Here is a 72,089-nt window from a genome sequence, read left to right on the forward strand (position 1 = left end):
GGACCCTGCTCACTGGTGCCGCCCCAGGTGCGGCCGTCCGGGAAGGGACCACGGAAGGTTGACTCCAGAGCATGTTCAGCCTGCCTTGCCCAGTCCTGCCCCGCCAGCCACCACCTGGGCCCATCTGCATTAGTCCCTGCACCAGAGCCAGCGCAGCAAGCCCGAAGATCCAAGCATGAGTTTTCTTTTTCTCTGCTCCCTCCCTCAATCCCCCCTCAGCAGACGCCCTTTGAGCCATGGCGCTGCCCCAGGAATTCTAATTAATTTCCTTTCAATGTGCATGAATCCGTGCACCGGGGCCACTAGTTATAAAATATAATACTGAATGTTAACTGTAATTGAAAAATAAACATAAACAAATGTTCATAGCAGTATATCATTCATAATAGTCAAAAGGTGGGAACAACCCAAATGTCCAGCAACAGATGAATGGGTAAGTAAAACATGAATGGGTAAGTAAAACATGATATATCCATGGCAATAAAAAATACTGATACATGCTACATTGTGGATGAACCTTGAAAACATTATACTAAGTGGATGGAGCCAGTCACAAATGACCACCTATGATCCCATTACTAAGAAATATACACATAAGTGTTAGGTCGGAGAGAGCCCAGGATTGGATACATGTGATGAGACAATGCACTTCCCCTGGAATTTCTCACAGATCAGCGGGCCAGACACAGATACTGGCTTCTCCACGACCCCCACACAGATACTGACTCATTCCTGAATACCTGGCTGACCCCCCTGCAGCTGAAACTTCCTCAACTGAATACCTCAGCTCACGTCCCCGCCCCTCACCCAACCGCAGTATAAAAAAAGTGCCCCCCTCCCTGCTGGTGTGAATCCACGTGCCCTCTCTTTGGGGTACGTGGGTCTCCCGGGGACGCAGAAATAAACCTTTTCCTTTCCTTTCTTTTCTGATTCACTGGATTCTCTATTTCTTGCGCCGCCTCCTGAGCCACCTAACCTAACAATAAGGAAATCTAAAGAGTCAAAGTAGATTAGTGGTTACTCAGGGCTGCAAGGCACAGGCTTTATTTAAGTAGAAGGTTTTGGGAAACCTGAAGACACTACAAGGGACACTAGCAAAGACAATATAGGAAATGGAAGCCTTTGACATTAAATTTAGCCAACACCTAGCCTTTCCCTGTAATTTTCTGTCATTCATTTCACTTATCCACATAATATAATACTCTAATGCATTGTTGTTGTTATGTCAATGTTGCCAAAGCATGGAATAATCTTTTGGCCAAGTCTGAGTTATACATCCATCCTTAAAGTAAGAGTGTTATTAAAGAAAAACTACTCCACTTGCACTTGGACTGGTACTGAGAATGGGGTTAGTTTTCCATAGGGCAACAGAGCAATTATTTCCAGAATGAATTCTGGGTGTCAAACAAAATAGAAAAAACAAATAAGATGTCTACTACAGTCCTCTCTCTCACTGGCCCATTTCTAACTTCTTGTCTAGAGTCATGCCATTGACTGAAGCTTATAATTGCTGCTTCTGTGGGTGGACCATTTAACTCCATTCCAGTTCAGTTATGGACATATCCTAGAACTTATCACCAGGAATCCTTCTGAAAATATAATGACATTGAAACTTTATCCTTTCAACTTAATGCCCTCAGAGTGCCAATCCCTCAACCTATTCAGGAACTACAAGCCACTTTATACTTTCTCCCTGTCTATCTGACAAATGTTTCTCTTCATTTCCTCTCCAAGGAAAACTTCATGGCCCATCACTTAACTCCTAACCTAAACAGGCTAAACAGCCCACCCCATGCCCCTTTCCTCCATCTTGCCTGTCAAAATCAACTCTGCCTTTTTTAGACCTGCCTTCTAATAAGGGGCTTATTTCACTTGGATAAAATCATACATGTATGTTTGTGCCACCATAAAGCTACGTTATACTACTGAGGGTTAGCTCCAACATGCCTGAAAAGAATCCATTCCTTCCTTCCATGATTAACATGTACTAGGCTTTCTTCTAAGCACTTGGGACACATGAGTGAAGGAAACAAACAAAGCTTCCTGTCTTGCTGGAGTTTACATGACTGCTTTCTTAGCCAATTCTCTTGTTTAAGTACTGAGAACTATTTCATTTTCCGACAACTTCTCCGCACACCTCACTCCTTGAGCATTATGTGCTGGACCACCACAGGTGAATGAGAGGTCAGCAGATGGGAACTTTTCATTAGAAAATCATCAAAACAACAACAAAACCAAAACCAATATGTGATCCCCCCGCCCCCCCCCCCCCCACACACCCCATTCCTCCTTTCCTTCCCATTATACTGAAAGGTTCTCCTGGATGTTTCCCTGGAACCCCACCCCCACACCAGCTGGTGGTGTCCTTGCTTTCCAGTTTCCAGTTCACACCACTTTGCAAGTTGTGTGGAATACTTAGCTTAATTACAGATGACCCTCAAAACAGCGCGGGTTCGAGGTCCATGGGTCCACTTATATGTGGATTTTTTTCAATTGACATGCTCAGTTCTATTGATCACAGTTCAATTGACCCAGGAAGTTCAATTGACCCTGGCGGTTCAAAAATGCGTTGTTCAAACTTCAACTGCTGTGAATCCTCAGGCGCACAGCTAACATGCAGATTTTCGTGCGAGTGGTCGCCGCCCCAACCCCAGTGTGTTCTCAGGTCAACTGTGTCTACCTTCTGAGAGGACAGAGCAGCCCGGACCACCTGGTGGGGCTCAGAAACCTCCAGAGGAAGGAACTAGAATTCTGCCAGGGGAGCTCCGCCCAACGTACCCTGGGGGCGGGGCCACGTCAGGACCTGCCCCGGAGGCTGTGGCTTTTGATTTGTAAAGCAAGCTCAGCGCAGGGTAGGAGTTGGGACCATACTTCCAGCTTCTGGGTCCTATTTTCATCTTTCTGGAAGATAAGAGTTGAGATTGAACTCAAAGAGAGGTTGCCAGGAAGGCATTAAGACTTCTCTCGGCCCTGCCAGCCCTCAGTCCGCCTTTTCATCCCCTGCCTGCCAGGCCTCACAAGCTCTCCTTCCCTGCACCCTGGGGAGGCTGAGGCCCCAGAAGACACTCAGAGGCCTCGGTTGGGGGCTCTGCCAGCCGGACGAGGCCTTCCTTCAAGGTAAGGACTCCTCCAAGCGCCATGGAGGCGGATTTTCTCTTTCTCCATCTTAGTATTGAGGACGGTGAGGGCTTCACCCTGCACTGGCGGCCTGACCTTGCAAAGTAACTGTAGTCTTAGATCTCATCTGTTGTGTGCGGAGGTATTACCGGAGGTGGAAGAGAATCTTTTTTTGTGACTTTCTTCGCTATTAGAACGTATTATGTAGTAATTTTGAAAGAAAATGGAAAAGTCGGAGGAAGAGCCTCATAGATTCCCACCTTCAAAACAATTCTTGTTAATTTTCTGATGCATGTTTTTTTCAGATTTTGCTATGCCTATTTTTTGCATTTCTTAAATAATAGGTATGTAAAAGAAAAACGCTATCATTAAATTTTTATGTTATTTTAAACGTTCATAAGTAATATTTTAATGATAAAATCCTATTAAGTGGAACAGTATTATATTTTTTGACATTTGTATAGTTTATAATTTTTTGAAATTTTAACATTTTGCTTACTGTGCTCAAAATTGTAGTTTCTTATAAACAGTCCTGCCCAAACAGCATAAAGCTGTTTCTAGATGTCTGCTTACCCCAGGATTTTGTCCAGAGCTGAATGCTTTTTTCTTTCTCCATCTTCCTTAGATGAGTTGTGCACCCATTTGTTTAGTGATTTCAGTACCAGATTTTCCTCTGAGTTTCAAGCCAATGAAACCAATTACTTGCTAAAGATCTTCACTGTAGAGCCTTGCACACTTAACCTATTATTTTCCTCTACCCTCAACCTTTTTTTCTCTTATGTTTTCAGTATCAATTATAGCACCTGGACACCCAAGTATAAATGTAAAAGCTATTTAATACTGTATTCTCTTTATTTTCTTCATAGCTAGCTTGGCAGAGAAATCCCAGAGTTCTCACAGTCCACTACATCCCCATTTCCCTGAATGTAAGATTTTTCAGCTGTATTTTTATAAGCCATATTAATTATGTTAGTAAAATATGGTCACAGGCTCTGAGTCAAGATTATAACATTCTCATTAAGGTTAAATATCCATTCCAAAACAAAAACAAATATTTTACATCAAATTTTCAATATATTCATTTCCTTGTTATTTATATCAATACTAGAGGCCCGGTGCATGAAATTTGTGCGCAGAGGGGGCGGTCCACTCAGCCCAGCCTACACCCTCTCCAATTCAGGACATCCCTCTCACAATCTGTGACTGCTGGCTCCTAACTGCTCACCTGCCCGCCTGCCTGCCTGATCGCCCCTAAATGCCCCCCCTCCCCCACCAGCCTGGTCACCTCCAACTGCCCCCTCCTGCTGGCCTGGTCACCCCCAACTGCCCCCTGCCAGCCTGTTCGCCCCCAACTGCCCCCTCCTCGCTGGTCTGGTCACCCTGAATTGCCCCCCTGCTGGCCTGGTCGCTCCACGTAGCCTGCTCTTTAGTCATTTGGTTGTCCCTCACTAATCCCCCTGCCGGCCTGGTCGCCCCATGCAGCCTGCTGTTCAGTCGTTTGGTCATCCCTCACTAACCCCCCTGCTGGCCTGGTTGCCCCATGCAGCCTGCTGTTCAGTTGTTACTGTGACAGTGTCCTGGACAATTTGCATATTCCTCTATTATTAGTATAGAGAGACTTGTGGTTTCCGAATTGCTTCAATTCAAAATGTTACTATTTATTTTGGTGCCAAATTTCACAAATTTAGGAAGTTACTTTAATCTGACTTCTGTGTTCTTTTGATGTATCTCTATAATTTCTTACTTTCTGACACAAATATTTTTTAGGCTGATTGTATACCCGTCACTACATCAGTCCTGGGAAGGTTTCAGCTATTTCTCCAAGTAGCCCCAATTCCCTTAATGGAGAATGGTATTTAGAGTCCAAATCAGGGTATTAGATGTGCTCATTATTATTACAATGTTGTTGCTTTTAGACCCTCTCAGAGAGCACAGTTAGGGAATATGTGGATGCAAATGCATACATACATTCACACTTTAAAATATTCTTTTATCTATATCTGTGTATGCTGAAAATCATGGATTTGCACCAATACCTCCAGCTGCAATCCAACACCACCAGGTTCATTCTAGTTTTCTCCCTTTTCTTGTTTGTAACTTCTTTCTCCCACAATGAGGAATCTAATTCCGTTATCTTTAATACATTGTTCCATCATTCCTCTGGTATGTGAGCAATCTCTCATCACCACTGTCCCCTCCATGTATGGGTGTCCTCTTCTGCCATTTGTGCTGAGAAATCCGTGTGTTTGAAAGTTGTGTTATGAAGCACCAACACTCTGTGCCAGGTAACCCTTCTATGCCAAGCCCTCTTCACCCTGCTTGGGCTCTGAGACTCACATCTGGACATTGACAACACCTCTTATTGCCCTGCCCCCTCCCACATCCCCTATTTTGTTTGGCTCATAAATGTTAATGGACATAAAGCTCAATTATTCATAAAAAGAAGAGAAAGAGGAATACATCATATTTTTCCTCTTTAGTTTTCTTGAATCATAATTGACGTAAAAAACTGCAAGTATTTAAAGTGTAATACTAGGTGAGTTTGATAAGGAAATTATTACAGTCATGATAATACATTCAAATTTCTACATTCATTTCGAATTTTTTTAATTAAATTTTTATTTTGAGGCATGAAGATTCACATACCATTTTAAGAAATAATTAGCTATGCCTCATGTATTTTTTATCTAGTTTCTTCCAAAAATAGCATCTTATAAAACTGCAGAGTGATATTACAATGAAGATATTGACAGAGATATAGTCAAGATACAGAATATTTCTATCTTCACAGGTGTCTCTCGTGTTGCTATGTTATCGACATATTCATTTCTTTCCTCTTCCTACCCCCTCTAATCTGTTTTCCATTTTTATAACTTTGCTATTTCAATAACATTTTATATATATGGAATTATATACTATTTAACTTGCTTGGATTTGCCCTTTTTACTCAGCTTAATTCTGTGAAGATTCATTTAGGCTATTGTGGGTTCATTTATTTTATTTTATTGCTGAGTAGTATTCCATGGCATGGATGAGCTAGAGTTTGTTCAACCAGTTGAAAGATGGGTTGTTTTCAGTTTTGACTGTTATGATTAAAGCTTCTTTGAACATTTGTGTACAGGTTTTGGGGATATATAAGTTTTCACTTCCTTATGCTAAATGCCCCATAGTGTAGTCAGTGAGTTGTATGGTAGCTGCATGTTTAGTTTTTAAGAAACTGAAATTATGACTGTATGTCCATTTTTACATTTCCTTCAGCAACATATGAATGACCCAGTTTCTCCTCATCCTTGTCAGCATTTGGTGCTGTCACTGTTTAAAAATTTTTTTAGCCATCTGACATTGTTTAGTGATATCTCATTGTGGGTTTTTTATGTTTTTTAAAAAAATATATTATATTGATTGCCGGGAGCCGGTCCATCCTTGCTGTTTCAAGGGACCTGGCATATATGGCATACGGTTCTTAATATGTTTGCTCACCTTATTGGCGCTGTGTTTTAACCAAGGTCACCTCTCCGAGAAAGGTTGAATCCCCAGGAAGGGATTTTCCCCTGAAGTTAGGGAGGGAATAAAACCCCTCAACTAAGTGCCAGGCGGGTAATTAATCACTTTAACTATGAACAATCATGCTTAAGCTACATAATCTTTACTCCCTGGAATGGAGATAAGAAACGCCCTAACCTTTGTAATAGAGATTGATAGGATTGAATCAACTGGTATAAATACAGATGTAACAAGACAGCAAGAGACAGAACAAGAAGAGAGAACCTACAGACAGAACCTACACAGAACCTACAGACAGAAGAACTTCGCTGGAGAGAACATGGCAAAAGATCCTGGACTGAACCTGACTACAGAAATTGGCAAGAGAACCTGACTAGAACCTGGTGACTGAACCTGGCTGGAGAACCTGGACAGAACCTGGCTGGAGAACCTAGCAAGGGAACATGGCCACAGAACCTGGCTGGAGATCCTAAGCAGAACCTCTCTGGAGATCCAGACCAGAACTTGGCTGGAGATCCTGGCTAGGCTGCTGATCAACTGAACGCTGTCACAGTGTCCTTCCTTCTTCGCCGACTCCGTCCACACCTTTGGGGACCCCTGGACCTGCTGGGGTTGGACCCCGGCAATTGATTTTTTACAGAGAGGAACGGAGAGGTATCGAAAGTTAGAAACATCGATGAGAAAGAAACATCGATCTGCTGCCTCCTGTACGCTCCCCACTGGGGATGTGCCCGCAACCAAGGTACATGCCCTTGACCAGGATCGAACCCGGGACCCTTGAGTCCACAGGCCGACACTCCATCCATTGAGCCAAACCAGTTAGGGCTCATTGTGGTTTTAATATGCATTTCGGGAATGGCAAATGATAATGAACATTTTTTTTTCATGGGTTTATTTGACATCTATTGTCTTTGGTGAAATGTCCCTTCATGTCTTTTGCCTATGTTCTTAATTGAATTGTTTTGCTTTTTTACTGTTGAGTTGCCAGAATTCTTTGTGTATTATTGATACTAAGCCTATGTTGGATATGTGGTTTGCAAATATTTTCTCATAGTCTTTTCATTCTCTTAACTGCCTCTTGCAGAACAATAGTTTTTAAGTGTGACAAAGGTCAATTTATTATTTTCTTTTACAGGCCATGCTTTTGGTGTCACATTTAATAACTCTTTGCCTATCCTTAGATCATGAGGACTTTCTCCTTTTTTTCTAAAAGCTTTATAATTTTATGTTTTACATTTAAGTTTGTGATCCATTTTGGGTTAATTTTTACATAGCTGTAAGCTTAAACTGAGGTTCATTTTTTGTTGTTGTTGTGGAGAGGATGCATATGGGTGTCCACTAGCTCCAGCACTATTTGCTTACTTATTTATATTAAAATGATTGAGGTTACATTGGTTTACAACATAATATAATTTTCAGGTGGACAACACCCAAAGTCTAGTTTTCTTTCATTACCACATATTTGACCTCTTTTACCCACATTGCTGTCCCTACATTCCCTTTCTTCTCTGGTAACCACTATCCTGTTGTCTGTATTTATGTTCTTGTTTGTTTTGTTAGATTTTTTGTCACTTTTTGCTTTATGTTGCACATGAGTGAAATAATATGATTTTTGTTCTTTTCTGTCTGCCTTATTTCACCTAGTATAATACTCTTAAGATCTATTCATGCTGTCACAAATGGAAACATTCCATCTGTTTTATGGCTGAGTAGTATTCCATATCTTCTTTATCCAATCACTTGATGAAAGACACTTAGGTTGTTTTCATGTCTCAATGCTGCAGTGAACAGAATGGTACATATATCTTGGTAAATAAGATTTTTCTTATTTTCTTAAATACCAAGAAGCAGTATTGCTGCATCATATGATGGTTCTATTTTTAATTTTTGAGGAACTGTTTTCCATAGTGGCTATACTAATGTAAATTCCCATAAACAATGTACAAAGGTTCCTTTTTCTCCACATCCTCTGCAATACTTGCTCTTTTCTTTTTGTTAAGGGCCAATTCTAACAGGTGTGAAGAATTATCTCAGTGTGGTTTTGATTTCTTTTCCCTAATAACGAATAATGTTGAAATATTTTCATATGTCTGTTGACCATCTGTATGTCTTGTTTGGAAAATTACTTATTCAGGTCTTCTTCCCATTTCTTAATTGGATTTTTTGTTGTTATTGTGTTGGGTCAGTTTTTTTATGAGTTTTGGATATTAGCCCCTTATCAGAAGTATCAGTTGCAAATATCTTCTTTCATCTGTTTGTTGTCTTTTTGTTTTATTAATGGTTTCTTTTGCTATGCAGAAGCTTTTTAGTTTGATAGAGTCCCATTCATTTATTTTTGCTTTGTTTTCCTTGCCTTTGGGGTAAAGTTCACAAAAACACCTCTAAAGCCAAGGCTCATAAGTTTATTGCTTATGTTTTCTTCTATGCATTTTAAAAATATAGGCATCTAGTTTATAGCTATTGGGGTGTTACTACTCTCATGTCTTTCTGAATGGCTAGAGCTATATACATACATATAATATGCATTAATCTATATTTATTTCTATATCTATGGACATTGAAAACTATGAATTCACAGATACCTCTAGGTCCAGTCAAACACCCAACACTGCAGGGTTAATTTTAATTATCTTCCCCTCCATATCTGTAATTCTCTTTTCTATTAGTGAGCATTCTGGCTCCTATTATTTTTCCCTTTATATTGAGAGATAATTGACATATAACAAGGCTCTCTCTCCCCCTCCTCCTTCTCCTCCTCCCTCTCTTCCTCTTCACCTCCCCCTCTTCCTCCTCCTCCTTTTTGGACTCAGGAAAAGAGCTCAATAGCCTCTGGATTTCTTCCATATGATCTAACTTCCCTCTACTTCTGTAGTGTTATCTCTAACATTCTTTCCTTTCCTTATTTTACTTTAGCCTCTGTGCTGTTCTTTGAACATAACAAGCATTTGCCTGCCTTAGGGCCTTTGCAATTATTATCTCAGGCTGGAATGCTCTTTACCCTGACACTTGTTTGGCTTAAATTGTACCGTTCTTTTTTCAGGTCTCTACTGAAATATCACCTTTTTCAGAGAAAGCTTTGCTGACTGCCTTAAATAAAATAGCACTTACCTCCTCATGCTCACTATTGCCCTTATCCTATTTATTTTTTTTCATAGCACTTGTCATCATCAAACATATTTTATATATAATTTAACTTGATAATGAATATATAGTCGACTTATAGCCCTGACTAGACTATATAAAGTCCATGAAATCAGGGACTTTGTTTTTCTTATTAGATGTCCCTAATGTTTGGAACACTCTGTAGAATGTAATTGGTGTTCCATTAATATTTGTGAAATAAACAAATAAAAACACCTTATGAGAGAAAGAATCTATTTTACTCAGCTTCTAATAGTACCCATCAAGTCCAGACATTTCCTGATGCTTTTTCCCCCTTCCTTTGACCTGTCCATCCCCAGTGGAAGCAGGGGCAACTTTGTGTGTGGAGACGGGAGTTAAGTGGATAAGTAAGAAAATGCAAGGTGGGGAAATAGAGAAAAAGAATGTCATACCCTCTTCTCCAGATCTCCCAGCCTAAAAGCACTATCAATTTGGCAGAGAGAAGATGTTTTAACTTTAAATGAAGATGGTGTTTTGCTTAATAAAATAGACTGGACATTTAAAGTACAGAGCTAGATTATTTTTGGCTTTATTAGTGGCCTAAAAGAAGTGTGTGTACGGAAATTATGGGATCTTCTCTCACCCAACATTTCCTTCAGAGGACAAGGGAAAAATGAGTCTGCAGCTGAGTTATGAAGGGCCTGTGAAAGTAACAAATGAAGTTTTTTGTTTGTTTGTTTTTGCCTGCATGCATTCTACGGAGTTCTGCTTCTTCAACATAATGGCTACCCTTCTACTGTGGTCTTTATTATAAGGCTGAGCAATCTATCGTTTAAGTGTCTGTCTCCTTTACTAGACTATGAGCTCCAGTGTCTTATTAATTCTGTTTATCTAAGACCTGCTATCATGGTGCCTGAGACATAGCAACCATTTAGTGTTTGTTGAATACTCTCCCGTTCCCATCTCAGTTCAAAAGTTACTTAAGTGCCAAAATGCCTTTAAGTATGAAAAATGCAATATCTGATAACATAAAGGAGACTGACCCTAGATATTTAAAGAGATTATACTGTGTTCCAAGATGTAAATTCATTTACCGTCCTGAAATTTAGCATCATTCCCTTCTAAGGGAAAACACTTTACTTCTGAAACGTATCACAGGATTGGCTGTATTTTTTCCTTTTCACTTAAGGTCTTAGTCACTTAGTCTGTCTCCCTGTTGCAGCAGGACATGAATGTAGCTTTTATGGAGTCCAGTGTTTGGAATAAATGCTAAAAATAATCCCTTTCTCTCCAGATCTGGTATTGCTGTGATTCCTCTTAAAGGCCATGCCTGAATCCTTATTATTCAAAGTTTGAAAGTCAACATGTTCTGTATTTTTTTAACAAGTGCAAAAACAAACAAAAATATATATATAAAAAAGAAGACAGTGTTTTGAAAGACTATGGAGGGGGTCTGTTCTTCAGGATAAAAATACAGCATTATTATCACTGTGATCTAGAGATGAAAAGTTATAAAGCATCTTGGCTCAAAGAGATGCCACATGAGTTTAATAATTTTCATGTGGATAATCATTTTCCAAACAAACTGTAGCCATGAATTAATCCCTCCTAGAAAGACAGGAGTGTGTCTTCAAACAAACTGCCTAAGCTGTTCACAGTTTGCTTTTTGATTCAGCAAGATGGATTATGAGGGGTAACAACCAGAGCTGTGACAGCTTTGGCTAAATCCCACTGGCATTCAATCCCTGTTTTCTTTAAAAAGCTCTCCAAGTTCATAATTCTACAGAAGGCTTAAAGTCATTGGAGGAATGCCTTAACTTGGGGGTAGGGAGGGGGATTTAACATGCCAATGAAAAATTCCATTGTTATTGAAAACTTCTTGGGTTGTTTTATTTGTATAGTAAAAGCAATCCAAGTACCACTCCTGTTTGAATAATGGTGAACTTGGGCTGACAATGAAATGAAGTAAAAACATTGAAGACCTATCCTACTTCTTTTAGTGAGTTTTTGCTGGTAAGTGACAGCCCAGTGAACCTTCTTGGGACACAGTGAAGCTGCCATTCTCCTGCCTCTAGGTATCATATCACCCATAACACTCATCCACAATCATCCTATTAATAAAGAGGTAATATGCAAATTGACTGTCATGCCCTCGCACAAGATGGCCGCCCCCATGTGGTCAAAAGATAGCTGCCCCCATGTGGTCACAAGATGGCCGATACAAGATGGCCTGCAGGGGACAGCAATTAGGGGAAACCAGGCGGACAGGGGTGGGCAGTTGTGGGGGGGCCAGGCCGGCAGGGAAGGGCAGTTGGGGGTGATCTGACTGGCAGGGGAGGGCAGTTGGGGCAATCAGGTCAGTAGGGGAAGGCAGTTGGAGGCAATTGGGCCAACAGAGGAGCAGTTAGGCATTGATCACGCTGGCAGGGGAGTGGTTAGGGGTGGTCCAGCTGGCAGGCAGAAGCAGTTAGGGGCAGTCAGGCAGGCAAGCAGGCGAGCGGTTGGGAGCCAGCAGTTCCGGATTGTGAGAGGGATGTGTGACTGCCAGTTTAGGCCTGGTCCCTGTGGGGTGCAGGCTGGGCTGAGGGACACCCCCTCCCCCCAGTGTATGAATTTCATGCACTGGGCCTCTAGTCCTATATACTAAAAGGGTAATATGCAAATAGGCTGAATGGTGGAACACCTGGTCACTTTGATGCGCACTGACCACCAGGGGGCAGACACTCAGCGCAGGAGCTGTCCCCTGGTGGTTAGTGCCCTCCCACAGGGGGAGTGCTGCTTAGCCACAAGCAGGACTGATGGCTGGCAAGCTCAGCAACACACCTCTGTGGCAGCACTAAAAATGCCTGACTGCGGCTTAGGCCTGCTCCCAAGGGGGCAGGCCTAAGCCTTCAGTTGGATATCCCCTGAGGGCTCCCGGATTATGAAAGGGCACAGGCCGGGCTGAGGGGACATGCCCCCCTCTCCCCCCCAGTCCCTCTAGTATCTTAGGTTGCCTGAGAAATTTGTTTCTGTGGAACTTGGAGCTTGGGTATTTAGAAGATGGTATTCATAAACCTACCATACTATGCTAGTGTCAGTATTCTAGCTGATAGGATTGTCATTGGTTGGTTCTGTATTGATTCTGGTAAATATACAGGTTTGTAGCTATCTATCTTTTCTTCAAATTTGTAACCCTGGGCTTGCATATATTAGTAGATTATAAATTTAACATTTTATGTTGTAAGGCATTTCTCATGTTTGTGGAGTAATAGAAATGACTTTTTTTCTCTTGACACAATAACTATACAAGCAATTGAAGTTTACATATTTTGACCTAATTGTAGTGTTTCTTTAGGTGTACAAAGCAAAAAATAGTCCTATAACTACCATTGCCATTCATTTTGTATATGTTCTCAATATATCACATGAAGAATCCAGTAAGACAGTTAAATAGTACTATTATCCCCAGATGTACTTTACAGATGTAATAGTCGAGGTCAGTAGAGGTAGTGTGACTAGCCCATGATTGCTTAGTACATAAAGTGGTGGGAAAGAAGAATGAAATTAAGACCTTTGTTTACCATCTCAAATCTCTTTCCTGTATGTACTGGTCTCTCATCCTAAAGAACTAAAAAGTGATTCTTCTGCTTTTCCTAGGTAGTGATCATTCAAATTTGGCTATCTTACCTGCTGTATATGAGCTGTAACTTGTCAGTTTACAAACATTTTCTCTAAGCATCTTAATCCTTTATGAAAGGTAAGTAATGATCTCATTTTACAAATAAAAAGTTGAGCCTTAGAATGATGTTTTCTTCAATAAAAACAGTTGTATTTTTCAGGTGTTACAGTTCAAAGGAAAGAAAGGAAAGGAAAAATGTATTCCTAATTTTGAAGTTCATACTATAGATAAATATTTATTGAAACTATATTCTTCCAATAGTTTTCTTATATGCATGCTTAATGTTTTACATAGAAAGATTTCTATTTGATTAGCTTCTAATCATGGGATGTTTAGAATAATTTCTTCCAATCTCTCCTAAGGCTCCTATTAGTTTTTATATTTTTGGGTAATGAGGTATTTTTTGTGTGGAAAGTTATAGAGTGTACAATTGTGGCTCATAGTTGTGTCTTTTTAAAAAATCCTTATGTGAGGATATGCTTATTGATTTTAGAGAGAGGGGAAGGGAGGGAGTGATGGAAGTAGGGGGGAGGGAGGGAGGGAAGGACGGAGAGAGAGAGAGAGAGAAGAGAGAGAGAACAACAATTGGTTGCCTTTTGTGCCAGTGATCAAACCCACAACCTAGGTATGTGCCCTTACTGGGAATAAAACACTCAACCTTTCGGTATATATATGGGACAATGCTCCAATCAACTGAGCCACACTGACCAGGACAAAGTTGAGTCTTTTCTTCAAAAGTTTTATCCTGGTTTTAATTCTGTGGTTCCTTCCAGAAACTTCCTATCCAGAACCCCATGCTCTCACCACTGGAATGCAAACAGATCCAGCTTGGCCAATCAGATTATTTCATTTACTAAACCTTAGTGATTGATTCTTTTAGGCCAAGTAGGGTTGTGTAATAAAGAACTTGGCCTCAGTTCAAGGAGAAGGCTGGCCTTTGTCCCTAGTTCCTAGGAGGTAACCTCTAATCCCTTGGAATTTCCTAATAGGAGTGTTTTTATTAGTCATGATGGGCCCATTGGACCATATCTGCTACTTTATTTTAACAAAGTGAATTATGGTCTGCTCCTCAGACCACGTGATGTCAGCTTGATTTCCAGAAAGTATGTGGGCTGGAGATTGAGTTAAACCATGTAGGTAATTATTCAATCAATCATGCTTACATATTAACCCCCAATAAAAACTCTGGCCACAGTAGCTTCGTTAGCTGGCAGTTCTCTTAGAATATTATCATACATTGGTGCTGGGAGAGTAATTTGTCCCTGAGGAAGATGAAAGCTTGCACCTGGAACCATTCCAGACTTTGGCCTCTGCATCTTTTCCTTTGGCTGGTTCTAACTTGTATCCTTTTGCTATTATAAAACTATAATGATAAGTCAAATGTTTTCCTGAGTTCTCTGAGTTTTTCTAGCCAATTATTGAACCTGAGGGTGGTCATGTGTTACCCTAATTTTGTAGCTAACTGGCCTGAAGTGAGGGTGGCCTTTTTGGGACCCCTGAACTTGTGGCTGGTGTGTGAAGTGAGGGCAGTCTTGTGAGGACCATTCCCTGTGAGTTTGCACTTTGGCTTACTCACTGCAGTTGATGTCAGAAGTCTTTGGCACACTTGGCTGTCTGGAGAACTGTGCCCTTAACATTGAGTATGACTAACCTTGGGTAAAGATCAAGCAGAATATTTCATAGGATAAATATATAGGCAGAGAGGGAAATCCTATTTCTGGAAATGTTAAGCTGGGGATGTTAAACTGGAAAGATGTGGTTGGTTTGCTGATGGCCATATTGACTACCATGTGGTGATAGCTTGCATGCAGACTATAGTAGGTGGAGTAATAGAATGAAATGGAGAGAAAAAGGAGGCCTGATAATATTGTTTGAGCTCATTGATTTCATTGTGCCAGATGTCATATGTATCCATGGCTTCCTAATTCAGTAAATCATTAAATTTCCGTTTTGCTTAAACTAGTTTGAACTGTCTTCCACCATTGCAATCAAAGAATTTATCAAACATCTGTTCTTTGAATCCAGTGTTTCTTCTGGAGAATCACAAAGCTCCACATGTATTACTGAATAAAATTTTGATCAGGAATCTCCTTATTTTCATATGGTCCTGATCTTCACTTAGAATTTCATTTTAAATATATTTTAAACTTTTATTTATTAAGGAATAAACCTTATCTCTATGAAAACATTTCATAATTGAGTACCCATGTTTATCCTCCTGAACTATATTATCTCTCTGACTATATATTTTTGTGGTATGGAAATTGAGAGTAAGGGAGGAAAGTCCAAAAGATTCTCTCTCTCTCTCTCTCTGCATATATACACTGAGTGGCCAGGTTATTATGACCACCTGATGTTTGTAGGCAAATTAGCTATAATTTCGTGCTGAAGTTGCTAGAAGGCCAGACCATTATAAGTAGGGAAGCAGGTTGTTTACCATGACAGTAGAAGTGATTTTTTCCCCCCCGAAGATATGGGTAAACAATGAAATTTAACAGTCTTTGAACATGGGATATATATTATTATGAGTGGCTAGATTATTATGACCACCCCATCAGCACTTTGTGGGCCACCTTTTGCCTTCAATACTGTGGCGATTCTTCTTGGCATTGACTCCATGAGATGTTGAAAGGTGATGCGAGGAATCTGACACCATGCCTGATGAATAGCACTGTCCAGTTTTGTGAGATTTGATGGTTGTGGAACCAGCTGCCTGATGGCTCTTTTAACTTCGCCCCACAAATGCTCAATTGGATTGAGATCTGGTGATTGTGGGGGCCACCTAAGCAAGGTAAAGTCTCCCTCATGTTCTTGAAACCACTCCTGCACAATATGAGCACCATGGCATGGCACATTGTCTTGTTGGAAGAAGCCATCGCCATTGGGATATGCCATCAACATGATAGGATGAACTTGATCAGCAACGATACTTAGGTATGTTGTGCTATTCAGACGTTGTTCCACATGAATTAAAGGGCCCAAATCATGCCAGGAAAACATGCCCCAAACCATAACACTGCCCCCACTAGCTTGAAGGGTTGTACTCATGCATGTGGGGTGCATGATTTCATTGCTGTTTCCACCAAATTCTCACTCTGCCATCTGCATGATGCAACTGGAAATGTGATTCATTGGACTACATGACTTTTTTCCAATGCTCGACTGTTTAATCCTTGTGTTCCTGTGTGAATTGGAGACATTTTATCTTGGTAACTGCAGACAGCAAAGGTGTTCGAATAGGCCTTCGGCTTCCATATCCCATACGATGCAGTGTATGGCTAATTTGCCTACAAACGTCAGGTGGTCATAATAATCTGGCCACTCATAATAATATATAACCCACGTTCAAAGGCTGTTAAATCGCGTTGTTTACCCATATCTTCAGAAAAAAATCACTTCTACTGTCGTGGTAAACAACCTGCTTCCCTACTTATAATGGTCTGACCCTCTAGCAACTTCAGCGCGAAATTATAGCTAATTTGCCTACAAACATCAGGTGGTCATAATAATCTGGCCACTCAGTGTGTGTGTGTGTGTGTGTGTGTGTGTGTGTGTGTGTGTGTGTATGTTAGAACAAGGGCATCCACGATATAGAAGTGAAGTTTGCCAGGTTTTACTTCTGTTGTCAGCTCTAGAAATGAAAGTCATTTTGTGAATGATAGCAATAATTGTGCTACTGACTATAGCTGAATCTGTCTGGACTCTGGTTTCACAATAAAACAGGGAGTACCATTTATCTAATCTTTAGGACACTGAAGCTTAATGATATTATGAGGCTTTTTTGTAAGACCAGACTTTCATTACCCATATACCAAATATTAAAATACTGCGTTCTCATCTTCCATCAAATTTTCAAGACTTCTGTATTTGCCTTACTACTCAATAAATTTCTAGTTGCTGGAGGGTACATGAATGAGAGAATCTTTGTTGAGATTTTGGGTTGAGAGTCTTTTTTCCCCAGAATATTTCATGATGGTTTTACAAATTAAGATCTCTGTGACTAGCATTTTCATTACACACATTGCATGAGAATTTTCTGATTTCTCTCTAAGGCTCCTTCCACTCTGCCTTGTGGATTTATACCACATCATTTTCATATTCAGTAATTGTTCCTCATTGAATGGACTATGACTATCACAAATCTTGTGTTAAAAACATTTTTAAATGAATGAAGCAATTCTGTTATTAAATATAACAGTTTTATTTCTTTACATACTCACAAGAAATGCCATATATTTTATTTGGAGTTTTAATAAATGAAAAAAACAAAACAAAACACACCTCCAAGGAATAAGGTTCTGATTATACAAGTGACCACACTAACCAAAGACTGAACCGCTCATTTTTTTTTTTTTTGCCTCTTCCTCTGAGAGATGCTCATCTCAGGTCCTAATTTGTCTATCGGAGAATAAGTCAGGAATCAGCAAACTGCAGGCCAAATCTGGCCAGCAGCCTTTTTCTGTAAATAAATTTTTATTGGAACATAGCCACAAGCTTCTATTTAAGAAATGTCTGAGAAATAGAGTGAAGAAATAAAATGGAGTCACTATAGTTAAGCTGCTAAATTACTAAAGTCAAGTATGTTGAGGCATGAGGAAATGGTTGTATTTTTAACTAGCCTGAGAACTTAAACTTTTGAACTTTCCAATTCTGAGTCAATGTCTAGATGTACATCAAACCTCCAGATAACCCTCTGATAACTCCCTGAAGGACTAAGTAAAGAATCTTCATGTATCCAGACCACCTGGCATTCATTCTCCAGATGCTGGTCATTGAGAGAATTATCATCTCAGACCAATCTTGAGGCTAAAAATGTAGGACTCATTATTTTCAAGAATGTACTTGTGGTTTCTTTTTTCCTTATAAGAACCCTTAGCTTTTCCGTCTTCTTTGGAATACAATGGTTATTGCCTACTTGTATTCTAGTTTGCAAACCCTAAGACCCTTGAATAAATCTTTATCATTTCATTCTAGCCAAAGCCTCCATATTCTTCTTGAGTTTGCCATATTGATGCTGCTTTTGTGCTACAATAGCAGAGTTGCGTAGATGCAACAGAAAACATGTGGCCCTCAGAGTTGAAAACATTTACTATCAGACTTGGTATAGAAAAAGTTTGCCTGCCCTGGTCTAAGAAATGATTTTATATATTCTACTAGAGGCCCAGTGCACGAAATTCGTGCACAGGGGGTGGGGTCCCCTCAGCCCAGCCTGCACCCTCTCCAATCTAGGACCCCTCGGGGGATACCCCTTTCACAGTCCAGGACTGCTGGCTCCTCACTGCCCCACCTGCCGGCCTGGTCGCCCCCAACTGCCCCCCCTCTGCCATCCTGGTCACTCCTAAGCCCCCCCCCCACCAGCCTGGTCACACCTTACTACCCCCCCCCCCCTGCTGGCCTGGTCGCCCCTAACTGCCCTCCACCCCCACCGGCCTGGTTGCCCCTTACTACCCCCCTCACCAGCCTGATTGACCCTTACTGCCCCCCCCACCAGCCTGGTCACCCCTTACTGTACCCCCACCAGCCTGATTACCCCCAACTGCCCCCCTCTGCTGGCCTGGTTACCCCTAACTGCCCCCCCCCCCCGCTGGCCTGGTCGCCCCTAACTGCCCCCCTGCCGTCCTGGTTGCCCCATGCAGCCTGCTGTTCAGTCATTTGGTCATCCCTCACTAACCCCCCTGCCATCTTGGTCGCCCCACGCAACCTGCTGATCGGTCATTACTGTTACTGTGACAGCATCCTGGACAATTTGCATATTCCTCTATTATTATATAGGATGACTATCTAGTAAGGTAGGCAGTCCCTGAAAGCATGGTCAAATATGATTTCTCTTTGTATCTTCAGTGCCCATCACAGTCTTGTTGAAAAGAAGTGCTCAGGTTCAAAATAAATGAAAGTAACCTAATTCATCTGTATAAATAATCATGCTTCCCCTACCCCCAATCTTAAGAACTATGGAAAAGAACTATTGAAAATCAGATATAGGGGGATTTTTTTTCATCATGAGAATTTTGGGTTGATTTTCAGGAAAATCTGTATCAGAAGAGCAAACTCTGGTCTTGCTGTGCTGAAAAGACTTGCTTCTGTTTTCATTCCAGCAATCTAGGGATGGGAAGGCAGATATATGAGGGAAGGACCAATGCAACTTTATGCTCCAAGAGAATTATCATACCTAGTGATTTCCCAAAAGTATCACATGATCTCACACATATGTAGAATCTAAAGAACTAAATAAACTGATGAACAAAGTAGATCCAGAGACATAGAAGCATGGAACACACTGCTGAATCTCAGAGGGAAGGTGGGGGAGGGTGGGTGGTAGAAAGAGATCAACCAAAGAAGGTGTATGCATATATGCATAAACCATGGACAAAGACAATAGTGTGGTGAAGATCTGGGGCAGAGGTGGGGAAGGAGCCAGTGGAGGGGTGGGGGAATACATATGTAATACTTTCAACAATAAAGATTTTAAAAAAGGAATAAACAATATTAATACCTTAAAAAATTGCCCAGCTGGTGTGGCCCAGTGGTTGAGCATCCACCTATAAACCAGGTTCCATTTTGAGGAAGTACTGGATAAAATTAGGAGCTTTTTGAGTACTTATCTTTATACTGGGAAGTGATTTAGGGCCCCGGAAAGAAAGAAATCTCATATTGAGTTAATAAATTGTTAAAATTGTGCAGACACCAAGTTTCCAAACCTTCTGAGAAAACAGAAACACATATACACACACAACACACAGGCATATACAAACTCATGCCCACACACAGAATGAAGAATTAAGAAGAAAAGAAATAATCCTGTTCTGAGCTCACTTTTCAATTTGTAAAATGAGAAAGCCAGACTAGAAGTTTCTCTATGGTCACTTCCAGCTCTGAGTGGAGCAGATATCCAATCCTGTGCCTGTATTAGTCTTTGATGGACAGTGAGATTAAAAACTTTAATTGCAGAGCTTTAAATAGAAACAGAATCAATAGGCTTTTCCAGAAACTGCTTTTTTTAAAATTTTATTTTTACTTGTGTTTTTATTGTTTCCATTTTATTTTAAAAGAACTGAAATCCAGAATTTGCCAAACACGTTTCCTTGCTATACAACTGCCCTAGCCAGTTGACTTAAAACAATATTTTAAATATACTTTTAATGAGAAAATTTCAGCTTCAAAAGTTGTCCTACACATTTTTTCCCCTTCAGACCTCTTATAGGGATCTGCAGTTTCCATGCTTCATTGCCAAGAGCATGGGAAAGAAAATCAGATCTGTTTAGTAAGTACCTTTTGTTAGTCTAGCTCAAAGTTGCTTTTCTCTCAGTGGCTTAGGAGAGCCATTTGAAAGCTTTGATTCTAGTAATAAAAGTTCCAATGGCAAGAATAGATGAATGCTCAGGTAATGTTTAACCTATTAAAATGGCCATATGCAAAGCTTAAGCAGAGTAAAATCTTACCAAGGACTGTGAATAAAAAGCAAGTCAACATGGAAGAAAACACGAGAACACAGGAGAGTTAAAGTGAGTCTGGGGTTCTCTTCTCTTCCATTAGGTCCCACAATGAAAGTGGACATTTGTTATTGCTCCCTCTAATGTGGACGGGATCTCTGTGTGCTTCCAGGATGCTGACTCACTCCAGGCTTCACAGTGGAGCATGAACATTAGACAACCGATTCTCAAACTTTCTGTAGTGAAGAACCAGTTTATTTCATCTCCCATGCCTCCGTCCACTATGGACTGACACTGTGTAAAGTACAATAAAAAAGAATCACTGGGACAATGACACACAGAGAGAAACATATAATATACAAGCCTCAATTTTTATTATTCTGTCGAATTGCAATAAAAGTTTCTAAACATCCTCAATTTCTATATACTCAGCATTTTACTGACAATAACAAAAAATGTGAGACAGGCATTGGTCCACGGACCACACTTTGAGTAGCAGTGACATAGATTTGACTAACAGTAACCTCTGGCTCCCAGTAATTATTTCAAGGGTGTACTTATGACTGAGCTAGTTTCATTCAGTGGAATATTGGGACTTTATTTGAGAACACTGGGACAACAATTCAGCTTTTTTCTGCCAGTATGCCATCTTGGGACCATAAGAGAAGTGGACTGGGAACACTGAGAAAGCAGAACCAAGAGATGGCTAGCCAGAAGCTCTATCTACTCCTGTATTGTGGAAAAATATAAGCCAATAAAGCATAATATTGGCTGAAGCCAGAATTCATCTGGTTTTCTGTCATCTGCAAGAGAAAGAGTCCTATGTGACATAGTGATTAATTTGCATATTTCTCCATGAGTTCGCAGTCTCATCTTTATTTTTTTTTGGCCAGTCATCTTCTAACACAGATGTGGGTATGCCTTTCTTCTGGTTGTGAAAATGTTAGCTTCCCACTGCCCTCAGTACAAAGTTCAAATCAAGCTTCTTAAACTGTCATTCAGTGTCTGCCACAATTCAGTCCCCTCTATTTTTATAACCTAAATTTTTGCTACTTTCATCCTTAGGCACATACCTTGTGTTTTTTTGTGACCAGATATATACTGTCACAGGTTTGCTCATTGCACTTCCTCTCTACCCACAGTCTTTCCTGACATTGTAAGAATAGGACCAAGATAATTTAATGGATTCATTATTTTTAAGTGTTAAGCATCACACATCACCATCACTCCTGCTAATTCAAGGGCTAATTTTGAGAGTATTGGCAGGATGGCAAATTGATGACCCAGATTTTTAATAAAATCTGCATTTAGTCCCCAAAGATCTAATTTCCTAGAGCATCCAATGGTCATACTACCTGTATTTCACAAAGCAACGAGCTTTAACAAAGTACAACTTTAAGTGTAAAAATAAATAAGCAAGAAATAAAAACATACATCTTCACCAAAACATGTACCCAGATGTTCATATCAGCTATATTCATAATAGGCAAATAGTAGAAACATTTTCAACTGATTAATCTTTAAACAAAATTGGGTATATCTATGCAATGAAATATTTTCTATAAAAAGAAATGAAATAGTTCTTTGTGCTACAATGGAAATGAATATTAAAAACATGCTAACTGAAAAGCCAGATACAAAGAGCCATATATTGTATGATTCCATTTGCATGAAATGTTTGGAATTGACACATCTACAGAGAAAGTAGAACAGTGGTAACCTAGAGCTGGGGGAAATAAGAAGACAGAAGTCTAAAGGCTAAATGGAACAGAGTTCCTTTATAGTGATGAAAGTGTTTTAAATTTGTGGTAATAGATGCGCAACTTTGTGAATATATAAAAATCCATTGAATTTACACTTTTAATATGTGAATTGTATGGTATGTGAATTATGTCTCTATAAAGTAAACTAAAAAATGGGAAAGTTTATAGGAGCTTTTTTCATAGTTGCCAAATCTGGCAATCAACCAAGATGTCCAAGGTCAGTGGATAAATGGACTGTGGTACACCAAGATGCGGAAATATTATTTAGCATTAAAAGCAATGAGCTATTAAGCCATGAAAAGGCATGGAGGAATCTTAATGCATATTACTAAGTGAAAGAAGCCAATCTGAAAGGGCTACAGAGTCCACCTAGAGAAAACTCAGGAAATGAAAAAACTCAGGGGACAGTAAAAAAATCAATGGTTGCCTGATGTTAGGGTGGAGAATGAAATGAAGAGCACACAAGATTTTTAGGCCAGTGAAAATACTCTGTATGATACTACAATGGTGAATACATGTCATTATATGTTGAACAAAACCCAAAGAGTGTATGACATATGACACCAAGAGTGAATCATAATATAAACTACAGATGTGGGATGATACTGATTTGTCTATGTAGGTTCATCAGTTATAACATATGTCCCAATCTGATGCTGAATTTAGACAGTGGGGGAGGTGGTGTGTGTGTGGTAGTGTCAGAGGGCATATGAGAACTTTGCCCTTTCTGCTATATTTGCTGTGAATCTAAAATTGCTCTAAAAAAATAAAGTCTAAAGAGGGAAGAAGAGAATGAGGAGGAGGAGAAGAACAAGGAGGAAGGGGAACACTTCATAATGCCCATCTCACTTGGCACCAACTCTTAAGTTTTCCCTGACCTCTTTCCTCTCTACTTCCTTGCACAATACTCAATTGCTTCTTTATCTATATTTTGTGTTTTTATACCTAATTTTCTCATAGTTTTTATCACCTCATTAGAGTTGTTTGTAGGTTTCACTTACATAGGCAATGCCTTGTTAATATTTCTATTCAAAATACTACAAAACAGAATTCAATACGTTTGTTATGTAAATGATGGACATCTTACAGCTACTGTTTTAACTAAAGTTTTAAAGGATTTTGCCTCAGAATGTGTTCTTCAGCCTTTTTGGTATCTTGAAGAGTCTGTACCCATGTGGCTCATACCAGGGACAGTGATCAGGATGGGAGTGAGGACCTTCCCTAAAAAACTGAGGACCTAGAAGAGTCCTAAACTAATGACTTATCTCTAATATGCCTCCTCAAATAGAAGCACAGTATTCTAGTATAGCTTTTGGAAATTACTCTTTCTTGGAGACAATATGACCAAGTGCCGTCTGAAATCTGAGACCAGACTTCTGTGTGGTTTGTACCCTAGTTGGGGTTGTATGGAGATCTATATCTACCAACATCAGCTTGGCCATCTCCATGCTGCCTGAAATACCCTGAGAACTTTATTACAAAACCTAGTGATTAGATATATGTAAAATATGTGAGATGTATTCCTCAGAGAGATCGCATTTTAACCTTTTATTATTCATTTATAACTTACTGAAACATTGAAAATTTGATATTCAACATTCACAAAACTAAATAAATGTAAGGTAACTTTACATTCTGTATCCAGGTTCATGTAAGGTAAAAATATTCTATAGGAAACACGGATTTGAGGATATACATGTTCCTGAGTATAGATGTCTGGTCACAAGCAAAAATTCCAGATGATATTTTAGACTTTCAAGGTGCTGGACCTGGTGACCCAAATCAAGGACTCCAGACATTAAAGGGAAACTCAGGTAATTATGAGGTTACAGATGGAACATGCAGAATATTTCACCAAGGTAAACATATATGATATAATGTGGCTGGAAAATAGCATGGCAGGGTAGGGCAGAGGGAACTAGAGGCAAAAAGAGGGATGGAGGGAATCTGTTGGGCTGCCAGAGGGAGGGGCTGTGGACACACCCTCTTGAAGGTGTACCTTCTTCCCCACCCCCAGAAACCCTTTGTGACCCCTCAGTGCTTTGTGATGCAGGCCTGGCTATAAAGTCAAGAGTCTGCACTCTCAGAGCTCAGTTGCCTCAGGCAGCATTGCCTTTCAGAAAATGATTTTGAACACATTTCTGAAAAGCCTCCAAGAGCTTTATCAGAGCTTCTGCGGGGAACCTTTAGATTGTTACTGCACCCTAACTTACCTCTGTGTGTTGTGGTTGCTCCTCCTCTTCTTCTGTTTACTGGTGGAAGTTCCATTTACCCTAACCTTCTGGGAAAATGAATACACTAAAAAGGTAAGGAACCCTGTGGGAAGCCAAGAGAGATTTTTATTTTTTTCCATTTCTAGTCCCACGTTTATGAATGTGTTTAGTTGGGTCAGAGAGACACCTAAGATGGGATGTCTGAGGAGAGAACATAACATCGCTTTTCTAGGGGAAGAGACCAGGCAGGTCTAGGGGTTTAGGGACTCAGGTTACCATATGAAGCTCGTAGACCATCTGGGTATGGTGGAGAACTCCTGTATATATATAAATCCCACAGTGATTTCATGGCCCTGGATTGGGTTATTTTGAGTTTGGGATCTCTGCTAGAGATCAGAGTTCCATCGAACTTCATCATGATCATATTCCCAGGTCAGGCATAACTGGACCAAGCTTTCCTCTCTGTTGGGCTGATCAGGAGAGCAGTGCTGAGCACCTGGGAGCCTCTGACAGAGGCAGGAGCTGGAGCTCTGTCCCAGGTCACAGGGTCTTATCTGAGAGAGTAAAGATGAGATTGTTGGCCCCAGATTTTATGCCCTCCTTAAGCAGAGGGCTTCTGACTGAGAACTGACTATGAATCTCATGGATACAATCCTATGTGTTTTTTAAAGAAGAAAAAATTGAAAACATTTAAAAGATTTAACAACTGATATAAAAAAGAAACACATAGAGTTCTATTAATTAGTCATATTATTCTTGTATAATTAATGTCTGAGATTCCTAGGGAGAGGAGTGACAGAAATGTGTCCCAACCCCTCATTCTTTCGTTCTTAGCATCATCAGGGCAGAGCCAAGAGGAGGAGGAAAGGTGGGACACGGAAAGGTAAGGTTCTACCTGTTGATGTGACCTCTCCAAGGGTGACCCTTTCTCCTTCCCATAAGGAACCAGGTTCATGATTTCTATGATGTCAGTTGCTAGACACAGTTTCTCTCATTAAAATAAAGAAAAATCCCTCAGAAGAGAGGCTCTTGGGAAGACAGTCAGAACCTGAGACAGATTCCCTGCTCTGCTGTCGCTGGGTATGAAGCAGTGATGGGTCTGGGGAATGGGTGTTGAGCAATAGATGTTCAGAATCAGTACTTCTGTTTCCTGACTTTGTGAAAGTACTTTACTTCAGGATGATCAGATTCCTCTTTAATATAACCACTGTCCTCTATGCTTCACACAGTGGTTTTCAGCATCAAATGAAATAATGTATGTGAAAGTACTTTACAAATGAAGCAACATACACATGGGAACCTTTTAAATATTATCAATAACCATTTGACTTCACTTACTGATCCTGGGCTTTCGGAGTTATATGCCAATGGTCTCCCATAACGGGACTCCTCTGTAATAGTTCTGCTTCCACTTTCACCATGTATTATCTACTCTCCTGGTTTCTCAGATTGGAGATACTACAAGAGGGAAGAAGAAGAGAAAAAGATGCTGCTTTCTGTCCTTAAAAGGTGACTAGTCTTTCCCCCTTTTTCCTGATCCCTCTTTAGCAGGTTCTATGCAATTTCAGGCGTTCAGTGCAGCCTTCTGTAGTCTTGGGAGAGGGTTTCTTCAGAAATGGGGATTTGAGTGAAGGCCTTGGTGTGAGTGTTATTGAGTGCATTGTGAAGTCATGGATTGGGGCAGTGTGAAGGGGCAGCAGGTTTCAGGTGCCCCCGCCCTCCAGTCAGACCTTATCCTGGTCCTGTCTGCACCTTTGCACCTTCTGTCTCCTGCAGCTCCCTGGGCCAGCATCATGATTCCACCCACTTTCGTCAGCTGTTATGTCCAGACCCCTCCTGTGAGGTGTGTAATGATGCAACTGCTGAGATGGATCAGCTGCTCTTCTCAGAGACACTGCAAGGTGCTACTCCCTCCGTGTCCCCTTTGGCTTCTGCAGCTCCTGTGACTGAGTCATTGTTCACTCTGTCCCCTGCCTTCTCAGCAGTCCCTCCAGGAAAGCTAATACCACCCTCCCCTGTCTGAGCCTTTCCCACCAGCCCTTTCCAGTCTCTCCCCTAACCCAGTGACCCTCTTAGGTGATTTTCCATCACCACCACCATCAGTTCACTCTCTGACATCAGAGCCTTTACCTCCATTAGAATCTAAATTCACAGTGGATGATTCCCCATTCCAAACCCTTTCCTTTCCCTCTCTCCCACCACATGACACTCATAGAGTTCGGAAACTTTTCTGACCCTGAATAACATCGTTATTGATATCTCCATTACCCAAGGTATCAACCCCTTCCCAGATTTGGACCCAACTTTGAATCTCACTGCATCAGTGACTTATCACGGACCACCAACCATGTCTGCTTCACCAGCACCACACACCAGTTTAACTGTGACTCAAACTAAATCCATTCACATCTCACCCAAGCCTGCTCTGGAGAACCCTTCTCCACACAGCACTGGGGCATTGGCCACTTATGTCCCTCAAGGCACTGACCATCCAAAACTGTCAATTTCATACTTTTTCTGTCAGAAAGCTCGTGTCAGAGACCCATTGCTGTCCACCTTGGCACAAGGTGATTCCAATCAAGTTCAGAATGTGGGGTGTGAGTCTGAGAAAGACCTAAACACCGACATAATGAGTCTGTCAGGAGCAAATTCAATGATATCAGGGCAGAATGTAAGGCAGGGACAACCAGAAAATGCCTCAAGAGCACACTTGAGCAAGATGTCTGAGGAAACCAGTGAGGGTCAGCTCCCTGCGACTGTGCATAGTCCATGGCATGCTATCCATTGGGCACTTTCTGGGCAATACAACCAAATAAAACAGAGACGTTTGGCACTCTCAGCGGGTGAGGAAAGCTGCCTGAACACCTGCCACGAGCTCTCCTTCCTTGACTGGAGTGAACAGCAGAAGCTGGAAGCCCACATTACCAAGTTTCATTTGAGGAGGATGTGGGCCCTGCTAGCCAAAGTCCTAGAATCCATAAAGATCTTTAAATTGAGGGATACTTCTTCCCATTCCCTGTCTGATTCCAAGACTTCCTCCTCAACCAATCTGATTTCTGAGAGGGATTCCAAATCTATGGGCTTCCAGCCTGTTAGAGGAATCTCTAAAACCCTGAATCATCCTCACCCTGCCACCTCACTTATGGGCAAGGAAGGACAGGGGACCCTCAGTCAATCACTCCTTAATATTGCCCATGGGCTGGCAGAAGAGGTTCAGAGAATTCAGGTTGCCCCACAGACTCTTCTGCGTGTTACAAACAGCATTATTGGAAAAGAAAGTGAGAGACACACTCCAAGAGCCAACATTTGTCCCCCAAAGCTGCCCATACAGCAAGCTGGGGCCAGACATGAGCCGAAGGATCAAAGAGTGAATTCCAGTCAGAGCAAAAAGATGAAGAAATCAGAACCTGTCTCCATGCCCAATGTGTGCAGGGCTGAGGAGATTGATGCTCTTCAACCCCAAATGAGTGGCATCTTGACAACCAGCAAGCTGGGAACCTCCCAAAGGGTAAATGTGAGTGAGAGTAAAGGAGTAACTCCTGGGACAACTGAAAGCCTCCCAGCGAAAACATCAGTTCTCCAAGATCCTAAATCAGAAGACCCTCAGAAGCAGCTACTTTCTGAGATAAAGTGGAAGCTGGAGAACAGGAAGCAGTGCCAGGCCCAAGGCCAACACACTCATGTGTCCCATGCCTCAGACAGCTTGACTTACAAAGCCTCCCCGACTCATGCTCAGGGTGTCTCCAGTGTGGACAGGGCAGCTCCCCAGGTGCTGCATGTCCATTTGGGGAACACAGGAGTCAGTATGGAGCAGCCACAGGAGCCATGGGTCCCTAAGAAGATCTCAAGGTTGTGCCAGGATAAGAATTTCCCACCTGCTGCAAAGGTGAGGCCCACAGGCTCCACATCAGAAGAGCTTGGTGGAGGGAATGCTGGGTTGGGCACATCCCAACCTGGAAGGAAGAGATTTCCAACTCAGGACCTGCCATTAAAAGAGAGGCTCGGGAGCAAGTCTCCCCAGAGCCCATCACAGAATGCACAGTCTCCTCCTGAAAGCCTGTTCAGAAATCAAATGAATCGCTTTTTTCAATGGCTTCATCTTGAGATAAACCCCACCTGCAGGCCTGCAGCTGCCCGGGGGCCTCCTCCTCTCACCACTGCTGGAGGTGTAGTAGAGATCAATGTCTACTATTTAGACAGAGACAACCTCTACAGAATTTCCAGGGAAAGAGTATTTCCCACCCCCAAATAATTTTTCCTTGTGGCGATTATTGATTTGCCCTAATAAATGTTTCACTAATAATAGTGATGTCTTTTCTGTGTACTGTGACGGGTGTATAGATTTGGTGTGTTTCAGAGCTTCTGCTTAGGGAAAGGAGGGATTTAGGTTAGCTCCTACTGATTGCTTCCTTTGGGTTCAAAGTGACCAGCCCCCTTTAGCCTTTTCTGAAAAATAGATATCTTGACCCCTCCCCCTAAAAATCCCATTTCCTCCCTGATGAAGTTTAAGGAGATGGGCTCTGTCTCCTACCTTTGAGCTTAGCTTTAATAAACAAGAATGGCAGCCCATATCTTCCCTCTAGGATATGCTTAATATCTTTTCAGATAGCACACAGTACAGGTCTTCTGTATCTGAAGAAGATCAAGGTCAGGTATATTTTTCAGAAAATATCAGTGAAGAGAGTGGCTTAAGCATTATTTACTAAGTTAGTGATAAGAGGATCCCACAGGTCGGTGAACCATCAATGGGAATGTCTGGGGGATATGGCTGCAGTGGATCCTGGGCTGGTTGGGGTTAGGGTCTAGGAACAGCACAGATCTGCTTAAAGATCTGTCTCATGGGTCATGTTAATGTGTTGGGGAAGTGTACTTTAACCTTGTCACTCAAGTATGCCTACTGGAAAGTCACCTTGGGGAAGTCATTCTTGCCCCTGGATCTTCAGGTTGTGGGATTGGCAACCAACCCTTCCTTCCTTCCTTCCTTCCTTCCTTCCTTCCTTCCTTCCTTCCTTCCTTCCTTCCTTCCTTCCTTCCTTCCTTCCTTCCTTCCTCCTTTTTTTTCTGAGCAGAAACATCACTCAGCTGGGTAAAATAAAGCTGAAAGTAAGGAAAGTATGCATTAGACTGAGAAAGTAAGATCAGATGAAGAAAGAAAAGAGTGACCTTGTTGGTGGAACAAAGGTGATAACCATCATGCCAACACTGTGATCCTGTCTTGTTCCCTAGCTTCCTCAAACTGATCTAAGCTCCTGTCCTCAAACTGACCTAAGCTCCACCTGCCATGGCAGATCAGAGCACTGCACATTCTGCGATGTCTCACACCAAAAGCATGGGCTCTTTCTTGAGCACTAAATCAGTATTTGCAGGGATATCATCCCTGTTTTTGGTGATGGTGAAATCCATTCCTTCCATCATGATTGATGGAAATATGCAAGGCCTTGCCCTTAGTGTGTGTACGTGTCACTTACCAGGAGGGAGGTGTCACCTTTGATATTCATGGCTTTAGGGGAGTTATAATAAATCTCCCCCGGAACACCTACAGCTCATGAACCAGAGGTGAGTTCTCAACTATGCACCAGGGTTACTGATATTTGGGGGCCCACCTTGAACCCCCACGGGATGCTCTCTTTGGCCAAACCTGCACAAAGATCCACCCATGCTATAGTGGTAGGCAGGCGAGCAAACTCCACTGGTTCATACTAAGAGACAAAAATGGAATGAGTGTCCTAGTGAGCACTTCAGATACTTTATCCAGTAAGTGTTATGAGTCCTGAGTGTCCAGAAAAAAACACAAATTAAAAAACTTAGTTGTCTACCACAATCCTCTCTCACCACCACACTTGTATCTTTTGTACAGAGTTTATGCTATGGACAATGTATAAACCTTGGGGTCACCAAAAAATTGCAGATTTTGTGAAGATTGTGAGAGGGATGAAAAGGTGAAACGGAGCCTAAGGCAGGGAACTTGAAGAGGTGAGCAGGCAGTGAGTGCTCTAACATCCATGTGGATCAAGCAGCCGATAACTCAGCCCCCCATTCCCTTCATCATCTTAGGGTCCTTTACTTCTGTTCCAGGGCACTTACTGCCACACTGTAGAGCAGGAACACCTTTGGCATATGGAACAATACAGTCTGACCTTAAACCCCTATTCTTCCAGATTATATGCCCCTTATAAATTTTTCAACTCCAGGTCATTCATATTTCCACTTACTCCCTGGCAATTCACAAAGCTCTTGTTTCCCTCCCTTACCAAGGTAGAATTGATGGCCTATCTATCAGGTAACCAACTTTTAAACACTCTACTACAAATGGGCCCCTTCCAGTCCCCTTCCTGTCTGGCATAATTTGAACTTTGTGTTTTTCCAGAAATGTCTTTGTATAAGTAATGGACCATTATTGGATTAAATCAATCAATTCCACTGGTGCCCCAGAACTATCTGGAAATCATTAATTACACAAATAACTATCCCTGGTTACTAACATGTGAATAAAACAAATGGAGCTTAGGTCCCTGTTTCCTTAATCCATTCTCTCTCCAAAGCTACTGAAGTCTATTTCAAATCTCTTTTACTTTCCTCAAGCTGAGTCCATCTCCATTGGCACAACAGATGAGCTAGAAGACATGAGATGGGAACTTTTCAACCAAACACTTCAAAAAGCACTTTCACATTCTTCCTTTTTCCTTCCTGTTGTATGAAAAGAGGTTTCCTCCCAACCTCAAAGGAATGATACTTCCTGAAATAACCTTATTGAGAGAGAGAGCTAAATTCCCGTCTTAATGGACTGATGCAGCCTTGCCAAGTACCCTTTTGCCCCTCCCTCTCCTTATGAGGCATTTAACATCTTTTATTTTTAAAAAGCTTGTTGTTACAGAAAAAACCTGTACAAGAACAGATACTACATATCTTCCCATGTACCCGCAGCTCAACTTTCATAATTATGAATTGGCATATGTAATAAATAGATCCCATTTTTACAATAAAAGTGAAAAAGCCCATTGAAACATCTTCCCATCCATCTCTCAGACATATTCCATGTGCCCATGTCAAAGCTCCCACATTTCTTTGATATTTATCACATGTGGGACACATGTATGCACCACAGATGTAAACAGCATTGGTGAAGGAAAAGCATTGAGCTGTAAAGGCTTTGGCAATCCGTTCTGTTCTGCCTTTAAGTTAACCCTGAGGAGTCATTTGAGTGAGTTCTCTCAACCCCATGAAAGAAATCATCTTACAGAGCAAATCCCGTGCACAATATTGCTGTTCCTTAATCACAGTGACTATACTGACATGCTAAAAGTACAGAAGTAGGAAACTACATGTTGAGTTGGCATCACTATATGTGTTTTCAAATATTTAGAAGAAATATTTTCTGTCACATTTAAAATAAGATATTGTGTTTTGAGTTAAACAGTCGGTCAAACATATGTGGTTATCTATTCTCACTTTACATTCCATTAAAAGTAAAAGATTAGATGTTCAATATCATTAGCCATCAGGGAATGCAAATCAAGAGCACTATAAGAAAGCACTACACACACAAAAAGATAGCTAGTATCAAAAAGTCAAATGTTAAGTGTTGGTGAGCATGTATAGAAAGTAGAACCCTCATACATTGTTGAGAATAAAAATAGTGCAGCCATTTTGGAAAACATTCTGGTACTGCCTCAAAATGTTAAATACAGAGTTAACATTTGACCCAGCAAGTCCACTTCTAAACATATACTCAAGAGAATTGTAAACATATGTCCACACAAGAACTTATAAAGACATGTTCATAGCAGTATTATTCATAACTAGAGGCCTGGTGCATGAAATTCATGCTCTTGGGAAGGGGCATCCCTCAGCCTGGCCTGCACCCTCTCGCAGTCCGGGAGCCCTTGGGGGATGTCTTACTGCCATGGAGGCAGAAGAGGCTCCCACCACCACTGCTGTGCTCGCCAGCCATGAGCCTGGCTCAGGGCTTCTGGCTGAGTGGTACCCCCTGTGGGAGCACACTCAGCGTCTGCCCCCTGGTGGTCAGTGGGTGTCATACCGACAGGTTGTTCGGCTGTTCAGTCTATTTGCATATTAGCCTTTTATTATATAGGGCTAGAGGCCCGGTGCATGAGATTCATGCACTCAGGGGGGTCCCTTAGCACAGCATGCACCCTCTCACAGCCCGGGAGCCCTTGGGGGAATAGGGGGGAGTGGGCCTAAGCCATCAGTTGGACATCCTTAGCACTGCCGTGGAGGCGGGAGAGGCTCCTGCCACCATCACTGCGCTCGCCAGCCATGAGCCGTGAGCCTGGCTTCTGGCTGAGTGATGCTCCCCCTGTGGGAGCGCACTGACCACCAGGGGGCAGCTCCTGTGCGCGTCATAGCAACCAGTTGTTCTGCAGTTCAGGTAAAATATTACCCTTTTATTATATAGGATAGTCAAACAATGTAAACAAACCAAATGTACAGCAACTGATAGATAGGTAAATAAAACATGGTATATTTTGAAAATGTAATATTTTGGCAATAAATAGTACTGATGTGCTATAACATGAATAAACCTTGAAAACACTATGCTAAGTGAATGAAACCAATTAAAAATGACTACATATCAAAAATATACAGATAAGGAAATCTACACAGAGAAAGTAAATTAGTGGTTTCTTAGGGCCAGGGTTGGGGTGGGAGGGAGGAGAGAGATGATCGCTAAAGATTATAAGCTTTCTTTTTGAAGTCATGAAAATGTTTTATTTATTTAGATTTTAATTCCCCTCCACTCTACCCCATCTGAGGATATGTTTTTTTCTAATTGACTTTAGAGAGAGAGAGAGAGAGATCTGTTGCTTCCAGTAGGAGGAACCTGCACCTAGGTATGAGCCCTGACTTGGAATTGAACCCACAACCTCTTGGTGTATGGGATGATGCTCCAACCAACTGAGCCACCCAGCCAGGGCTGAAGTCAGGAAAATATTTTAAAAATGACTGTGGAGATGACCATGTCTGTGAATATACCAAAAATCATGCAATTATGCATTGTAAATGGTTGAATTGTATGGTATATGGACTATAATTTCAATAAAGCTGTTAGAATAAGTAAAGGGTTTGGAAGACTATGTGCTTAAGAATGACAAGAGGGCATAGGATATAACAAAAGATGTCAACATTTCTGGAAGATGGAAATCCAGGTGAGGGGTTTCAAGACTAGAAGAGAGAGGAAATGCTGGCAAAGCCAGTCACTCCACAAAACCCAGAAGACAAATGACTTGGTGGACCAGATAAGAAAGAAATTAGGGGTTCTATGTGGTAAAAATCATGATTTTTTTAAATGTTCTATATTGTATAATTTTTAAAGATTATTTTTGGAAGCCATGGGGGGAGTATTTTGTACCATCTTGTTAAAATGTTAGCGTGTTTCAAATGTGCAGAGGATCCCAGGTTACTTGCCTGGGATAGAACCCGAGATAACTGTGGTAAAGCTGGCATGGTACACTTCTGTGTTCTGGGTATGGTGGTGGTGATTGGCTGTGGGGATCAAAGGCAGAAATCTCAAACTTAAGCTAAAATTCAAGACAACAGTTCGTGGTCCATTTTATAAAAAGTATTTAAAATTTTGCATGGAGGGTAAAATCATAAACCCTTTGTCTAGATATACCTACAAACATTTTGGCACATTTACTATCTCTCTCCTCTCTGTTGCTGCCTCCTTCCCGCCCTCCCATTTCTCTTTGAATATTTCATTGTGTGTTTATTAAGAAAAAGCAGTGTGTCTTAATACAGTAGTTACTCCCTTCAGTAAATTTAACTTTTGGCATAAAACTTTTAACTAATTTCCCATTCTTATTCTATTTTTGCCAACTTACTGAGTAATGTCCTCTGTGTTTTGTTTGCCAAGAAACTCTTCCATTACAAGATTCGGTCTAGATTCACATGCCGCATTTAGTTGTCATGTCTCTTTAGTCTCCTTTAACCTGAACAAGGTTCTCAGCCTTTCCTTTCTGTGATAAGGTCCTATGTGCCATTTTTATAACTACTTCTCACCTGGAAATTTCTTAGTGAGCCGACCTTGTTTATTCTTTAAAAGATGTTTTTGTGTCCTAGGTGGTTTTGCTCAGTGGATAGAACGTCAGCCTGTGGACTGAAGGGTCCCAGGTTCGATTCTGGTCAAGGGCACATGTCTAGGTTGTGGGCTTGGTCCCCAGTAGGGGATGTGCAGGAGGCAGCCAATCAATGATTCTCTCTTATCATTGATGTTTCTCTCTCTCTTTCCCTCTCCTTCCCTCTCTGAAATCAATATATATATTTTTAAAAAAGTGATGTTTTCGCAGTTGTGAGTCCTAACGACCTTAGAAACAGCCAGAACCAGACTTGGTATAAAAAAACACCAGATATACAAAGATGTGGAGGGATCTTTCTGAATCCCTCAACAGATAAGGGAGGATCTGAGAGAGGGGGGAAGGCTTGAAGTGTGCCTTCCTTTTGGGTGGGGACAATGGCAAAGCTGTGGATACAGAAGACAGGCAAAGAAAGGAGCTGACATTACTGGTAAAACTTCCTCATATGGGAGAGAAAGGATTGTGTGTCTGGGGTCAAGACTGATTCACCAAGACTCAGCGAGGGAATGCAGGCAAGCAAAGTAAGGAATTGACACAGTAGGCTTCATTTCAGAAATTTATATCTAAAGAATGAAGCCGAAGAGTTATTATTAAATGATTAATAGGCATAAAGAGATGAAATACATAAATATACACCACCAACAAAACCCCCCACATATTATTGTTTTAAAAGCTATTAAGATGCCAATAGGAATTTTGGTAAAAAGTTAGAAAGTAGAGTGAGAAAAAAAATCATAAACTTTTCATGGAAGAATTAACCATAGGTGTGAGTCAAGAAACACAAAATTGTGTTTCTAATGGGTTGTGCTCTTTAAAAGTTATGCTAAAGAAAAACCCATTTTCTAAATCAAGGTGAGTTTGGTCCTGTGGATTGTAGGCCAGTACAACTGCTCTGTAAAGTGAAGAAATTAAAGTGTTGCAGGGAGAGAAGGGATTTGGCAGAAGGAAGAAAGAGGGAAGAACAGGAAGAGATAATGTGTGGCTAAAAGGTGCTGAATAGCCTAAAAGTGATACTGGAAGACTCTCCCCTCCTCCCCTCCTCCCCTCCTCCCCTCCTCCCCTCCTCCCCTCCTCCCCTCCTCTCCTCCTCCCCTCCTCCCCTCCTCCCCTCCCCTCCCCTCCCCTCCCCTCCCCTCCCCTCCCCTCCCCTCCCCTCCCCTCCCCTCCCCTCCTCTCCTTCCCCCCTCTCCCTCTTTCATCATTTTTATTCATTGTTACAGGCTACTCTGTCCTTTCATATTTTCAGTGAATGTGGATTCTTTAGGGAGATATGAGGGTAGGGCTGCTGATGAATAGATTTTAGGTTTCATTCAAGTAGAAACACATTATATAAAAAGGGAAGCTGCTGTTGAAGACAGAGTAGATCTTGGACATGTCAATCCATGGGCTCAGCAGACTTTGAAAGGTTATGTGGGGTCCAAAATGAGATCACCAAGCATTAAAGGGTCTCAGGTACTACCTGGGTAGCAGGAAGAATGAACAGAAAAGTTCATTAAGGTAAACATAGGGTATGGTGAATGGGTGGAGTTGGAAGTTAGGTTGGAGCGATGCAGAGGGACCTGTAGGAATGGATAGATCTGCTGGGCTGGATGATAGGGGTGGGTTGTGAGTTCACCTTCCCTTAGTTGTCCCCTCCCCCACGCTCAGAACCTCTGGTGTCTGTGCTGAAGCTCTGTGATGTGTGTGGGCCTGGAATTCTAGTCAAGAATGTGCTCTCAACGTCCAGCTGCCTGAGGCAGCAAAGAACTTTCAAAGATGCAAACCACCTTCTTTGTCTGAGCAGCCTTACTGTACCATGGCTGAAGTCCTGCTCACCTTTCTAGTGATTCCCATCTTTGCCTTCCTGTGTGGGGTGGGGGTCCTTCTTCTGTCACTGTATCACCTAAAGAAGGATCCCTCTTTCCCAGTATTTTGGAAACAGAGAGACGTCAATCAGGTAAATATTAAATTTATAAATAAATCATTCCAAATACATGCATTTAATATAATCAGATTTTCTCTAAGTACTGCTTTAGCTACATCTTACAACTTTAATTTATATTTCTATTTTCACTTAATTTTTTTTTTCTTTTGAGACTTTTCCCTTCACCCATGTGGTTGTAGTGTGTTGTTTAATCTCTAAACATTTTGGGATTTTCCAGCTATTTGTAATGGCTTTCTAGTTTTAATTTCTTTATAGTCTGAAAATATTCTTTGTATGACTTCTTTTATATTTGTTATAGTGCATTTTATGGCACAGAATGTGGTACATCTTGGGGAATGTTTCATGTGTGAATTCTATTGTTGGATGAAGTTTTTATAAATATTGGTGAGATCAAGTTGATTGACAGTGCTGTTCAGGTCAACTATATCCTTACCTATTTCCTGCCTGCTGAATCTATTCTTTTCTAATAGAGGGGTGTTGAATTCCTCAATAATAATAGTGGATTCATCTATTTCTACTTGCAGTTCTACCTCACATATATGTGAATTTTTACCTCACATATTTTGATACTTTGTTGTTAGAGGTTAAGGATTATTGTGACATCTTGGGGGATTGACCCCATTGTTGTTATGTAATGCCTCTCCATGTATGATAATCCCCATGTCTGTGTCACATCTGAATGGGATCTGAGGCTTGCTTTGTTTATTCAAACTGCTTTTTCTTGCTTTTAACGTGACTTGTAATTTTTTGTTGGAAGCCAAACATGACGTATTGGGTAACAAGAACTGGAGTAAACAGACCATCAACATGAAGTTTTATGTTTTCTGGGTAGGTGTTGACTGTGTTTAGTATTTACTGTAGCTGTATATGTAAGAGTCTTCAAATTATTTTAGTTTTTTAAAAAAAGTTGTCTCCTGTGATGTCTTTAGGTTTCCCTAAGTCTCCTCCTTAAAAAGAGCCTGTGCTGAGCTGCTCCCTCAGTGTGATCCCCGTACTATTCTGGAGCTCTTGTTGATATGGTGGTAAGGTCTTGGGGGAGTGCATATGATTCAATCTTAGGCCTTTAGTGCACTAGTGTCCCTGGGTTGTGATGTCTACAAGTGTTTATCACCTTTTTTCTTTATCTTTTCACTCTTTAGATGAGACAAGAAGGCTAGAGAGGGCTACAATTGGGTAATTTTCCTTCTCTCATGTAAGATAAAGGCTCTGGTAGTCCTTTTGTCAACTGAGGAGGCTTCTGTGATGGAAAACACTCAGGGAATATTTAAAAATGTTTCAAAATGGTTATCTTTCACCCCACTCCACACTTTGGCAAACAACATGAGAGTTTTTTCATTGTGAGAACCTAATGAAGTTCTTGGGGGTAAATCCATAAATAGTTGGGGGCCCCACATGTGACCTCCAGCAATTTGTCAATGTGTCTTTTAAGTGTCCTACCAGTTTATGGTTCCAGTGGCTTCTGCTCCATGTAAGTGGATCTTGACTATGATTCTCTGAATTTACTATCTATGAAAATTTTGGGTAGAGCTTTGACCTTTGATCTCAATTCTCTGATGGCTCCAATGAAAGTAATTGTTTTTCCATTTTTCAGGCTTTTGCTTCTATAAACTGGGCAGATGTCTTTAAATATAAGCAATTTAAATATCAGACATAGAACCATACATTTCCCCCCCAAAGAATGATTCTTTATTTTCCTGTTTCTCTTTTCACATTTATAAATGAGTTTGTTTGGGTTAGAGAGCCACTTAAAATGGGAAGTCTGAAGAGAGAATAGAGAACATCACTCTTGTAGGGGAAGAGACCAAGCAGGTCTTAGTGGTTCAGGGAAGATTAAGATTTCACAAACCATCTGGGTGTGGTGGCATGTTGCTGGATAAAATCTCAACACAATATATCTGTAGTTCTAGATTGTGTTATTTAGAAAGTTTGGAACCTTTGCACTTTATCATGAGTCACATTCCCATGTCAGGTGTCACTGGACCAAGCCTTCCTTTGTATGAGCTGATTGGGAGAACAATGCTTAGGCTCTGAGTACCTGTAAGCAGGGCTGGAGCCGGAGCTCTGTCCCAGGTTACAGGGTCCTAGCTGAGGGAGCACAGATGAAACTGCTGGTCTCAGATTTTATGTCCTCCTTAAGCAGAGAACTTCGGACTGAGAATACTAAGAATGAACCTCATAGATACAACCCCTCTTTGAGTTTTTCTAAGAAGAAAAACATTGAAAATATTTTATCTCCCTTAAAACTTAATAAAAGATAAAAATGCAAATTATATTAATTGACAGAGAGAGTTGTATTTTTATTTTATTTTAAAAGTTAAGTTTATTGGGTATCAGAATTAAACTTGGAGTTGCCATTTTGTCATTTATATGTGTGTGTTTTTTTAAAAAAATAATTTTTTATTAAGGTATTACAAATGTCTCCTCATCCCCCTCCCTCTGCCCCCGCCCCCATACACTCATGCTCCCATCCCCTTGTTGTCCATGTCCATTGGTTTGGCTTATATACATGTATACAAGTCCTTCGGTTGATCTCTTCCCCTCACCCCCGCCCTCCCCTACTTTCCTTCTGGGGATTAATAGCCTGATCGCTGTTTCTCAGTCTTTGGATCTGTCCCTTTTCGTCAGTCTATGTCAGCCGTGAGCAAACTACGGCCCGCGGGCCGGATCCGGCCTGTTTGAAATGAATAAAACTAAAAAATAAAAAGACCGTACCCTTTTATGTAATGATGTTTACTTTGAATTTATATTAGTTCACACAAACACTCCATCCATGCTTTTGTTCCGGCCCTCCGGTCCAGTTTAAGAACCCATTGTGGCCCTCGAGTCAAAAAGTTTGCCCACCCCTGGTCTATGTTGTTCTCTATAATCCACAAATGAGATCATGTGGTATTTATCTTGAGAGAGTTGTATTATTCTTGGATCATAACTGTCTCAGTTCCCTATGGAGAGGAGTGAAAGAAATGTGTCTTAGCCCCTCATTCTTTTCTTTTTGTTCTCAGCATCAGAGCAAAGCCAAGAGGTGGAAAAAAGGTGGTAGACGGAAAGGTAAGGTTCTGCTTTTTTTATGTGAGCTCTCCTTTCTGTACTTTCTATGAGGTGCTAGGTCCATAGGCTCTGAGGATGTCAGTCTAGATACAGTCCCTCTCAGAAAACAGAGCCTTCAGAGGAGAAGCTCATGAGAAGACACTCAGAACCTGAAATACTTCTCAGATTCCCTGCTCTATATTTGTGGGTATTTGAAGCAGTGATGGACCTGGGCATGGGTGTTGCCCACAGGTGGCCATGTGAGATGTTGAGAGCCAGACTACTGTCTACTAACTTTAACAATGACTAAATTTCTGGAACTGAAATTCCCCTTTGAGATAACCATTGACCAATGCTCCTCAAAGGGTTGTTTTAAATATAATATGAGATAATATGTGAAAGCCCTTTGTGAATAAAACAATTCACATCTGAGCTTTGTTATTATCACTGAACATGTGACCTTGAATCCTAATTTTTGGGGCTTTCCAAATCCAATCTACCAAGGGTACCTTTCAAGAACATTCTAAATAGCCTTCTATAAGATGTCTTTGCTTCTACCTTCATCACTTTCCTGGTTTCTCAGGTTGGAAAACTTACCGGAGCGAAGTGGAGGAGGCAAGGAAGGTGCTTTCTCTTCTGCAAAGGTGACTAAACTTTATTGCTTTGATTCTGTAATCCTCTTTTTATCAGTGTCTAAAGCTATTTAGCAGAGTCTAAGGCAGTGATGGTGAGCCTTTTGAGCTCGGTGCGTCAGCATTTTGAAAAACCCTAACTTAACTCTGGTGCCGTGCCACATATAGAAATTTTTTGATATTTGCAACCATAGTAAAACAAAGATTTATATTTTTGATATTTATTTTATATATTTAAATGCCATTTAACAAAGAAAAATCAACCAAAAAAATGAGTTTGCGTGTCACCGCTGACACACGTGTCATAGGTTCACCATCACTGGTCTAAGTCTTTTTAGTAGAATATAGGGCTTCAGTGAAACCTGGGATTGACAGGGAAATCATCAGAATCAGAATGTGAAAGCCTTTGGGAAAGGAGTACAAATTATATTGTGAGATCAAGGAAGTATTGAAATTGAAAGGATTGTATACAGTGTGAAGCCCTACCTGTGCCAGACCTGCCAAGATCCCAAGATCTGGTCCTGGCAATAGTTTTTTTGTTTGTTTGTTTTTTATTTTTTTTATTTCAGAGAGAAAGGAAGAGGGGAGAGAGAGATAGAAACATCAATGATGAGAATCATTGATTGGCTGCCTGCTGCACACCCACTACCGGGGATCAAGCCTGCAACCCCGGCAAGTGCCCTTGACCGGATTTGAACTCTGGACCCTCCAGTTCGCAGGCTGATGCTCTATCCATTGAGCCAAACCAGCTAGGGCCTGGCAATAATTTTGTACCTCCTTTCTCTGCAGCTCCCAGGGCCATCATCATGATATCCAATTTCATCAATTATGTCCAGACCCCTTCTGTGAGATATGTAATAACGCAAGTGCTGAGGTCAACCAGCTGTTGTTCCCAGAGGCCTTGGAAGATGCTATTCCTTTGGCTTCCACAGTTTCTGGTACTGAGGCATCATACTCTCTGTCTTCTGCCTTCTCAGTAGTCCTACTAAGAGACCCAATCCCTACCCCTCTGCCTGAGCCTTTCCCACCACCACCTCATATTTTCTCCCCTAATCCAATGATCCCCATAGTTGACTTTGTTTCACCTTCACCATTGGGTTACTTTCTGCCACCAGACCTTTTCTACTTTAGAATCCAAATTCCCAGTAGACCATTTCCCACCCAAACACCCTGCCGTACCCGTCTCTTACCACATGACAATCAGAGAGTGGATCCTATTCTTCAATAAGATTCTATTTTGTCTCTGAATACCATCTTCTCAAGTGATCCCATCCTTACCCAAGATATCAACTTCTTACCAGGTTTGTCACAGTCAACGAATCCCACTGATTCATCTGCTTGTCAACACATCCAACCAGTGCTGTCTACTTCACAACTACCAGACTGCCCTTCCACTGTGATTCAATCAAAATCAATTTTCCCCTCACTGAAGCCTGTTCCAGAGGACTTGTCTCCAGATAGTACTGGTGGATTGTCCACTCATCAATCAACAATCAGAGACACTGACCATTCAAACCTGTCAATATCAGATATTTCCTGTTGGCAGGCTTATGCCAAGAACATGTTTCTCCCCACAGTATCACACTCTGATTTTCAGCAAAAGCATGTTTTTCTCCATCTACCAGAGACTGGTCTCTGGGGAGACTCTGTTTCAAAGCACATGGAGGCCAGTAGTGATTCTTTCCTTGGCCTTAATGTCCAGGAACTCCTGGAGAGACAAATAAAGAGAAAGGCTTTTCAGACTTTAGAGAAGAAAGAAAATAAGCAGGGACCATTTTCAAAACAAATTTGGTCAGAATACCAACAGTCATCTTTAGGGAATTCATTGGAACTACTTGATATACAGAACACCATAGTCCCCCAAACTGGCTGGATCATTGAAGACAAACCAGAGCAGTTGCGCGATAGCCAGGAGCTATTTTATGTCAAGACACTGGAAGAAAACTTGCAGCAGAAATATAGCCAGCTCTTCTGGGGTCTTCCTTCTTTGCACAGTGAGTCCCTAGTAGCTACTTTCCTGGTTTCCAATAGTAGTTCTCCACTAGAAACTCCCTTTGTCTTATTCAATGGAATTTGTAATGCTTCTGTACTCAAAATGCAGCATCAAGGATCTCCACCATTGCCTCATTTCCATTTCCTTCCCCTAAACAATGTAGATCCTCAACATTTGCCTCAAATCAAGCCCCAAGCACAATATTTCACTCAGGTCCAGCCCCAGCCCCAGCCCCACTTTCCATCCCAACTCGCAATCCTACCATCTTCTTCTTCATCCCAGATTAGGGACTGTGGAGTGTCTTTCAATAGATACCAGAATGAGTCAGACTCTAATATCTTGAATGAAAATCAACACCTGGGATGCCATATGTTGCAGATGCAACAGGAAAGTTTGCAGGGCTTAGTCCCTGTTCTCCAAAAAGCTCAAGATGCCACTTGTCCTCAAGCTCCCAACCTTCCATTGGTCAGCCAGTCATCCCATGCCTATATACCAGTCTCCATCCTTCCTGGCCATTTTCATACCACCAATGAACCTCAGGGGCAACTGCAGCTCTATGCTCCGAGTAGGGTAATCCCATTCCAATGCCATCATGCCTGTAGGAATCTAGAGCCTCTAGAACTGAGGGCACCTCAGTGTCAATTAACAGAAACTTCTCTGCAGAAAGATGGGTATGCTCACTTACAACTCTCTGAGCTTCAGGGAGAATGTAGCAAGTCACTAGGCAAGAATGAATTGTGTTTCCCAGGACATTTATGTGAGGGGGCTCCACAAAACTTTCAGCTAAGGGAGGACATAAAGAGGAATCTTGGTTATATCCTAGAGAAGAGCCCAGAAGACAGTCCACAAAGGATCTCAGAATGCTACCTAGTAAAGTGTCTGAGGGCTGCCTCAGAGACAAAAAGTAACTGTGTGTGTCACTCGAGTCACTTAGAAAAGAAATTACTAAGTGTCTCAAGGAAGGGCATAAACTGGAATAAAATTAAAGCCATTCTTAGATTACATTTGAGCAAGAAGTCTTCACAGATCACTGAGGGTAGAATCCCTATAGGTGTGTGTCATTCATGGATGGCCGAGGACAATACATGGCCTCCTCTTGGGAATTCCCACACCAATAAGAAATTTAAAAATTCAAAAAACACAATGACTGGTAGAGTCTACTGCCAGAGCACCACTCTGGAGCTTTCTTTTCTTGATCCCAATACTCGACAAGTGCTTGAAGCCCATATTATAAGGTTTCGTATGAATCAGAGATGGGGACTCCCACTAAAGGTTATTCAATCCATAAAATTATATACAGCAAGAGAAGGCAAAACATGGCCTCTTCCCCAGTTTGACTTTCCCTCCTCAGCCACCCATATTTCTAATGTAGTCTCTGAAGCTGAGGTTTTCAAGCCCTTTGAGGGAAGCTCCAAAACTTTTCAGGGAAACAAGCTGGGAATAAATTCAGTTGATATCCTGGAGTCTCCTCTCCCGGCTTTCCCATATGTAAGCTGGGAAGGACAGGGGGTCCTGAAAACAGCACATGCTGGTATGGAACATAAGCTTGCAGAGAATGTCCAGAAAACTGTGTGTGGCAGGCAGACTTTTCAGCCCCTCAGGTACCACACCATAGACAAAGGGAGACAGAGTGAGATTCTACTGAACAATAGATACAGCCCGAAGGTGCCCAGGAAACTAGCTGGAGCTGGACATGAGCCAACGGATGAGAATGTAAGTTCTCGTGATAGAGCAAAATTGATTCAGGGCCAAAAGACAGTGGTACAAAATTTAGAATATTTTCCAGTCTCCAAAATGTTCAGTGAGATATTAAAGGCCCAGGAGCCATATGCAATTAATTCACCATCTTGTGACATCTTGACAGCCCAGGAGTTGGGAGTCTCCCAAATGATAAATGTCAATATGAGTAAAGAAGAATCTACCCTGACCACTGAGGATCCCTCACCAAAAATATTAGATCCTCAAAATTCTAAACTATCAAGCCTGCAAAAACAGCTCCTTGATGAGTTAAAACTTAAATTGAAGAGCAGGGAGCAAAGCCACAATCAAGGCTGTCACACTGACATGACCCTTCCTTCAGAAAGCTTTCCTTCCCTAGCCTCACCGACACTGGCCCGGAGCATCTCCAGTGGGCACATGGGAGTGTCCAAGGGGCCTCATGTCCACTTTGAGGACAGCACAGAGCTCAGGCAGGAATCCTGGGTCCCTAAGAATGTCTTACGGAAGTGCCAAGATACCAATTTACCACCAGTGGCTAAAAAAGTGAGAACTTTGGATTCCAAAGCAGGAGAATGTAGAAGTGAGGATTTGAGTGCATGGACATCTAAAGCTAGAAAGAAGAGCCACCCTGTTGAGGACAAAGAATTAGAGGGCACTTTCCTGTCTTTGCCACAAAATGAACAGTTTCCTCCTGATAGTTACTTCAAAAAAAAGAGGAGGGAATTTTCTCAGTGGGTCAATTCCAAGAGAAAAAGTAAAGAGCTGGAAACTCGCCAGCAAAAAACCAACTTCACATCAACATTTGCACAGGAACATGACTTAGCTGAAAGTGAAGCTATCTTTGTGGATTGTGGGCTTTCTGAAGCTCATGAGCTCATGACAGCCATTGGGAAGTTCCTAGAGGAAAAATTGCCAAATAGTCATGAACTTCAGGCCTTCCATTTAAGTCAACAGAAGTAGGAACTGCAGGCCTAGGAAGAGCCTGACAAGGGACATCCCTCCAACTATGCGGGGTCTCTCTGACCCACTACCAAGAAGAGTGTGCAAGTACCAAATGCTGTAACCAAGAATTTGTCACTAAGTAGAGTTTTCTTGCAAGTGTTACAAAGAACAGAGTCAGGATCAGACATTCCTCAGAAAGTTGTAGCCTTCGAGGACCAGCTGCTGTGCCAGAGTCAACATCCTTCCCCACACTCTCGGTAGCCCATCCAAGAGCCACCAGCAAACATCAATTATGTCAGGTCCCTCCAGCTTCCTCGCCGCCCCCCCGCCCCCCCATGAAGACACTGCGCTCAGAGATTTGACTCTTCTTTTCAAACAGAAAACATTTCTCCAGCACCACCAAGGAGAAAAAAATCCTTTAAAGAAATCATTTGGTCCTTGTTGACAAAGCCTCACCATTTTCATGACAACAAAGCCTCTGATGAAAACATCTTTCTTTAAAAATACCAAAGATATTGATCCTGCTCAATAAATGTTTCTTGTAATGGAGTAGGGTGTCCTCTGTGTACTATACTGGGTCTTGGGTTTTTCATATCCATGGTCTTGTGCTTAGAAAAATGAAGGAGTCATTTCAGTTCTAACGGATTTCCTCTTTTCGTTTCTAAAAGATGACCAGTCCCTTGTAGGGAGTCTAGGTGGCCTCAGTTTTATCCTGGGATCATTTGACCCTGCTCAGATTTCCTGTAGTTAAAAACATTATTTTCTCATAGAGAGTACAACCTTTCAGGCATTTTCAAAGTGAGAAAAACCCTAAAGTCCAGAACTTGGCTCACACTGTCTTTTTACCTGCTCCCTCACATATAGCCAGAACCCTCCCTTGTTACCTCCCAAAAGTTTTGGAATTGGAAGTGGGAAAGGAAGGGTGTTTAGGAGCAGAGGTTGGTGGCAGGGAGAAATCTTCCTCTTAGGTCTCTTGGTGAAGAATAAATGTCACCTGTTCCTAAGAGCTCTCTCTCCCTCATGAACTTTGGGGTGATGGGTTATGTTTCCCACCCCTTAACTTATTCTAATGAAAATGTGTAGCAGTTCACCGTTTCCCATTCCTCTTCACTTACTGGAGCAGAAGACAAGACTGAACTTGAATTTCTGCAAAGAACCAGAGATAGTAATAATTTCTTGAAAACAGTGGCTAACTTTTATTTAGAAAATTCCTGACTCCAGAGTATCTCACAGGAGGGTAGTCATTGAGTGGGGTGTATATGATGAGGTGTATATGAGTGGGGTATATATCAATGGATAGTCCTTGAGTGGGTTACATGAATGGGTTATACTGGATTGGCCAGGGTAGGGTCTAGGAATAGGGTGGGTCTGACTGATGAATCTGTTATAAGTGGGCTATTAATCTTTCTGGTAGGCATATTTTGACCTCAGTGATGAGGTTTTCCTGTTTGTGACAGTACCTCAAGGGACAGGACAAGCTCTTCCTGCTTCTCAGGGAAATCTTTTAAGGATGCCTAGCTTGATAGCATTATTACAAGACCAAGAGATCACCTGGCCATCACTTGTAGGAGTGGTCACCAGGAAGCCACCCAGAATTTTGGGGAAAGGGAGACAAATAGTAATGAAAATTAATGGTGGAGTGAGTGGGAAAGAAGAAAAGAATGAGGAGAAAAATGATATCATTACAACTCATGACCCATTCCTGGCTATCCATTCCACCAAACATTATCTTACCTCCAACGTACCTCCTGGAGACTAGCCAGGGCTTGGTAGAGCACAATGATGCCATTTTAGCATAAAAAATATGTAGGATGATCACTGAATATGAAAACATCTCCAAGGATGTCGGGAAGCTGTCCTCCTACATGGCCTACCTTCCCAGCCATACTATATCTTACACCAAAGCTCTAGAAATTTAGGGTTGTTTTAGTTAACTCTTGCTATATAATGGATACTTCAAAATTTAGTGCTTTAAAAAACAGATATTTATCATCTCACAGGTTTTGTGGGTTAGGAATGTTGACCTAGCCTACCTGGATTCTCTGCTTCAGAGTCTCTCAAAATGTTGCAATTACAGTGACACCTGGGCTCGGGTTTCACCTGAAGGCTCACCTAGAGAAGGACCCACTTGTGTGCTCACTTATGTAGCTGCTGTTGGGATTCAGTTCCTTAAGGCCTATTGGATTGAGGTACTCAATTCCTTGCTGACTGTTGGTTATAGCTGGTATAGTCCTCAGTTCCTTGTCACGTGGGCCATTCCAACATGGCAGCTTGCTTCATCAAAGCCAGGAGAGATTCTGCGATAAAGACAGAAGTTACAATCTGTTATAAACTAATTGAAATGACATCCTATCACCTTATCCTGTGAGCCAGAAGCAAATCACTAAGTGAGCCTACACACAAGGGAAAGGGTAATTACTCATGGTGTGAATTAAGAGGTATCCATATCATCGGAATCTTCTTAGTAGTCTTCCTAACACAAGGATTTCTTCCTGGATACCACACTAAGTTCACTGAAGCACAAGTGGCCAAAGTGGCCAAGTGGATCCTCATCCTCAACTATACGAATGCCATCAAGGTCAAACTGTTTAATTGCTAGATATAGTGGTGGCTGGTAAGAAAAACATCAAAAGAATTGGAGCATCCAAAGAAAGAGGGATAGGTGGTATGGGAACAGTGCCATGGAGGTAAAGGTGTTATGGCATCACCATGAATGGTGAAGTAAAAGAAGCCCTTAGAACCACCTGACTCATCAAAGACAGTATTTAGACTTAGAAGAGAGGGAAAATAAGGCTTGTCCTGGCTCCACTACAGTCTCTTCCCTCTTCCCTGGCTCCCAGACCATAGCCTAAAGAGGCAACCGTCAGTTCTTGTAGAGGTATTCTTTTTGTGACAGTACCTCAAGAGGAAGTGAACCATACAGGTTACAAGGTTTAATTTCTATTCTTCTTAGTATTCTTATATAGCACATATATTATTTCATATTTAATTCTTACAGTGTGACCATCAGAGAGAACAAGTCACCCGATTGATGGAAAAGTTAGTACTGTACTAGGGAATTCAGACCATGTATCTCCCATTGTGGAATGTTTTCCATGTACTCATGGCCCAAGGACTTTGAATCAACAAAGATGTGGTGGCTTAAGGCCTGAGTTACTTGGTTTGGGGTCATATAACCAGTCAGAGAAACACTGAATGAGGTCACGAGAATGAATTTGCACACTCAGAATATCTAGAAAGTGACCTGTCCAAATGAGGTGGCAGCACTGTCCAGGAGTGATCCCAAACCCTTGCTCTGCTTCTAGGACTTTTTTCCATTTTCTCAGACTTTTGTTCCTATGGGAAAACAGGACCACTACAGAAAGCAGGAAAGTATGTTAGTTGAGAAAATGATTAGAGAGATGAGGATCAATTTCTCTAGAATAACATTTCATGTGCTTTGTGCCCACACTCACGGATCAGTGTTACATTTTTTTTTTTTGGGGGGGGGGAGTGTCATTTACATGATATAGCGTGGCACCTGAAGAACTGTCACTAACATTCAATGGGAATGCACTACCGCATTTTTTACAATCTCATGCTCACACCCTGACCTAATATCAGGGCAAACAAAATGCATGAACAAACTGGTACCTTCATCTGTGCTGGGCCTGGGGACCCTAGATCCCAGCTTTATGTATTGTGAATATCTCTGGTGCCAGGGTGCCTTGAGGCAGCCTTCAGAGAGATTAACACTGAAAACTATGACCCATTCTGCAGTCTCAGTGCAAAAGACCAGGCTATGACTCCTTCTCTTGAATCCCTACTTCAAACAGGGGTGGGCAAACTTTTTGACTCGAGGGCCACAATGGGTTCTTAAACTGGACTGGAGGGCCGGGACAAAAGCATGGATGGAGTGTTTGTGTGAACTAATATAAATTCAAAGTAAACATCATTGCATAAAAGGGCACGGTCTTTTTTTTTTTTTTTTTTTTTTAGTTTTATTCATTTCAAACAGGCCGGATCCGGCCCACGGGCCGTAGTTTGCCCAAGGCTGCTCTAGAACCTCCATTGGCCCTGAATCAGTGTGTATATTGGGCTATTCTCCTAGGGCACAAGGACATACTTAGTTTTTGTTAGGGAGACCATTGTGGAGACTTCTTATTTCTCTCAAGAGACATAGGGTCTGTTCCTTCCTTCCTTGCGGGGGACTGGGCGTCCATAAAAGAAACATTATGATGCAAGTTTAGCAGTGCTTCACTGGGGGAAGGAGGTTAGGCTGACAAGAGTGCGTCATTTCCCTGTGCAGGGATTCAGCCCATCTTCATATGAGGCAGGACATTTTACCAAGGTTTTGATGTTCCTACTCCCTGCCAGAGGGGACTCCGAAGGAATAAAAATGAACTTTCCTCTTTTGTCTTACAGGAAGTTCTGGGCTTCTGGTCTCTGGGATTATTAATGCCTACCATGTTTCCTGACCCAAACAGAAGTTGTGAGGCACCTACTGTACAGTCCTGTGCAGACTCTCATGTGAGAGTAACATTGGCTGGTGTTCCTAGGATAGAGGAGATAGGGGTTCATACAGTTGTTGGGTTGAAATAAGGATAGTTGCCTAATGGTAGCAGTGGCTCCAATAATTTGAGAATAGGGATATAAAGATAAGTTCCTTAAGTAGATGGGTTCCGTGTCAAAGTCCTTTTTGTACACAGCACAACTTTTTAAGGGCTGAAATGATGTTTGCTGAGATAACTAATCAACCATATTATCTTGGGAACTGTGGCAATACATTGCATTGCAGACAGTTGGCATAGAGACAGTGTAGCCATTGGCCTTTTAATAGGCCAAATGGCCTTGGACATTGAACATCACAGTTATAATCATGATGGACTTAAGAGCCTCTGCTCTTGAAGACTTAAAAAAGACTCATTTTCATAAAAAGTCTGAGAATAAAGTTGGCCTCTGGAAGGACCGATCATACTTTGGCTCAATTATGCCATCAAGATTCAATTTCTATCCCCCTTTTTTGGCCCTATACTCTGGACTGGCTTCATTATGAGACTTCCTGTCTGGCAACATCCTCCAAGCTTCAGGTGCTGCTAAAAATGGATTGTCTCTCACTAGTTTCTTCAGAAGTCCCATTGTGCCTAATTGTTTCCAGTTGGGTCACATGCCCTTTCCTGACCAATCACTATTGCCAAAAGCATGGGACAATTTTTTGGCCAAGTGTTAGTTATATATTCATCCTTAAAAGAACATTGTTGCCCAGCCAGTATAGCTCAGGGGTTGAGCATCAACCCTTGCACAAGAGGTCACTAGTTCGATTCCTGCTCAGGACACATGCCTGGGTTACAGGCTTGATCCCCAGTAGGGGATGTGTGGGAGGAAGCTGATCAATGTTTCTCTCTTATTGATGTTTCTCCCTTTCTCTCTCTTTCAAAATACACACACACACACATATTTTAAAAGGGACAGTGTTATTAGGGCCCCTCCACTTGCACATGCACTGATACTGAGAAGGGGGTTAGTTTCAACAGAGAGATTATTTCCAGAAGGTGAGTGAATGCTGGGTGTCAAACAAGCAAAACAACAAAACAGATGTCAGATCCTTTCAGCCAGTGGTTCTCAACCTCTGGCCCTTTAAATACAGTTCCTCATGTTGTGACCCAACCCTAAAATTATTTTCGTTGCCAATTCATAACTGTAATGTTGCTACTGTTATGAATCATAATGTAAATATCTGATATGAAGGATAGTCTTAGGCGACCCCTGTGGAAGGGTCATTCGACCTCCAAAGGGGTCGTGACCCACAGGTTGAGAACCGCTGGCTTATGCCCTCAGAGTGCCAATTTCCCAACCTATTCAGGGACTACAAACCATTTCATACTTTCTCCCTGTCCATTTGACAATCTTTTGTCTTATTTCCTCCTTCTCCAAGGAAAGCTTTATGATCCACCACTTAACCCCAAACCTAACTAATTCTACACTAAACAGCCTACCCCAGTCTGCTTTCATCTCGCCTGCCTGGAAAAAATCCAACTCTGCTTTTTTTCAGACCTGCCTTCTAATAAGGGGCTTACTCCTCTTAAGTATGTTGATGTCACTATAAATTTACATAGTAGTTACCGGTTAGCTCCAACACTGCCTGAAAAGAATCCATTTCTTCCTTCCGTGTTTAATATGTACTAGGCAGTCTTCTATGCACTTGGGAGGCAGGAATGAAAGAAACAAAGCTTCCTGTCTTGCTGGAGCTTACATGATTGCTTTCTTAGCCAATTCTCTTGCCTAAGTAGTGCGAACTATTTCACTTTCCGACAACTTCTCCGCACACCTCACTCGTTGAGCATTATGTGCTGAACCACCACAGGTGAATGAGAGGTCAGCAGATGGGAACTTTTCATTAGAAAAACTTCAAAACAACAAAACGAAACCAAGCCATAAACCTCCATCCTCTCTTACCTCTTTCCTTCCCTATTATACTGAAAGTTTTCCCTGGATGTTTTCCCGGACCCTCCCAAGCTAGGATATATCCTTGTTTGCCCATTCACACCACTTTCCACATTGTGTGGAATATTTGGCTTAATTACGGGTCACCCTTCAATAACGCGGGCTTGAACTACACTTTTTTTCTATTTGCCCAGTTTTATTCATCACAGTTGAATTGACCCTGGCAGTTCAAAAATACGTTGTTCAAACTTCGTGTGAATGCTATGAATCCTCATGCTCACAGCTAACATGTAGGTTTTCGCGCGAGTGGTCACCACCCCAACCCCAGTGTGTTCTCAGGTCAACTGTGTCTACCTTCTGAGAGGACACAGACTTACGTTTTCCCCCATCACAGCCCGGAGCACCTGGTGGGGCTCAGAAACTCTGGAGGAAGGAACTAGAATTCTGCACGGGGAGCTCCGCCCAACGTACCCTGGGGGCGGGGCCACGTCCGGGCGGCCCCGGAGGCTGTGGCTTTTGGCTTCATAAGCAGCGGCCAGCAGGTGCTGAGACCACGCCTCCGGGTCTGGGTCCTATTTTCGTCGTTTCTGGAAGATGAGAGCTGAGATTGAACTCAGAGAGAGGTTGTCAAGAAGGCATGGGACTCCCGCAAGACTTCTCCCTGCCCTGCCAGCCCTCAGGCTTCCTTTTCATCCCCAACTGCCAGGCCTCGCGGGCTCTCCTTCCCTGCACCCTGGGGAGGCCGAGGCCCCAGAAGACGCTCAGAGGCCTGGGGGCTCTGCCAGCCGGACGAGGCCCTCCTTCAAGGTAAAGACTCCTCCAAGCGCCACGGAGGCGGTCAGCGTCATCAATACAGTGACAGTATTGACGGCGAGGGCTTCCCCTTGGCGGCCTGGCCTTGCGAGGTCCGCTCAGCCTCAGGTCTCATCTCTTGTGCGGAGATACTGCTCTGAGACCTGGAATGAGCTAGTGCAGGGCCCACGTTAAGGGATGGGCTGGGCGCCCTGATGCCTTTAGCTCGGCGGCCTTGCCAGCCCCCGGAGAGCCCCGAGCCGAGCCGTGGGAGTGCCTGCCCCGTCAGGACTGTGTCGTCCAGTTTCCAGTCCACGCTCAAGTGAAGAAGGCGTCATCTCTGATTCCCTGCAGGACCAGTGGCCTCTCTGGTGGTTGTTTTCGGAGGATCCAGCAAGGGCTTTACCTCCCCTGGGGCCCACCGGTGAATCCGGTAAGAATGGGACCTGGGGTCCCCAGGAAGATGTACATCAAAGCATTCGTGTCACTGGGCAGAAAGGTAAACGCACATCGGTTTGTCCAGCCCTGGAAGATCCCGGGCAGCAGGACTTGAGCCTCTCCAGCCAACATGACCGCAGGCAATCTCAGGTAACAGTCTTCACTGCAGTTACAGATACGTTTGTGCATCAACGAGGGCCTACTGTGTGCACAGGTTCTTTGTTAATTAGGAACTCTCACCATGTTTATCTTAGGAAGAGCTACAAGAATATTTCTTTTGTGTGACTTCCCGAGTAGAAAATATTACGTAGCAAATTTGAAAGATATGGAAATGTAGAAAAACCTCATAAATTTTTACCTTTAAAACATGCTAACTTTTTAATGCATCTCTTTCCAGATTTTACATGTCTTTTTTTTCCCGTTGTTCAAATAATATGTTGTTTAAGGGAAAAACACTATTATAAACATTTCATGTTACTATAAAGTTTCATTAATAACTTAAAATGATAACAGCCTATTAAGTGGTAGAATATTAAATTCTACTTTTGTTGACATCTGGGTAGTTTCTAACTAATGTGGTTAGGTACCCACCCATGAGGTTATCTATTTCAGCACTAGATTCTCCTGAGCTTCAAGCTTGTGAAACCAACTGCTTGTCAATCAAACATCCTCAGTGTAAACTGAAGCCATCATTTTATTTTACCCCCAAACTTCTCTTTCTCTTATATCCCCAGTATCAATCAGTAGCACCTGGACAGCCAAGCAAGAAACATAAAATTCACTTTACATTCCTCCCTCTTAATTTTTCCCATTGCTAGTCATCTATTACATGGATGAGCTGGAAAATATGGGAGAGAAATCCTAGCGTTGTCACAGTCCACTACATTCCCCTCAAATATGTAAGATTCTTCAGGTCATAAGCTATATTTTTAATTATCAATTTTAATTATGTTACTAATACATGGTCACATTCTATGAGTCAAAATTAAAACATTCTCAGTAAATTTGAACTTCCATTCCAAAACAAAAACGTAATTTCACATAAAATCTTCAATTTCTTCATTTACTTATTTTCTTTCTTTTTATATCAGTATAGATTCTTGGTTTCCTAGCTGATTCACTTCAATATGTTACTAACAATATTTCACAGATTTAATTAGTTACTTCAGTCTGACTTCTGCATTCTTTTGATTTATCTGTGTAAGTTCTTACTTTATGACACACAAAGATTTTTTCAGGCTGATTGTATTCCTTTCCCTACATCAGCCCCAGAAAAATTTCAACTATTTCTCCAAGTAGCCCTAATTCCTTTAATGGAGAATGGTATTTAGAATCGAAGGTCAGGGTGTTGGATGTGCTCAATTTTTAAAAAATATATACATATTTTCTATTTCAGAGAGGAAGGGAGAAGGGGAGAAAGAGAAACATCAATAATGAGAGAGAATCATTGATCGGTTGCCTTCTGCATGCCCCACACTGGGGATCGAGCCTGCAACCTGGACATGTGTCCTTGATGGGACTTGAATCCAGAACCCTTCAGTCTGCAGGCCAATGCTCTATCCACTGAGCCAAACAAGCTAGGGCATTTTTGAAAATATATTTTTATTGATTTTAGAGAAGAAGGGAGAAGGTGAGAGAGATAGAAACATTAATGATGAGACAGAATTATTGATAAGCTGCCTCCTGCATGATCTCCCCGATGAGCCTGCAACCTGGGCATATGCCCTGACTGGGAATGGAACTATGACCTCCTGGTTCATGGGTGGACACTCAACCACTGAGCCACCAGGGCTGGGTAGATGTGTTGATTATTATTAGGATGTTGCTGCTTCTAGGCCATCTCAGTGAACACAGGGTATATGCATATAGACATTCACACATTTAAATATTGAATTATTTTTATATATATGCTGAAAATCATGGATTTAAATTAGTGCCTCCATTTGCAATCCAACACCACTGGGTTCATTCTAATTTTCTCTCTTTCCATGTATATAACATCTTTCTCCAACAATGAGGAATGTGGTTTCATTATCCCCAATATATTTACTTGCTCAATCATTTCTCCTGTATGTGAGCAATCTCTCATCACCGCTGCCCCTCAATATATGGGTGTCCTCTTCTACCACTTGTGCTGAGAAATCCGTGTGTTTGGAAGTTGTGTTAGGACAACTCTGTACTAGGCAACCCTTCTATGCCAAGCCCTCTTCACTCTGTTTGGGCTCTGAGACTCACATCTGGGACATTGACAATATCTCTCTTACTGCTCCACCCCTTCCTACATCCCCTTTTGGTGTGAATGTCTATTTTGTTTGGCTCACCTAATGGGCATAAGGCTCAATTATTCAGAAAGGGAAGAGGAAGAGGAATACATAATCTTTTACCTCCTTAATTTTCTTGAAGCATAATTGGCATGTAAAAAACTTCAAGTATTTAAAGTGACCTACTAGGTGTATTTGATAAGGAAAGTATTACAGTCAAGAGAACACATTCAAATTGCTACATTCTAATGTAGGTACTTAAGCTTTCTATTCCTTTCTGTGCCTCAGGCTGGTTAATTCATTTAACACATCCTCAAGTTTTCTGATTATTTCTTTAGTCAACCTAATCTGCTGTTATACTCCTCTTGTGAGTTTTTCGTTTGTTATTGGACATTACAGCTTCAAAATTTCTGTTTGTTTGTTTTAAAATAATTTTTATCTCTGTATCAATATTCTTTATTTGCTGAGATACAAGCTTTGTGATTTTCTTAACTATCCATGGTTTCCTTTACCTCTTTGAGCATATTTAAGACAGTTGATTTAAAGTCTTTGACTAGTAAGTCCAACATCTTTACTTATTTATTTTTCCCTTGTGAATGGAGCTTAATTTCTTATTTTTCTTCATGTTTTATAGTTTTATGTTGAAAACTGGTGGGAATTTGAGATGGAAAGCTGTCTAGTGTTCATAAGCGCAAGAAAGCTGTGATGTGCCTCATGGAGAAAATGTGTCAGATAAGCTTCATTTAGGCATGAGTTGTGTTGTTCAGTTGTGAGTTCAGTGTTAATGAATGAACAATCAATATTAAATAAGGTGTCTTTAAATAAAAACTCACATAAAAAAGGTATGTATTGATTGGTTGACAAAAATGTTCTGACCAGAAGCTCTGAGAAAGTTAATCCTTTATTTCCCTTAGGGGTAATGATTCAATATTTGCTAAATCAGTGTCTGCAGTGACATTATGGAACACAATTACTATGAATAATGAGAATTGAATATATTTTCTCACATTCTGTGGATCGCCTTTTCACTTCTCTGGTGATATGTTTTAAAGCATAAATATTTTTAATTTTGATGAAGACCAATTAATCTATTTTTTTCTTTTGTTGCTCATGCTTTTGGTGTCACATATAAGAATCCTTTGCCAAATCCAAGGTCATGAAGATTTATCCCATGTTTTCTTTTAGGATTTTTAAAATTTTACCTCTTACATTTTGGTCTTTGATCCATTTTGAGTTAATTTTGGGTATGGTGTGGAATAAGGATCCATACCATACCCAAAATTGTTTAAAGGCTCATTTTACAATGATCACGTTAAATCATTTCTCAACAAAAGTGTTTGTGCACCTAATGACATTTCTTATTAGGGTGTTAATGGCAACGAAGACCTAGATCAGTGATGGCGAACCTATGACACACATGTCAGAGATGACACGCGTGTCAGAGGTGACATGCGAACTCATTTTTTTTGGTTGATTTTTCTTTGTTAAATGGCATTTAAATATATAAAATAAATATCAAAAATATAAGTCTTTGTTTTACTATGGTTGCAAATATAAAACAATTTCTATATGTGACACGGCACCAGAGTTAAGTTAGGGTTTTTCAAAATGCTGGCACACCGAGCTCAAAAGATTCGCCATCACTGACCTAGATCATTAGGTTTCACCTGACATTTTTTGTTTTTGTGCTCTGGGACAAAGTGGAGATTCTATGATGCAGGGTTTTTGCATCCATTCATTCATTATTCATTCTCTCATCAAAAATAGTTATTGTTAGAAACCCTGTGCCAGACATTATTAAGGACTTTTAAGACAGATTGATAGAGAGAGAGAGAGAGAGACAACCTTTTAGTTAGTTATTTACCTCTAGATTCCTGTATCCGCAATGGACTGTACATATTATAAGGCAGAGACCATGTTTGTTTTGTTCCCCCTGATATGTCCTGCTCCTGTTAATGTCACTTTTGAATAATTAATTGATTGAATGACTTGAGAGTCCATGGAGAATTACTCAATGTATTAAAGAATTGAAAAAAGGAAAACAATTATTTTGTAACTGATTAGGAAGAAGGGCAAATTTGGCCTAACATGGGCCTATCATTTGTTAAACTCCATTGCTATAAAACTTAAAAAGAACATTAGAGCTTGAAGTGTCTTAGTAATCAACTAGTAAAGTCCCTCCATCCCTTTACAGGGAGGGTGGAAAAATGAAGGTAATTAGCCCATGTCCCACAGTTGCCATGCAACAGATCCAGGACTTTAACCCAGATTGTCAGAGTGTCAGATCTTTGGTCATATTAATATTCTGTGACAATATGTGAGGATCACTTTAAGAGATTAAATCTGTGTTTTACACTTTAGCCTTTATACACCAAGGTGAAATTATATCACCCTTGATAAAGATCTTAACCATGGAGAGAAATTTTTAAGTAAATCAGGATAATCAAATGTGGCAGGTGCTAGTTAGCATCCCATTTCAGGAAAGAATAACTTGAGTTGGCTGTGTCCTAGAGCTTACACTTGTCTCTTGCATGAAAATGTTGCATGAAAATGTGTTGGGGCTTTGACATGTGTGGCAATCAGTTCTCAAAAGAGTGAGTCACACTTCCTCCTACTCTGCAACTGTCAGTGCTGGCTTCTGGAAACATTGCAGTCATGTGGCTTGGCTTGCTGGGGGAGAATAGACCATGAGCCAGGAGAAGGCAGCACTAGAGGAAAGTCAGGAAGAATATGAGACAAATGAGGGTAAAAATGGAACCTCAGGGAAGGAGGCTGACTATTAAATATAGTGTTCCAGAAGGAATGAGTCTAATCCAGAGCATTTTCTAAGACCTATGTGCTTTAATTCCTGCAGAGAAATGGTAGATTTTGAAAATGCAGGTACGATTTTACAGGTATGATTTTGAAGATGCTGAGTATTTAAAGAGTTTTAGAGTGTGTCGCATTATCCAGAGAAATTGTTTGCAGGCCATTAAGGGAGAACAGGAATAGGCAGGTAAATAGGTTCTAAACAGAAAACTAGGAAGCAAGATAGATCCCTTTTTGGTAATAGTCCTTTGGGTTGGCTTTCAGTGGGTGGTATCTTGGGAGTACCTGGCCATCCCTCTGTTAGCTGGAAGCAATGAACTCATTCCACTCCTGCTGCTTATGGGGCATGCATATGATAGGCTACTGTCATTAGGTTCCTCGCTGGTTCTAGGGAAGGGTTATGCCATAGTGTTTATGCTAAATAGCTGAGATAGTGCTAGGGCATTATGGGAACTTATGTGTAGCTCAAATAATAATCCCGAAGCATTTTGGAGCGAGACTTTTCATGGCTACTGATTTATAGGTCACCTGAGTTGGGGTCTTGGGGAAAGGTATGAATTTTTGAAAGTATAAAAGAAAGTTATGCACAACAAGAGCAATTTGTATATGCACAGAAGCAGGTGTTAATGGCAGCTTAATTGTCACGGAGTAAGGCAGATGGGGGTAATGGAAAAGGAGTAAACAACAAAAAGGCAATTTCTACTCATATTTAGAGTAAGCGGAGTTCTGATTTAGGCAGAAACATACATTTTAGAGTAGGCCAGCACATATATATGACTTTTCATGTGAGAAGGGGGCTAGAATTATAAGATTGGACACATCACACATTAAATTCATCACACTTGTGTACTAGTAGACTTTCAGGGTTTACAATTTTTATATGCTTTTTTTAGTTTTTCTTGTGCAAAACATATAATTAGGTATTACTTTGTTCTTATATCACAGATGCTGACATTGAGTCTCAGGATCATATAATCATCTAAGCTCATATAAATACTAAATTAGGAACTAATCTCAGGTTTTATGATTATGAAGGATTAGTTTTTCCTCCAAGATTTTACTGTTTCACTCCAGTGAAGTCTGTGCATTGCCCTGGGTGTTCTTGGCTAGGGTCATGTTATCTTGGTCATGACTGTACCCAGAATGTTTAGTCTGATGTCTGGCACATGCTAGATAGGCACACAGTACGTGTGTCATAGGAAAATATAAACGAACAAATAGGTGAGAAATATAGGTGATGATATTTAGTGATGATGTGAATTAGACATTTGCTCCAGTAAATGCCACGTCTAGAGATAGTGCCCTTTCATCCACCACCCCTGTCGACTCCCTGACTCTCTGCTTTTCAGTTATAGTGAGAAAGAAAACACAGGAGGGGATGGGTAGCTAATCCAATGTTCATCTAATATCTGACTAAAATTTTGGGTTAAACATTAGCCTACATTAAAACACATTAAGGATCAACATTATTCTTCCTACATTAGACACCACTGACATAGAACATCTATCAGCTCATGTAATATTATTGTTTTTTTTTCTTCTTCCCCAGCCCAGTGAAACAGAGTAATAGCTTTATTTTACTGATACCAATCCCATACTTACTTTTCACTAAATAACCTTTAATATTATTGTATAATAATACATATAATTTTTGGCATTTTAAAGTTGTTCTGTGTTGAGATTGCTTTGGGAAAAGGAAGCTTATTTTCTGCTTCTTTCATTTCTCCCACAATTTTAAATACAATATTAAGCACTTAGTTTGCTCTTAATAAATACCTGCTGATGGAGTAATTTTTCTGAAAAAAAGTGAATTATTCTCAATTTTTATCTTGTCTGTCATTGTGTAATAAAAGTTGTATATGTCATAGAAGTATGACTTTGCCCATTATGGCAGGAACCTAGTTTTGATATCATACATAACTAGATTTTTATCTCTGTGTAGTGCACTTATATACCTGTGGGACTTTGGATTTTATAATATTCAGAGTCTCAGTTTTGTCACCTGTGAATGGGAATATAATTCCTGTCTTACAGAGTAATTATGATAATTACATGAGCAAATAGATGAAAAACCACTAGAATATTGTATAACATATGACAGGCATTCTATCTTTTTTTCTACTCTACTCTTAAATAGTATTTTGTGGACAAAACCAGTTTTAACTTCATTTTCTACATTTATAAGGTGTTTAATTCTGGACAAACAATTTAACTTCTGTAAATTGAGACCAAAAGAGGATCAAACATAATAGTTAATGAGAATGGATTTTGTAAATGACAAATCCTTATACAAATGAAAGATATTACTACCATACATATTTTATTGACTATGATGAGGCACTAAGAAAAGAGATGTGGTTTTAATTTTCTTTCCTCTTTGAATAGAAGAAACATGCACAGTGAATTAAAGGTTTTCCAACCAAATTCAATTTTAGGAGGCTTGGCCTCAAAGTAGAATATTATTTTTTATCTCTTGGTCACAGAGTCAAATTATGGTGGAGTCCTAGTTATTATTTCTACATATTCATTAGTAGAAATGCTAAATATATATATTTTCAGCTTTTTTTGTAAAAAGTACCAGCCTTTTTTATGCTGATAGATATACTTTCAATCTACTTACACAATTCTAGAACCACTTCCTTCTCCCCCTTTCAGATCTTCTAAAAGTGATTTTTGTAGTTGATCATAATAATAAACATTTATCAGAGTGAATAGACATCAACTATGTTATAAAACATATACTTATAAGCTTTAATTTCAAGAATGGGATGGGCAACACTTATAACAGTCATTCATAAGAAACATGAAGAGAAGGTAGATACATAATGCATATTTTCTTATGGCATTACAGGGAAGACTTGTATATGATGCAAATGCAAGGTTAGTATTACTCTTAGTTCTTTTTGAACTCAAATAGTAGTATGAATATTTGGCTTCCATTCACTGAACTTCCAGAACCTCCTTAACAAGATTTATCTTTTCATAGGAGGGCATTAATCAACACAAATTCCATCACAACTGTTGCCATACATTTCATGCCATTTGCTGTGTAGTTAGTTCACCCAGAGCCTACTTCAAAGAATCATAATTTCAGTATTTCATCACTTTAGCATTTCATCTGTCGTTCTGGCAATATTTGATGCCTCTTTTATCTTTCAGGTTTTTTTCCCATCTAAACTATTAATATATATGAAAATGCATGTGTCTCTCTTAGGCTCTCATTACCATCTTGCCTGCACTGCTAGTTTTGCATGCAGCCTGCAGTAAATTCAGTGTGGATGGTCTAAGTAAGTTATGGAAAAACCAAATCTGATTGTACAGATTCATAAAATATAGTCAGGTTGTACACTACTGGATATATATTTCTTCCTCCTTCCTCTACATCCACACATACGGCAGCGTGCTTGTGAATATACATACTAGTACTCTATGGGAGAAGTCTCGGCCACACATAAATAAGTTGATGAAGTCCAGGAGTCATATAGCACTTATCAGACATTGAGTTGCAGCTCATGAATCAGAGCTAACTATAAATAAATGGCCATGGGTTCATTACTGTGCTGGTTATGGGCCTTTTCAAGTGATTGGTTTTTAATCTAAAAATAGGGACCAGTAGGCTATTTCAAATATTTCATGTCAAGAAAGTAAATGTCCATAATCAATTGCCTTCTTTTTTTTTTTCTTCTTGAGTCAAGACTCATTTTAATACATAATGGCTAAGAAAAGCGGTTGGCTCCAGGCTTTCTACGTTGTAATTTTCCCTCAGATGCCAAAGCACAAAGCATTATGTGACCCTGCATTAATGATTTATCATCCCTGTGTTCCTGTTTACTAAACTTCTAAAATGCAATCATATGTCATAAAATTAATCTCAGCTAGTTAGCTGGTTGATTTACTTTCTGGACACCATTCCGTTTTTCATGATTCTTTAGCTTTCTTGTGCATTGTATTTGTCTTTTGGTTGCAAGTGACAGAAATGCAGTTGAGAGTAGTTTAAGCAGAAAGAGAACTGATAAACTTACTTGCTTCCTTCATCTGATGGTGCTCCAACCAAGAAGAGGGCTTTAGAGAACATTCACCTGACCTCCCTTTCTTACAAAGGAGAATCTTAACTTATTTTACTTGAACACTAACATTTCTTGGTTTTGCCAGGTCTTCCAGTGGATTCTCCAGAGCCTTTATCCTAGTATATCAAGGGAATCTAAGCCCTTTATATGAGAATTTCAGATAGAGGAAAGAACAATGGGAGAAAGATTTTCCTTCCTTCTCTGGGAGGAAACAAGTCACATTTCCATTTTCTAACAAAGGCTGTTTTGGGGTTAAATCAGTTAAGCTTTTTAGGCCTGGTATGTAAGGGACTAAAATAGGACTCTTTTTCTTTTTTTTAAATGAAGTAACCAGAATTCTAAAGGACATCCCAGTTCCATAAGACTATGTGGATTGGGTCCGCTACTTACTTTGTTTCCAGAACAGTTCTAAAAACACAATTTGATGGAAAAAGTAATTTTGGTGACTGATATGCTTTTATACTCCCTGTTACCCTCTTTCCCTTCCCGTACCATTTTCAGGTTTTGTCACAGTATTATCTGGCTCATGATGACAGATTGACAGATGAGAACATAACACATACTTTTCTTCCTTGGGCTCAATATCCTTTGTCAATAAAGAAAAGACCTCTGCCTCCTTCTTATAGCTACTGGTGTTGTGATGTCTGTAACAAGTACCTTCTCATTGTCTTTTGGTCAGGAGCCACCATTTGTATCCACAGCCAGGAATCCTTTTAGTGTGGATAGCTCTTCATAGAGTTATTTCATACCCACCCTTCAACCTACAACTGCTTCACGTTTGGACTTTACATCTGAGACCATCTGGATTTGCTTCATCTCAAGTTTTCTTGTGTAGCTGAGGTATTTACTTGAATCCAAATAGGGATTCAGATATGTCTAGGGAATGTTTAATGAACTGGTATGGCAGTCTGCCGGGAGACTATTTGATTGGGCCAGTTTGCATGAGATTTTCCTTAGTCTGCCTCCATCCTTCTCCCTCCCTCCCTCCCTCCCTCCCTCCCTCCCTCCCTCCCTCCCTCCCTCCCTTTGTTCCTGGAAGAGATGGAGGAAGCCTAGCAAATGAAAACATGAGGATTACAATACAAGGTCTGTTTTGTTCAGATTGATCCATAGGCCTAGCGTCATAGGTATTTGTCTAAGCATTTTAGAGGGCGGGGCGGCGGGGGGGGGGAGAAGGAAGAGAATAGAATAGAATAGAATAGAATAGAAGGAGAGGAGAGGAGAGGAGAGGAGAGAAGAGGAGAGGAGAGGAGAGGAGAGGAGAGGAGAGAAGAGAAGTGTAAGGGAGCTCTTTTCTTGTCCATCTGTGAGACAAATGGGCACACCTCACTACTTTAGTCCTCTTTTGGCAAATGATGTTAGAAAGTGGAGGAGAAGCACAGTCTCTCCATTTCTGCATAAATCACATGCATAGAACACATGGCTGTTTTAGAGCATTGAAGTCTGGGCGAAATTGCTATCTTTTTTCCTTAAAAATTTGCAGGCAGCTTTGCAATTAACAGGAGGCAGCATCTTTCCATAGACATCAACATCTTGGTGAGGTGCTGCTGCATTAAGTTTAGTAAACTGCCCTTATGTTGTTTCTCCAGTAGCAGACTTCAGTGAAGGGGATTAGGATGGGAAAAACATGGTGGACCCTATTTGGTAATAGGGAGGACTGTTCATGAACTCCCAAAAGACACATTGGAGGGACTTCTATGAATTACTGAGTGATACCTGAGATCCTGTGTGGACAATTTAAGCCAATTGTCAGTGAAATAAGAGCTATTACTTTTAATCAGACCACAGTTGTACTCTATGAATCCTGGGCAAACAGTTTACTCTTGTAAAGATTTTGACTTCATCATTTTCTTTAAGAGATATTGTAAGAATTGATTCAGATATCCTGAGGGAAAGACTTCAAATAAATGCAGACCTATTGCCCTAGCTGGTTTGGCCTGTGGACTGAAGGGTCTCAGGTTTGATAAAGTTCAAGGGCACATGCCTGGGTTCTGGGCTGGGTCCCCAGTTGGGTGCGTTCAGCCAATCAGTGGTTCTCATCATTGATGTTTCTATCTCTGCCTTCCTCTCTGAAATAAATAAAAATATATTAATAAAATAATGCAGACCTATTATTCCTACTTCATTATTTTTTCAAGTAAATTGCGTGATTTACTGAAGATGAATACATACACACATAAATATATATGTATATACATACAAAGAGAGAGAATGAGAGAGAGAGAGGTAGGTTGATTTAAAAAAATAATTGACCATAGAATGATGTCAAATTTTGACTATTTTGATGTACTTTCATCTCTTTATTCACTGTTTTTTAGAGACACATGGTTTACATAATCACAGATGTTTGGGGATATTGCTGTATAGTAGATTTACGCTATAGTCAATTTTTAATTTTCTTTATAGGAAATAAGTATGTGTATTCCAAGAAATGTTCTTTAATTCCTGGTAATGTTTGTTGAGGCAAACCACATATCTAAGATCTACACATAACTGGAATTTGAGGAAGAAGAAGCTATTCTTGCTATTTCTCCAGTGACCTGAGTTAGGGCCATTATATTTATCTACCTAAATTATTTCCTTTTTTGGGGGGGGCATTAATAAAACATTGATGGTATCAGTACACTCCATAGCCATATAACTTTGTTCAATTTAGAATATTTAATTCCACTTACTAGAAGTGCAGATTTGTTTCACAAACAAATTTCCACTAACCATCTCATAGCAGTTCTCTTCCAGCACATTCTTGGGTTTTGATTTAGTCAGCCAATTAACTGAGTCACATTTGCAGCCTGACCGCTTATTGTACAATCTTAGCAATGTCATCTTCATTATTTATTTACTATGGAAGCTCCAAGAGAGCATATTTTTTTCTGTGGTTGCCTGGAGTTTGTATTTGGACACACTGAACTAGTTTCTACTTCATTGGCTGTGACTTGCATTTATGTGAAATTTTTTTTGGTCAAATATTCCAAAGATTTATATAAACACAGCCAAGACAAAGCCTTCCTTTTTTGAAGGACATCCTCTAGGAATAGTAATATTTATGCTTCAGATTATTTCTCTCTCTCCCTTGGTACTATGCTGACAGCCATGAGAAATGTGTTTTCTTTAGAAGGATCAGATGTCATTCTTCTCAAGCCATCAGAGACACCTCCTGCAGAACTTTGGCTTAGTTTTCTTACCTTGAATTTCCCATTGATGTTTCATTTAGCTATAACCAGGTCAAGCAAAGCTGACTGAATCCAGACAGGACTTTATTTTTCTTCCTTTGGCATGCCTACTTAAAACATTTTCATCAATGGTTATTTCCAAGCCTTCTTCTGTCCCTTCAAACCTGAGATCATATGTGTCCTTTAAGACATGTAAAAATAATACGAGGAATGAAAACAAGACACATTTAGTGAAGTTTGGAAGTCTTTCAAACACAGAGAGCTTGACACCAGAAACCAAAACCAGTCGTCCTGTACTTAGAGAATTTTGCTCATGATAAAATGTGGCTTCCTGTTTATAAGGCTAATCCAAGTTCATGAAAATCAACTGGTTATCAGAGGGCTCTTGCCAAATTCTGTTTTGGGTGATGTAAGTTCAAGCAATTAAAAAAAATACAGTCATAAAAAAACTTAGTTAAATACAAGACTAGAATGTTGACATATTCCTTGATGAAATATATTTGAGCAAACTGTTCCTATTGAAATATACATCATTCTAGAAGAACTTATTAGATATTAAAAATATTAACACATTTATTCATCTATTTTATTTTAAACCCAATGAACACTCTCATTTCCTCAGATTCATTATTTAATGTGTTGAATAATCAAACTTCTGTAAGAGCAACTTAATGCTCAAGACAAATACAGGTTTTGGAAGGTGTAAGCAGATTTTTTTTAAGTCTGCCTCTGTGACAGACTCAAAGCAAGTAAAATACTTAGGTTTAAAATAGGGCACATGTATTTAACATTATTTATAGAAATATTAAGTTTAATGTAAGAATTATATAAATGAATGCTTTAAATGCGTATGATAGTCAATATTTATCACTTAACATGTTTGGTTTTCCTGTGGTGCTTTTATATTCTGAGGTTAGAGTGATCATGGGGAAACCACATCCAACTGACTGTGGAAAATAGGAGTCTAAGCATTTTATAGATGCTAGATGACCTTCTGGGCAGGTAAAGGGTTCTTGGATGTCGGGAAAGGTCAGTGTGTGGGGATAATCAAGATACATAAAGATATAAGTGTCCTGGTCATGTGGGGGTCCACAGAGATGGTTACTGTGCCTTTGTACACCTTCTTTATAGGCCTTACTGGTCGAGAGTGGGGCCTAAGAGCAGCCAAACCCAATGTAGCAGTGGGAGTGAGGGGGGAGGGGTGGTACCTTTCAGGGTCTTATTAGGAAGAAAATCTACCCCCTGCCCTAATCTCTACTACCCTGCCCCATTCACATTTTTTTTCTTGAATCTATTTATATTTTTTAAAACTCTAATAAACAAGTTTATCGATTAAGTAACAATCATCTATACATACTTTAATTCTAGAAAAGATAAATAAGTGACAAGAAAATGATATTGCAGATAATTTAAAAAGTAATGATGAGAATGTGATCTTCGGTCAATATAAATTCTTTTAAAAACACATTTATTGAGATATAACTAATAATCTATGCAATCACTCATTTAAACTATACAATTCACTGTTTTAATATATTCATAAGGTTATGAAATAATCACCAGAATCTAATTTTAGAAAAATTTCACACTCCCTTAAAGAAATCTTGTATTCATTAGTTGTCCCTTGTCATTCTCTCCCACCTCCTCCCACCATCCTAAAGCAACCATTATGTATTCTCTGTCTCTGTAGATTTGCATATTCTCGATATTTCATGTAAATGGAAATGTACTATAGGTGGCCTTTTCTGATGAAGGACTTCTTTTAGTTAGCATGTTTTCCAGGTTAATCTATGTTTTGCTTTGTAGCATGTATCAGTACTTCATTTCTTTTTATTGCTGAATAATATTTCATTGTATGGATATACCACAGTTTGTTTATCAATTCACCAATTGATGAATGTTGGAGTTGTTTCCACCTTTTGGCCATCATGACTAGTAGCCAACCTTGGTATTATTGTATGGAATGTACATAATGTGAGTGAACTGGAGTGGGGCGATTGGGGTCTCAGCATTCTTGGCCTGCCTAAAATATAGCTTCCATCTTAAGAATGGGAGCTGGTTGGGAGAAGAGTTACCTGCTCCTCTCGGCTGTGCTACCTGAAGTAGAATTTCTGCAGCACAGGGCTGAGGAGTTTGAGAACCAGCAGCAGTCTGCTGTGGAACTGAAGCCACAGACCTGTACCTGGGTGAGAGGAAGTCTCTGTCTTTTGGGCCACACATGCCTTCTGTTACTTTGGAGTAGGGTGGGTACAAAATGGAGTGAGTTATGGCTCAAACCCCATAAACTCTTGTTGTTCTTACCAAGATTTAGTGTATTTTCTTGATGGATTATTTTTCCATTTGCTTTACGTCCTTAGGAAAATTTCCAGAGATTTATATAATTTGCTTTTGATAATTTTCACTAAATTGTTGTTTGCTGCAGAGTGGGTCTTCTGAGCTCCTTACTTTACCATTCTGGAATTCCTGCCTTCTTCATTCACATTTAAGTGCAAATATTCAAGTAATTCTGACAAAATGATAGTACTCATATATTTCATGCATCATTACTTTTTAGTTTTCAAATTCTTTTTTTTTTTTCCTGTTTTGACACATGGAGTCCAAAGAGTTTACCAGTTGCTTGTCCTCTTACAGAAAGAGAAGCTCACGTTAGGCATCAGTATTTGCTAGAGCAGCATTCTTAGTATTCCTTTACCTGTACTTAGTCTTTTTGAGAGAATATGGCAATTCTAGAATTATTTCTCCCCACATGTATTATTTGATCCAGAATAATAATGGATTATTTCTTTAATGGCAAGTGATAATGCTGTGCTATTCTATGAAAGGTAATGTAATTCAATTTTTTTCTAAAAAGGATTGAAAAGTGAAAATAAAATGATACCCTTTTAGTGGAAATTTCTTGTCACAGCTTTAGCCTGAGATAAAATACAGTAAAAAGATGTCATGGCTAGGGAAAACTGATAAATTATGATTGGTAACATTATTTGAAAATTTGAATGATTCATGGGGTATAAGCTGTATGTCAAGGTCTGGCATTTAATATTCAATGACAGAATCTTTGGAAAAAGCACAGACCTCTGAGGAATGATTTTCAAAGTGTTAGCTTATTGATTTCATTTTGAGTGTAGAATTTCTATAAGACCCTATAGCATAACCCCTCAAAATCACCTTTACTGCTTCTGCTTCTATATAGTAGCCCTGGAAGCTGGCTTTAGAAATATCCAAATTACAATAGACAGGTTATTATTATGTATGTGGTATTTTTTAAATATATATTTTTATTGATTTCAGAGAGAAAGGGAGAAGGAGAGAGAGACAGAAACATGAATGATGAGAGAGAATCATTGATCGGCAGCCTCCTGCACACCCCCTACTGGGGAACGAGCCACAACCCGGGCATGTGCCCTTGACTGGAATTGAACCAGGGACCCTTCAGTCCATAATCCAAAGCTCTATCCACTGAGCCAAACCAGCTAGGGCTGTATGTAGTCCCCCCGCCCAGGTACATTAGTGATTGTAAGTTTGTATATTTTCCCCTCATGAAATGATGAAAATAGTAATTTTGTAAACACAATTCCACATGGTTCCTGTTTTTATGGACCTGAGCACTCCAAACAGACAGGGCAAGTAATGTTTTCTCTGCTCTTGCATTTGAGTTTATTACCCATTTCTTTTACAATACTAGGATTAAAGTGGATTTCTGAACCTACTTAGTGTAAATGTTATGTCTGTTGGTACTTTTTACCTTTCTTAGAACTAATTACAAAGAATAACTGGGAATAGTTCACCCATCTTCATCTCCACACATAAACTTTGTTGCAGAGGTAAACCCATCCATGAATCACCTTTGGTGAAGATTTGCAGATGCCAATGTGTAGTGGTGCTGATGATTACACATGAAGAATTCTGGAGTTTCCCTCCGTATTTTATTTTATTTTTTATCTCTTGGTCTTTTTTTGTTCCATATTCTGAAATATTCCCTCACTTTTATCTTTTAAATTTCTGATTTAATTTTTAATTTCTTTCAATCATATGTGTAATTTTTGTGTTTTCTCCCTCTCTGATTTTTCCTTTTATCATTGCATTCTGTTCTTCTTTTGTGGATCACATGTCTTCTTAAACATTTCTTAGTATATCTATGAGAGGTTTAAAAAATAATTTTAAAAAGCAGTTTTCTACAGGTTCAGTTTTCTACTTACTTTGGTCTTAATTTTCATGTAGTTAGTTTTCTTTGAATGACCTTTGATTTCTGGGTATCTGTTCACATATTAGAATGAGGAAATAGGAAAGTCCTCTGTGAGCTCAGAGGGTTGGAAGCTTATTGTCTTGAATAAAGGTATAAGAAAAGAGGGCAAGGGGTTGATCATCTACACTAATAAAAGAGAAACATGCAAATTGTTGTCACCCTTATACGCCCACCAGCTAATCAGGATGAATATGCAAATCAACCCAACAAAGATGGTGGTTAATTTGCATATGCAGGCACGGAGCGAAGACTGAAGATGACTGAAGACTGAAGAAGCTGAAGACTGAAGAGGCTTCCCTTCTTTGCTGCGGTCAGAGCAGAGAAGCCTCGAGGCTTGGCTTCTCTGCTGCGGTTGGAGTGAAGGCCTGGGTCCCGGGTGCCGGAGGAAAACCGGTGCCAGCAGCCAGGGGAAGGAAAGCCTATTGCATGAATCTCTTCGTGCAACGGGCCTCTAGTTAATATATAGAGATCTTATATTAACTCTATTTTTTTTTTAGCCCATTTCCAAATCCTTTCCACTGATCAGTTGATTTGTATTTCACAGTAATTTCAGGATTCTCCTCCTTTCAACACTGAAATCTTGAAATCTCCTCCACAAATATTCTAGTCTGCATATTTCTCCTGTCTACTATACTTATTGATATGCTTTTATTTATTTTCTGTCTTATGTATTCATTGAAATTTACTCCCCCTGAACATGTTATTTTCTCTATTATAGATTTATACCTTTATGTTATTCCTTTAACATAATTTTAATAGGTTCTGAAAAGGGAGGAGGGGGAAACCCATACTCTCAGTTGAACACTTCATCCAGAAGTTTTCTCCATACCTTACTTAAAAAAATATTTTTATTGATTTTAGAGAGGAAGGGAGAGGGAGAGATAGAAACGTTGACGTGAAAGAAACATCAAGTCTCCTGCATGCCCCCCACTGGGGATCACGTCAGGAATCAACCAGTAACCTTCTGGTGTTTGGGACTATGCTCAATCCACTGAGCAACATTGGCTGGGTCATATCTTAATTTTCAAAAAAGAAAAATCCTAACTTTACATGCTCTGATTAAGGGATCTTCTTTCACTTGGTAGCACCTATATTTGCTATACTTTCAGTTTTTCCAGCTAAAAGCTCTTAAAAATAAAGTTGGTTTAGCATCTACTTGGAGAAGAATGAAATATTCATATTGATGTACTATTATATTATCTAGATGTCACTATATTATGGAATATGGTAGGACTATTATAGTCCCCTCTGTCAGCTGTTTTAGGATTATCTGATCTATGGAACAAGAAATCTTAGCATAAATGTATATAATTATGCTTAATTAACATAGACAGATTTCTTGTCAGTGGTTGGTATATTAATCTGGAAAGCCTATTTTCTTCCAACCTGCCAAATTTTTGATTCCTTGAAAGTCTGCCAATCTAATTCTTAATGGCTTTAAATATGGGGAACCCTTCATTTAGACTTCCTTGAAGCAGTGGCCTGCCTTCTTGCTGCTTTTATTGTAACTCTCATGGATTGTTCTACTTTTTGCTCTCCCCTGTTCAAAACTCGAGAAAGTCATTCTCTTCATCAGTGGTTAGACTTGCCTGGTCTACTCTTAAACCCAGTTCATATTTTACTAAACCCTCTTTGAATTCATCAGGGGATATGGTTTGCATGTCCTTACCTTCTTTTCCGTTTTCTCTTGTGAATACATCTAACTCTGTGTTCCTTAAGTTCCTCTTGAGATTTTTTTCACATTCACTTTCCCTGTGTGTCAGTTTTCACAGTGCATTGTGAAGGGGGTGTTTACAGTAGCCTTTTGATCAGATAAACAAGAAAGGACCTTAGAAACCATTTGGACTTTCACTTTCAGCAACCTTAGATCATTTTGGGGGGGGATCAAAATACATGATTAATAACTTTTTAGAAGTCTAAAGTATCTCCCTCATTCTATTAATTATATATATATTTATTCAAGAATATATATTGAATCCTATTAAATCATTATATACTGGGGTGTTACTGTGGTCAAATAACATATATGGGTTCTATTTAAGTATTAATAAATAATCACACAAATAAAAGTAAAATTGAACAAGAGCTAGGAAGGAGAGAGATAGTACCTTGAGGATTTATCATGATCTTTGAGGTTGGGGAAGGATCTTAGGAAGTGATATTTGACTATGGGAGTAATGGCATTATTATATTTGCATTTTAAAAGATTATTCAGATTGACTGTATTAGAAGGAGGGCCAGAAAGGATGTGAGTGGAACAGTGAGAGGAACAGTGCAGGTGAGATATGAATGTAGTTTGGTCTGAGATTGGGAATGGAGAGAACAGTTAATTAGAAGGTAAAACTGACAAGATCTGATGACTGGTTAAAAAGTGTCAAAATGGGAGAGAAATATTTCAAGGATAATTTCAAGGCTTGAGCAGTAAGTGGATGAAGGTGCCATTTATTGGGGCGGGTAACACTGAATGAGGGCCAAGTTTGGCAAGGAGGAAGGAGATCCTATGTGGGATTCTGGGCATGCCAAATTTGAAGAAGTTTTCTTATCTGAGTGGAAGTTCCATGTAGATACTGAGTTATAAATAGACAACTAAAGCTACAGTTCTGAACAGGAAGGATACCTATTAGCTTTTTATACAAGTTGCCTAGAGATTGAGGGAATTTCCCCCATCAAACCACTTAGTGAGTGTCAGCTTGGATTAGAACCCAGATATCCTAATATACAGCAGCAAGCATTCTGGTACAGCTCACCACAATCCACTATTCAAAG

The 72,089-nt window shown here is 40.4% G+C and overlaps 1 long non-coding RNA gene across 1 annotated transcript; it reads left to right on the top strand.

Moving 5' to 3' along the window:
• The first annotated feature begins 39,805 nt into the window (after positions 1-39,805).
• Positions 39,806-41,885, top strand: LOC132212778 (uncharacterized). Its single transcript, XR_009447783.1, has 3 exons — positions 39,806-39,853; positions 40,416-40,476; positions 41,766-41,885. It is a non-coding gene; the product is annotated as an uncharacterized LOC132212778 (long non-coding RNA).
• The last annotated feature ends 30,204 nt before the right edge of the window (positions 41,886-72,089 follow it).

Source organism: Myotis daubentonii, chromosome 11, assembly GCF_963259705.1.
Source record: "Myotis daubentonii chromosome 11, mMyoDau2.1, whole genome shotgun sequence".
Lineage (NCBI taxonomy): Eukaryota > Metazoa > Chordata > Mammalia > Chiroptera > Vespertilionidae > Myotis > Myotis daubentonii.